The following is a 72089-nucleotide window of genomic DNA, read 5'->3' on the forward strand; positions in this document are numbered from 1 at the left end:
TCCTAATGTCCACCTAATTCTCAAAGTATTATGATAAAGATACACCAGTGCAGTAAGAGCTTTTGACCCTGTTTGTTTTTGATATTCTGCCCCGGTTCCAAAACTGAGGCCTATTAGGACGAAGCCAAAAGGGGATGGTTTTTTATCTCGGGTGTGAACCGAAGCCAAAACACAACTTTCCGCCTCGGTTCTCTGATGACCCGAAGTCATAAAGCCACTTTTCTGTCTCGGTTCTATAACAAAACCACAAGACTCAAACTACTATAATTCATAACAAAAAGAAAAACCAAAGCAATACAAACGAACCAAAACGCCAAAAAAAAAACCAAAACGCGAAGGGAAACCCAGTTTTTGAACTTACCGACAGCGAGAGGCGACGATGCAATCAACAGAAGTGGGTGGCGCGACAGGGCGACGATGCCTGACAGACGGCGGCGGTAGCTGGTCGGCGACGGAGTTGGACAATGATGGTGGCAGAGGGTGCAGAGATTTTCATGCAGAGAGAATTGTGAGGGATGATGAGCAATGGAGAGGATTCACAAATTGGAAACTAAAATACGGTTTATGGTCTCAGTTCAATTAATAATTGAGGCCTAAAGTACTTACTGCCTCGATCCAATATTACCCGAGGTCAAAACATCTGACGATGGTGGTATTTTTGAAATTTTGGTTACTGGGTTGCCTTATAGGCTTCGGTTCATTTCTAACTGAGGCATAAAACCCCTTATTGCACCGGTTTTTAGGGGACCCGAGGCAAAAAACTTGGACAAAATTGTAAAAATGTCACTGCCTACTTATAGGCTTCGGTTCTACTATTATCGAAGCTTATAAGACGAATTAAAAAGTCAATTTTGCACTAGTAATAATAGTTAAAGATTAAAGTATCAACATATACAACTTGGCAAACAAATAAATTAAACATTCAAACTATTTAAATATTATTGCGCTCTAATATTTAAAAATATCAAATTGTGAACCTAAAACCACTATCTCAAGCTGGGCATGAAGAACATATACTTCCAGCTTGAGGGGGGGTGTGACAAAATCTTGATCCTCTTATGTGTAACACTCAGCCTTCATCCTTTACCTAGCAATGTTAAAGTGTGATATGCCTCAGAGACCTTTTTCCTTGGGGGTTTCTCCCTATACTCCCCAAAACATTCTCCAGTACCGCCAAAACTCTTTTAAATTCTGTCTTTGCCCCCCAGTTAAATAATCCACCAACCTCCTGCACCCCCAAACTTGTTCACCCCCAAAGAATACCTATCCACCTCCTGCACCCCAAATTAATACCTAACCCTACACCTTTTGAGTTGTGGATGTCGACATCGGTTCCCTTTTTTTATTTTTGACCATTGTGGATGTCGACATCCGCTTTGCAAATTTGAATTGCGGATGTCGACATCCGTTTCTTTTTTTGTTTTGCCATTGCGGATGTCGACATCCGCTTCGCAAATTTGAATTGCAGATGTTGACATCCGCTTCGTTATTTCTTTTTCGCTTTTTTGCCATTGGAATGTCGACATTCGCTTCGTAATTTTTTTTTTCAAGAATGTTTGCTTGCGAATAGTTTGGCCACATGGATCAATCCTTGTCGAGCACAAGAGAAGTTTCTTTATAGTGGAGAAGTAGTAGTCTCTGGTGGTGATTTGTGTAAGATGATTACATGAGTTAGTGCTACTTCCCCAAGAAAGAAAGAACCATCTTGTCAAACCTTGTAAACATTGGTTTGATCAGTTATCACGACTCTTTTGAATATCATATAAAAGAAGAGAACCAAATTATGCTTAGTCTTGAATCTCAACACCCTAATTCATACTCAATATTTTTGTGTAGAAAAAAAAAACAAAAAAACAAAAGTTACGAAACGGATGTCAACATCCGTAATAAAAAAAAACAAAAACAAAATTAAGAAACAGATTTGACATCTACAACACAATTTTCTGAAATGGATGTCGGAATTTGTAATACAAAAAAACAAAAAAAAAATTACGAAACGGATGTCGACATCCGCAACACAATTTTCTGAAGCGGATGTCGACATCCATAATATAAAAAAAATAAAAGAATTTACGAAACAGATGTCGACATCCGCAACCCAATTTTCTGAAGCGAATGTTGACATCCGTAATACAAAAAAACAAAAAAAAATTACGAAATGGATGTCGACATCCGCAACACAATTTTCTGAAGCGAATGTCGACATCCATAATACAAAAAAACAAAAAAAAATTACGAAATGGATGTCGACATCCACAACACAATTTTCTTAAGCGAACGTCAACATCTGTAGTACTAAAAAAAAAAGAAATGGATGTCGATATCCACAATACAATTTTCTGAAACGGATGTTGACATCCGGAATGGTAACGAAAGTAAATTTTAATGTATATTAGTGATAACAAACAACATTCCAATGACAAGAAACAAGATTACAATTGGAATATGGTTACAATGGGAATATAAATACTAACTTGGAAGAAAAGTGCTTTGAAGAACTTTGATGAAACCGGACCACCACTCAGAGAGCTTGAAGCACGAATGGAAGAAGCAGCTTGAAACAGGGATCACTGGTGAGAGCTTGAAGCACAGAAACACAGGGACCACAGGAAGTACAGAGCACCACAAATATAGGGAGTAAACGAAGACTGGAAAAAATGAAACGGGAGAAAAGTTGCGGGTGCAAACACTTGCAGAAATAAAAAGAAGAGGACCGGTAGCAATGCAATAAATTTGGTTTCACTGCTTTTAACCATCAAGGTAAGTAAAATTAATGAGAGACAAAAATATAATTATTAGGGATACAGGAGAAAGGTTGGGGTGCAGGAAGAAGCCCCTCTTCCTTTCTGTTTTATGGCCGTTTGTTCTTTTGGCCTTTTTAATACCCTTTCTGTCAAACTATGTAAACACGTTTTTGCTGACTTCTACAATAATACAGTGTTTTCTCTCTTCCTCTCTTTTGCCTTTTTTTCTACCTAATCACGTATTGTGGTTTCTATCTGGTTATTTTATTTCAAGAACATTATACTCACACGTGAGATCTGATATATTATATTATTGTTAGAAAGAAATGCTTATGGCAACAATCCTCCTCTTTCTTTTTATGTTGTTTCTTACGAACAAAAGCATCCACAATATGACTAAGTTACGCAAGGCAGTTACAGAAAAATTAAGCCACGCTTTTCACCCAAGTTTCCCAAATATAGTAAAATTATATATAACACAACTGAACGAATGAAACTGTATAAATTAGGAAAAACAAAAGTAATATATGCATTTAATTTTTTTTCTAATCCCATTTTGACATTATTCTTATTTAGTTAAATATATGTTTTATTTAAACTATATATATATATATATATATATATATATATATATATATATATATATATTGTAACGCCCCATTTAATTAATAAACGTAATTAAAAGAAACGCCACACACAAATAGTACAATAGCGCAGTCTTGGGGTCCTCAACCCAATCCCGACAAAGCTAGGCACACCATGATGTCAAAGGAAAACAGTTGAAACGTCTAACAAATACAGGTAGAGTAATAAAGCATATCGCAATACATGAGACAAAAGTTGATGATCTGATATATTTACATCTGCTCACATCAACAAGTTGATGATCATCGCAAAAGAGAGTACCACACAACAGAACACACAACAATAAAAGTAGGGTAAGCTAGAGCACAACAGACTTCATCCATACAATTAGATACATTTTCACAATTTCATATACACATATCAATCAAGCATGTTATGACTTCTGAGACAATACACTAGGACTCGACTCAACTCATCCGGATACATATGACTTGGTCGGATTCAGCGGATGCTCGCACTTGTGGTGGATACCTCTACTCACCCCGAGCTGCTCACCCCTGAGCTATGTGATACAAGTGTTACAACGAATCCATTTCCCTCACCACAAGGTTAGTCCTTAATGAATTACAGGCCTCCTGCTACTCTCACCACAAGAATCAGTCCGCTCTAAATGAGACTAACTGACCCCTTAGAATGTTAGGATGCAACCTTACCTTGAATTCTTACTAGACCATACAGATGGGGCACCACCATAGACACCCACTAACAGGGGCCATGGAATTACGTCCCGACCACTGAAGCACGACCCTGAAGCCCCACCTAAAGACTCCAAGGGATTACGTACTAACCACTTACCAACATATATAAACAGCCAAGAATTAACCACATATGTCATGCATAGGAGATTCATACCAACATCCATAAACAACCCTCATTTATTGCATGTCTAACCAGTACTACCTCGTGTTACCATTCATGATAAAAGTGTCTCCCATCATATTAATATCATGTCACTGAATTACCAATCATCAATGTTCACCGTTGTTCATGCCAAATTTGTGACCACATACGTAGCCAACCCCTCATGTATAATTCACATAAGATCATGCCAAACTCACCATTTATTTCATGTAAGCCCCCCCTAAATCATGTATTCTCATCCCTATCATGCCATCATAAGGTAATCCCATTAAGTATACCCAAAGATCCACGATCGAAAAGAAAGCCAAACTGATTCACACACTCTCGCCTAGCCTCTTGCTCGGGCAGAGGAGTCTCGCTCAAGCGAGAGGGTCTCTCGCTCAGGCGAGCTCTCTTCGCCTAGGCGAAGACTCAAAATACTGGAACAGTGGCTGTTACGTTGTCTCGCTTAGGCGAGACCCTCCTCGCCTAAGCGAGATGCTCGCTCACTCAAAATGAGTTGGTCGTCTGAGCGACCTCTCGCGCGAGAAGACCTGGACGAGCCTCTGCACATCTCGCCTAGGCGAGGCCATCTCGCTTGGGCGAGATTATCAGTCCCCACCCACTGTTCACTAGCATAACAGATGAAACCATGCCAAACAAAGCAGCAGTACACTTCACAAAACTCAGAGAAACATACAGAACATTAAATCATATGAATCATGCACAAACAATCATGTTACCAACGATTTTGCAGAAACCCTAACTTCCCGTACCTGGAAAAGGGTTAGCGGAGACCTCGACGGCACGACAGCGAGCACCGCAGCTCTAGGAATGAACTAGAGAGCTGAAAACAGCAGAGAAAACGGAACCAAGGGGTGGATTATTACGAAACCCTAAGTAGAAATGTCAAGGAAGATCAATGGAAAACATACGAGCTAGAAAGAGGTACTTACGCGGAGTAGGAGCTGGGTTTGAGTTAGCTCGAAGGAGACTTAGGGCAAACCCTAGCAGAGCGTTCTATGAGGGAAAATAAAAGGTGACGGCTGATTCTTCTGCAAGAGTGAAAGTGTGAGTTAGGACAAACTGGAAGGGGTTTTATCTTTTGGGTTAGCCTTTAGGCCCAACAGTTGTAAGGCAGCCCTTAAATATTAGGGTAGAAGAACTGGGCCTTACATATATCACTTTATTATTATGAAGTCTTTTAATTCTTTCACTAGCTTGTAAGTTTTATATTAATACACAATCATTTTCTCTTCTATATCTTTTCCGTCTTATTTCTTAATTTTCATTTTTATTATTTTCTCATTATTCTCTATAATTATCAATTATGTTTCCTTTTATTTCTTTCTACCTATTTACTCGAAGAGGGGTACGTGATTCATTTTCTACTCTTTTGACAAGTCTTAGAATATAAAACAAAAGTCGTGTAGCTTGACTATATCATAACCACTCATTCCTTAATGCAGATTGCGTACAACTTGTGAATGACAGAGCTGCGGTAAGACTCGACACTTATTGGTTGTTGACGACGAACCATAAATGTTCAACATCAAGGTTTACAATACGACAGTGAACAAGTAATATAGTGTCTTCAGACGATTTCTATTAAGGATTACTCAGAAAACATATTATATATGGTTTGTATTTTTCTATCTTACAATATTTAAAACTTAGACAATATATTTGTCGATGACTTGTTCATTTATGATAATTGTTTCCTGATAACTATTTTATACTATGCGATGAATTATTGATTTGAATGTAGGAAATATTCAGGAATTTGTAAACAATCATATAAATATGCTATCTCTTATATATCCAAGGACTTGTGAACAAAAATTCTAACAATATTTATTATGATGATTCATGGGTTTTTCTACGAATCTATCTATATTGCATGTCACTTAAAAGTCATTATATATATATATATACATATATATATATATATATATATATATATATATATATTTGAAACTATAAATTTTAAGATATTTATAAGATAAAAAAGATTTTTATTATAACGATACAAAACTATAACATATTAAAAGGTTAAATATGTTTTTTATCCATTAACTTTAAGTGAAAATTAGAATTGGTCTTTTTTTAAAACTTTGATCCTATGTAGTTTCCCAATCTTAGAAATACATGAATTTAATCTTTTTAACCCAATTTTGTTATGCTTATTTGATGTTTCAAACATGTTTCATGATAGCATTTGAGTTGTTTGACACATTTCTACTTCAACATTAGCTAGAAACGCATTTGAAACGTCAATAAACTTAAAAAAATGGATAAAGAAACTAAATTCACGCATTTTTAAAGATGGAGGATTAAACTAGTTCAAAATTTCGAAAATAAACTAATCTTATTTTTTAATAAAAGTACCACAAACATATTTAATCACATATTTAAGACTACTTGACTACACCATAGTGATCCAGTAAATCGCTAGATAACATGAAGAGTACAATAAAATAATGCATTTTGGGATAGATTTTTCTCTTAGACATCTAAAACGCAAGCTATCGTGGCACAATTAACAACAGAAACAAATCCGTGGCAACTGCAAATACTACAAGTCAAGTAATATGACATCGAAATATACTTTAAAAATTGGAAGACAACAAGATGAATCCACTGTTATCTATCATGACGTCAGGTAATAATGACAGAATTAAGCTCATCATTTAAGAATAAAATCCATATCTATTAAGGAAAAGTATTATTAGAATGTGTTGCAAATCCTAGAAAAATAAAGGAATGTCCTAAAACTATGTATTGTAATATAGAAGAAAAGAGAAGTATTAGAAAATTATAGAATCATGAAAAGTTTAAGCTACTCACAGACAGTGTCTCATACCGTCATTTGAAAACTAGATAGAAAAATATTAAAAACCTATTTTCTGTTTTATCTAAAGTGTCTGTTAGCTTTCATATTTTAACATCTATTCATTCCCTTGCACATAATGAAACAACTCCCTCTTCAACCATTAATCCCTTTTTCTTCATTCTCTCAAAAATTACAAACAGGAACATGTTAAAAAGAGGTTGAGATTTCCTTGAGCAGTTTATATAATATTATCTTAGGAAATTAGTTACATCAACATAAGAATATAAAGGAGAGTTAATTAAGGGTAGTAACCATGTTCAACTCTTCAATTCGTTAGAGATATGGTCAATCCTTCGAACCTATAAATTTCCTAAATTGATTGCCAACACCTAAAAAATAAAATAAATGATATAGAAAATATCCCCTCTAGAAGTGAAGTCTTCTTTTTCTAAACAATATAGTTTAATATAATCATAAAATCACTTTTCAGGATAGACATTTTACATTTTGCTTACGCTATATTATAAAAAAAATTAACTAAAAGAGATATTTATGGTGATGTATAGCAATTTGTTTCACCAAGAATAGTTACATTAATGCATGGTGTATCACCTATATTAAATACAAAGATCGAAGTTTCAGTGAATCTCCTAAAGTGTAAACAAAAAAAGCTGGAATATAAACTTCTGCATATATTTTTCTGAAAATTAAACGGGTAGAAAATTTATGGCAATTGATGGAAAACAGCTTAATGTTTGTGATGACGGGAAGACTTAAGATTCATTGGTTGAATTGACTGGTGACCATAACGTAAACCATGATTCATATGAATCGATTACTCCATCATCACGGACATCTCTGAACTCCCTCATTCAGATCACTCATTTCCATTAATCCACTCCATTTTCTACCATGGCTGCTGAAATGATTAAAGGTGCTCTTGTGTCCTCTTTCGTTCAGATCACAATTGACAATTTGGCTTCTCGTTTTGTGGACATATTTCGTGGAAATAAAAGCAACAAGAAGATGCTAAGCAACTTGAAGGTGAAGCTCCTGGCCGTTGATGTTGTGGCTGATGATGCAGAACAGAAACAGTTCACAGATGGACGTGTTAGAGAATGGCTTCTCCAAGCCAAAGATGCCGTGTTTGATGCAGAGGATCTCTTGGAGGAAATAGATCATGCACTCTGCAAAACCCAAGTGGAAGCTCAATCTCATAGTACTGCTACAAAGGTGTGGAATTCCCTCAAATCTCCTTTTGTCAGTTCCTTTAAAAATGAAATTGAATCACGGATGGAAAAACTCATTGAGAACCTAGAATATCTAGAAACACGAAGCCATGTTCTAGGTTTGAAAAGGAGTGATGATGTTGGGGAGGGATCAAGATCAGGAAGTAAATTACGATCAACATATTTGCCAAACGATAGTGTTATCTATGGCAGAGATGAAGACAAAGAATTTGTGTTTAACTGGCTAACATCTCACACTCCCAACAACTTGTCTATACTTTCTATTGTGGGAATGGGAGGGGTGGGTAAGACCACTCTTGCCCAACATGTATTCAATGATCCAAGATTGGATACTGGTGAGGATAAATTTGACTTCAAAGCTTGGGTTTGCGTCTCAGATGAATTTGATGTTTTCAAGGTATCAAAAGCAGTTCTTGATGGTGTTACTGAATCATCTAATAATAGTACAGATACAGGGATGGTTCACAAAAGATTGACAGAAAAATTGGCGGGGAAAAAGTTTATTCTTGTTCTGGATGATGTTTGGAACCAAAACCAATCCAAATGGGAAGAAGTGCAAAAGCCCCTTGTTTTCGGAAAAGGGAGTAGGATTCTTGTGACTACTCGTGATGAGAATGTTGCTGGTACCATGCGGTCAGAAGTACACCTCCTAAAGCTATTACAAGAAGAAGATTGCTGGAACGTATTTGCTAAGCATGCATTCCAAGATGATGAAACTCAACAAAATCCAGAGTGCAGGGAGATTGGCATGGAGATTGTTAAAAAATGTGAAAGACTACCTCTTGCCTTGAAAACGATGGGAAGTCTTTTATACAACAAATCTGTTTCTGAATGGAAAAGAGTGTTCGAAAGTGAAATATGGGAACTTCCGGAAGAGCGTTGTGCTATTATTCCCGCTTTAGCATTGAGCTATATCCACCTTCCTCCCCATTTGAAGGTCTGCTTTGCTTACTGTGCCCTATTTCCCAAGGATTACAAGTTTGAAAAGGAACATTTGATTGAGTTATGGATTACTGAAAATTTCCTACAACACGGTAAGAGTCCAGAAGAAATTGGCCAACAATACTTCAATGAACTATTATCAAGGTCCTTCTTTCAACGATCAGGTGATGCGGAAGAACTATTTGTAATGCATGACCTTCTACATGATTTGGCAAAATATGTTGCTGGGGACATATATTTCAGGCACGAATTTGGTCAAACAAATGAGATACAAAAAGTAACTCGGCATATTTTATTTAAACTTGGTTACTTCGAACGCTTTCATGGGTTTGGAACTTTATGTAAAACGCAAAGGTTGCGAACATTTCTGCCAACACCAGATAGGGAAATGGATTTCTTTTATTGGTTTTGCGATATGTCCATACATGAATTGTTCACCAAGTTCAAATTCTTGCGTATCTTATCGCTCTCTCATTGTTCTGACCTTGAAGAGTTACCTGACTCTGTCGGCAATCTTAAGCATCTCCGTTCGTTAGACCTCTCTTGGACTAACATAAAAAAACTATCTGAAAGTATATGCTCACTTTTCCACTTGCAAATACTGAAGTTGAACTGTTGTATGCATTTGGAGGAGTTGCCCTCAAATTTGCATTTAATCACCACTTTGTGTCGTCTTGAATTTACATTTACTCAAGTGAGAAAAGTGCCACCAGGTTTGGAAGAACTAAAGAATCTTAAAGTAAGGATGGATATATTTAAAGTTGACCATAGCATGGAGTCGGGTATTCAACGGCTAGGAAAGCTCAACAACCTTCATGAAAGCCTATCAATTCAGGGGCTGCAGGACATTGAGAATCCCCGAGATGCATTAAAAGCATATTTGGAGAATAAAACACACCTATTGAGGTTGGCGTTGGTATGGAAGAGAACTGGGAACTTTATTGATTCAAAAAGGGAAGAGGACGTAATTGAGAATCTGAAACCTCCTAAAAACTTGAAGGAGTTGTCAATCTTCAACTATGGTGGCAAACAACTTCCAAATTGGTTACTAGAGAATTCACTGTGGAATATGGTGTCCTTAGAGTTGGATGGATGTGAATCTTGCCAACGTTTACCTCCGCTTGGTCTTTTGCCATTTCTGAAGGACCTGGATATTTCAGGGTTTGATGAGATAGTGAGCATTGATGTTGATTTTCATGGGAACAACTCTTCTTCATTTCAATCCCTTGAAAGATTGGAGTTCTCCAATATGAGGCAATGGGAAAAATGGGAATGCCAAGCTGTGACAGGTGCTTTTCCAAACCTTCGAATTCTTTCTATAAAGGATTGTCGGAAATTGAAAGGACAACTGCCAAAGCTACTTGTTCCTTTGGAAAAACTAAGAATTCGAGAGTGCCAACAACTTGAGGGTTTCGCTCCCAGGGCTCTAGAATTAAAACTACATGATTGTGGAAAGGTGCAGTTGGATTGGGCTACAATGGAATGGCTCAGAATGGGTTGGCACAACATGGAAGCATCATTCTCTGAAAGCGATGGGTCTCACACTCTTGATGAGTTGGAAATTGAAGGGTCATTGATGACTCAAACACCTCTAATGACCTTTCCACTAGATTCCTTCCCAACAGTCACAAAACTTGTTCTATCTACGTTTGGTAACCTACAGATGATTTCACTTGATCAAGCTCGTCATGATCTCGAAGATCTAACAATCAATAAGTGCCCTAAACTAGAATCATTGCCTGCAAACATGCATGTGTTGCTTCCATCTCTCTGGAAATTACTGATAATAGACTGTCCAAGAATTGAGTCGTTCCCTAACGGAGGTTTGCCATCAAATCTAGAAGAGATGAAACTCATTAATTGCTCTAGACTTATTGGGTCATTGAAAGGAGCTTTCAGAGACCGTTCTTCTTTGGAAAGCTTATGGATTGAAGAACTGGATGCAAAATGTTTTCCTGATGAAGGTTTGCTTCCATTCTCTCTTACTTCCTTAACCATCCGTGATTGTCCAAATCTAGAAAAATTGGATTATAAGGGTCTTTATCAACTCTCATCTCTCAAATTATTGATTCTTGTTAACTGCCCCAACCTCCAATGCTTACCAGAGGAGGGTCTTCCCAGATCAATTTCAGATTTTTGTATAACCAATTGTCCTTTGCTCGAACAACGTTGTCGGAATGAAGGAGGGGAGGATTGGGAAAAAATTGCTCACATTCGAAATCTGCATATATTGTAGTGATGTTGTTTGTTTTTGATAGGTTATATATTTTTTCATATACATGGTTATGGCATGGTCATTGAGAGATTGTGATTTCATATGGTTATATGACATTAGTCTTACACATATAAGACCTTAGACACCACTTTTACACCAAAACCTTAAGGCAATGTTGTTATGGGTCTTTATTCTTATATGGTGTTTAACTTTGTCTTTTTCTATCCAATGTGGGACTTTTTGACTCACACTTGGACTATTCCCAACATCTCCCCTCAAGGGTGAGTCCCTTGTTGTTTTTTTTTCCTTTTTCATATGGTATATTTTCCCTTCAGGTGTATGAGTGACCCCTTTGGTTATGGTTATGCGGTCAGTCACATCGGTGACCCCTTTTGTTTATGGTGGTGGTTATGCGGTCAGTCACTCCGAACCATCGGCTCTGATACCACTGATAAGTTATATATATTTCTCATATACGGTTATGGGCATGGTTATGGCATATGGTTATTGGGAGATTATGGTTCTATATGGTTATATGACATTAGTCTTACACATATAAGACCTTAGACACCACTTTTACACCAAAACCTTAAGGCAATGTTGTTATGGGTCTTTATTCTTATATGGTGTTTAACTTTGTCTTTTTCTATCCAATGTGGGACTTTTTGACTCACACTTGGACTATTCCCAACAGTTTTGAATAGTGGTGCATTTGGTTTGACTACAATTTATTTTCTTTGGAATCTGTATCAACTACTTTTCTCTTTTGTTGGTAGTCCTAAAAAGCTTATAAAAATTCACCCCTATATTACTTTTGTGAATAAAATACTTAATAAATTATACAATTTTGTTTGAAATCCTTGAAATATATATTCATTTATATTTTGTGTTAGATATTATATTATTTCTTTTAACTTATACTTTAAATATTTTTAAATGTGTTTTTTAGTTATTTGCATCATAGTAATGGATATGTTTTTCTTATATTTTTATCGTAACATATGTTGCAAATATAGTAACATATTCCTTTGTCTGTCTATCTAATTATTCACTCTTCACGTGTGCACGACACACAGTGTCATGTCCTGCCTTGTCAATGATGATCTTCTTCCTGTATTTATTGTTTTGCTTGACTCTTATACAGATAAAAAAGGAAAATCTCCATTGAGTATCATGATTTTTTAACTGTGAAAGAGGAAATTTTGCCACAAATCAGAACTCCTTTTGGCTAAAGACTGAACTTCAAGAAAATTAGGTTTTTCAAAATTCCCTCTTTTGGGCATAAAGTCCAAAATTTGACATTAAATACGTGAAAGTTGAAAACTGTGACAAAAATTGGAACTTTTTATGTCGAAAGAGTGAACTTTTCCGACATTAGAGTTTTAAAAATGTTTATTTTTGGATAAAAGGGCGACCATTCGAGGCTTCAATACCACAAGGAAAACTTTACCAATAATCGATATTTTTTCTTGTTTGGTAGAGACTTCAAAATTTTTAAAATGTTTGGTTAGTCTTTAAGAAAACTATCGTAGGCATGAAAGAATAAAAGAGTATTTTTGTTTTTGAAAATCCGTTATATAAATTTATATTATTTTAATAGGTTTTGCTACTTAGGATGTCAACGGGACGGATAAAGTACAGGTAGTAATTCTCTCGTACCCTACCTGCTAAATAAATATTTACTCCGTACCTGTATTCATATCTATCAAATATCCGTTATGCGGATACCTGCATAATTTTTTAATATTCACGGATATTCACGGGTACCCGCAAATATTTTAAAAAAATAAAAATATTTAATAATATATTTTAATCGTAAATTCAAATAAAATACAATATATATATATATAACATTTATAAATTTCAAACAAAGTCCAAATAACTCATTTAAATAGTGTTGAATGACAATTTACAAAAAAATGAAATTTTTTTAAAAACTAATTGATAAAAAAATAGCTTATTCAAAATCAATATATTAATATTTTAATCATGTTTTTTTTAATTTAAATTAAAGTATAACGGGTACGAGTATCCACGAGTACGGATACTATGATACTCGTACCCTTCCCGTTAACATGCGGGTATTAAAAATAGTCGTACTCCGTACTCATTACCTGCGAGTATCCATTTATATACTTGTGAGTTTTATCTGTGAATAGTACGAATTTTTTTGACATTCTTATCGCTACACAATGTTCTTAGAACTGGTTAAGAATAGTTAAATGTGTTATCAAATGAATTATGACTTAATAAATATTAATATAATTTTATTTTAGTTAGAGGATAAAAATGTTCATAAGTATTATTAAATGTGTTTAATATTTTATTTGATACACACCAATAAAAAGTTAAAAAATAATAAAATAATAAAATAATTATATTTTAATGTTGTTAAAAATTATAATTTAATTAAACGTAAAAAAATTTAAATCAACAGAAAATTCAACAAAAAAATAGTGTTGAACATCTAAAAATTTACAATAAAATAAAATAAAATATGAATTAAATAATAAAATAACTATGTTTTATTGTTGCTAAAAATTTCAAAGAGATTTTTTTCTTTTGCAAAAATTAAAAATCATTTACCTTTTAAACATTTCAACTTTTCACATTTCAAGCTTTCACATATAGGTTCTTCAAGTGTTAGAAAAATATTTTTCTATTAAATTATGTCTTTAGTCTTTAATTTTGTAAGAAAATATTGATTTTGATCCCTTTATTTGTATACGTATAAATGAGTTTCCTAATTTGGAAAATGTTATCCATCATACCCTTTCTCTTCGTATGGGTTAAACGTCATTAAAGGAACGGTGACTAGGCATGATTATGAATAAATAATGACTGGGTAAAATGAGATGAGTAATGTATATTATTGTTTTTTTAATAATTAATATGTTAAAAATGTGTTAGAATAGGAGTTTTTAATTAACAGATATTGACACTCATTTTGCTGCGATATTAGGATTTTTTTTTTTCAAGGAAAATGGGAATGGAAGATCGATAGAAGATTGAGGTGTTTGGTGAAAGTTTTCATCTCTCCGGGAACGTGTTCGGTGGAATCGTGGTTTCATAGCAATCGAAGGTTGTGACTATATGTTATCATCTCAATCTCTCATGTCTCTTTTGTTCAGTGTTTTTTGTCAACGTATACTATAGGTTGTTTTGTTTTGGAAAACCGAAGTACTTATGTGAGATATTGGATGTTTAAATATTGGGGTATGTGTAGTTTAAAAATGAGTCTATGTTCCACCATGTTACAATCTGTGTTTCCGTTGTGGTCTTCCCATTTCAAAGTCGTATTCAGTTATCTGTTTAGGTGTATTATAAGTTTTAATATATGTTTATTTTTTGTCGCTATACCATAAAAGAAATGAGGAACTCTAAATGTTCATTATTCTTTTTTCATAGTCACTTAAATAGTTCTATTAATTTATATTATTTTTAATTAATATTAATATGGTAAACCTATCTGCTTTCCAACTTAATAAATATGACGTAAACAAAATAATGGCCACTCATTGATTAAAGGAAAACAGCTATGAATGATTTTTATTTATGACGGGAAGACTCAAGATACATTGGTTGACCGGTGACCATAAAGTAAAGCATCATTCATAAGAAAACGGGAAGTGATTGGTTAACAAAGTTTTTTAACAAACTTTTTGACAAATTACTAAGTAAAAAAGTATTATTTTATTATTTTATTTTGGTTAAAAAATAAAATGATAATCTATTTTAATTCCATTTATAGTAACTTTGTCAACTTTGTCAAAACATTATTTTCCTAAGAAAACAGCTTTTTACCACTCATCATCTCTGATATCTCTGAACTCACTCATTCAGATCACTCATTTCCATTAATCCACTCCATTTTCTACCATGACTGCTGAAATGATTAAAGGTGCTCTTGTCTCCTCTTTCGTTCAGATCACAATTGACAATTTGGCTTCTCGTTTTGGAGACATATTTCGTGGAGATAAAAGCAACAAGAAGATGCTAAGCAACTTGAAGGTGAAGATCCTGGCCGTTGATGTTGTGGCTGATAATGCAGAACAGAAACAGTTCACAGATGGACGTGTTAGAGAATGGCTTCTCCAAGCCAAAGATGCCGTGTTTGATGCAGAGGATCTCTTGGAGGAAATAGATCATGCACTCTGCAAAACCCAAGTGGAAGCTCAATCTCATAGTACTGCTACAAAGGTGTGGAATTCCCTCAAATCTCCTTTTGTCAGTTTCTTTAAAAATGAAATTGAATCAAGGATGGAAAAACTCATTGAGAACCTAGAATATCTAGAAACACAAAGCCATGTTCTAGGTTTGAAAAGGAATGATGATGTTGGGGAGGGATCAAGATCGGGAAGTAAATTACGATCAACATATTGTCAAAGTTTGGAGGAGTTGCCCACAAATTTGCATTTACTTACCAATTTGTGTCGCCTTGAATTTATTGGGACTAAAGTGAGAAAGGTGCCACCACATTTGGGAAAACTAAAGAATCTTAAAGTAGTAATGAATTTTAATGTTGGCCATGGCAGAGAGTTCGGTATTCAACAGTTGGGTGAGCTCAACATTGATGGAAGTTTATCAATTGGGGAGCTGCAGAATGTTGAGAATTCGAGGGATGCATTAGAAGCAGATTTAAAGAATAAAACACACCTTGCGAAGCTAGAGTTGAGATGGACAAGGATTGGGAACTCTATTGATTCAGAAAAAGCAGAACACACAATTCAGAATCTGGAACCTTCCAAAAACTTAAAGGAGTTGTTAATCTCTAACTATGCTGGCAAACAATTTCCAAATTGGTTATTGAAAAATTCATTGTGGAATATGTAGTTGAAAATTCATTGTCCTTGGAGTTATGTAGTTGTGCACCTTGCCATCGTTTACCTCCGCTTGGTTTACTGAAAGGAGCTTTGGGAGGCAATTCTTCTTTGAAAAGCTTGTGGATATCAAAACTGGATGCAGAATGCTTTCCAGATGAAGATTTGCTTCCACCAACTCTTACTGAACTACAATTTTATGATTGTCCAAATCTAAAATCCCTGAACTATAACGGTCTCTCTGAACTCTCATCTCTTAATTCACTGACTCTTCGATTGTGTCCCAACCTCGAATACTTACCAGAAGAGGGTCTTGCCAATCAATTTCATTTCTTCATGTAAGAGATTGTCCTTTGGTCGAAGAGCTTGACGACGAAGAAGGAGAAGAATGGAAAAAGGTTGTTCACATTGAAGAGGTGTTGTTAGAGTGATGTTATTTGTTTTGAATACTCATGCATTTGGTCCTCTACAATTTATTTTTCTTTTGAGTGTGTATCAATAATTACTTTCCTCTGTCGTCGGTAGTTCTGCAAAAAGTTTGTAACGAATATATCTACAATATACTTAAAATTTTAAGTACTCAATTAAATTAGGAAATATAAAATGCAATAATAGTTGCAAATACATTAATTTTAAGTTTCAGTCTGAGTCTTATGTCCCAATGATTATATTAATACGTAATTAAGAGACTAAATTTGATTATCAATAATGTGTTTGATTACTGATGATTATTTTAATTTATAATTAAGTAACCCAATTTGATTAAATATCAAGTTTTTAAAGGCAACTAGATAAGATAGTGTGATGCACAGAAAATAATTTTATGGTGTTGGTAATTATTTTTTTGCTGAGTATTAATATTTTTAAAGTAAGTAGTAATTTAATGTGATTAGTGAAAATAATGAGTTAATTTCGTGGGTTTAGTTGATATATTATTAAGTATACCGAAAGAATTAAGCATATTTATAAAGTTCAAAGTAGCTATATTTTTCCGTAATGTCTTCATTTCAATATTTAAAACATTATTTATTTTGTTAACAATAAGACAAATTAAAATTAAAAAAAAAAATAATTAAACAAGTGCGAGTGATATATTTTGTATAATTTTTAATTAAAACATTTAAATATGCAACAAAAGAACTAGTTGAGATGAAGATATTTGATTAATAAATTTTATGACATGTACAACATATTATATAATAAAAATATCTTTAATTTACTTCTCATTGTATAAAAATATAATATAATAAATTTTTTTTTTAACTAGACCTTATAATATTTTTATATTAATTCTTTAAGATCTTAAGTAAATAGATGATAGAAAAAACAATTTCAATGATAATGTCTTTAACGTCAGCATCATTCTAATGAATTCAAATATAACATATGGTTAGGAGTTGATGAGCCAAAAGATATACCTAAACAATCTGTCATTTTTCATTCTCAACCACTTGTGTGGTGAATATTTTGATTGGTTTGAATGATACCAAAAAGTTTCATAACATGTACGTTTTTTCTTATATAATAACATTCATTACAAAGTGTGAAAGAAAAAATACTTAATGCATATTATTCAAATATATGTGTTTCAACTTATCATAGGTGTGAGTAACAGAACCAACGGAAATAATATTAGAGATTTCAACCAAAATTTTTAATTTATTAGATACGAATCGGAAGAAAATTTTTTATTTCATACAAATTTATTAAGTAAATCATCATTCATAAGAAACGATTACTCCATAAGAACTGATTGCAAAACAGAAACAATTTCAAATCCACATGTGAGAGATTGGCTTCTCGTACTCAAAGATGCCGTGTTTGATGCGGAGTATCTCTTTGGAGGAAATAGATCACGCACTCTTCAAAACCCAAGTGGAAGCTCAATCTCAGTCTTCTTAATCATTTACGGAAGTCTCAAAGGGTTTTCAGTTGGTAGACTGATCTGGGAATTTGTTGTGGACAAATTATTTTTACTGTTTAATTTTGTTTCCAAAATAGCACGAGAATTGATTTTCAGAAAAAAGAAGAAGCTCGTTTTATACCTCAAACAGAGTTTAAATGTAGCCAAAAGTGAATTTACCTTCTACGTTTTTACTACTGATTGAAGTACTGCATACATCGAGTAATATGAAATGAATTTTGTTGCATTAGGAAACTGTCATTAACAAGAATATGGTATTATTGATTTAAAGAATAGGACAAAAAAAAATCATCAAAACTAGTTTGAATTGAGAGTTTGAAATCATCCTTTAGAATCTTGATTCTCTTTGATTGAGCTAAATCTGGTGTGGATTTAATTTTATAACTACTAGATATAAACTCTTTATTGTCAAGATATCAGAATTGTATAAAGTGAATAATTTCAAAATATTTATGCCAATACGATTAAGGTCCCCTATTCTCCTAAATATCGAAAAACCAGTTTTCACATTTTATTGAGACATAGAAGGAAGCTAGTATTTCAAATAAAAGCTGATGAACATTGAACCTACTAAAACCTGAATTTCCTAGGCACTTTAACATCCAGAGGGGAACCTGTTGGAGCCATTTTAAATGATGGTTCATCAGCCAAAGAAAGGTCACTGATAGTTGGAACAAAAACAATGACCATTTCCGGAATACAAATCACGAGATAATTCATTTGTTTTAAGTGTCTATCACCAGGAAATCTCCATATATGATAGTGCTAATTTGTAAAAAGGAACATGATTAAAGGTGCAGCAAGTGTGTAATAAAAGGTTAAAAGGTTATGGAAGGCAGTGAAAAATGAGTAGTTACGGTCCCTGCTTTAAAAAGCATGGGAGCAAACTCGGTTAATGATGTAAATCTGAACCCAAGAGTTCTAAACCTTTTCCTGCACAGAATGCCAAAACCAAACACTTGTATGCAAAGATAAATTTGGTTACAATAAGCATGATTTTATCTCCAGTCCAATAAAACTCCTTTTATCTGACTATGATGTATATATACCAGGCAATAACAAATATAATTGTAACCACTTTCAAATTAAAAACCTTTCTAAGCAATTTTTTTGCAATCCTCTGCATACTTAATGTGAAATGTTAACCTTCGTCTGTTAAGCATTGCTCTGCCATGGATGATTAGTGTTGGTTTCGCCAAGACTTTTGCTAGAAGTGGTTGAACCACTCGATGATGTTTGGTTTGAATTGTCTCCACCATCATGTCCAATTGTTTCATGGGGATAATAAACAGGCTTAGGAGGCATTTCAAGACTTTCAGCTCTTTCTTCCAACATATCCACAACTCTTTTCATTGAAGGACGGTCATTTGGTTTCAATTGTATACACCAAAGAGCAACTACATACATTTTTTTCACCAAAATCTTATCCTCTTCTGAGGCATCTTCTATTTGAGTATCTTTTTCATCTTTAATTTGATCATAGACCCAAAAGGGGAAGTATTGTTGGCTTGAATGTTCTGCATGAGGATTTGAGTTCCTTCTCCTACTTACCATTTCCATCAAAAGCATTCCAAAACTATAGACATCGGCCTTATTTGATACTCCACCAATATTATTGTAGAATAGTTCTGGAGCCATGTAACCCAAAGTTCCTCTAACTTTAGTTAAAGCAATAGACGTATCTTTGACACGATACAACTTTGCAAGTCCGAAATCTGAAACTTTTGGAATGAAGTTATCATCTAGAAGAATATTATGAGGCTTAATATCAAAATGTAGAATTTGCACATCACACCCTTGATGAAGATAAGCAATCCCACGAGCTATGCCAAGAGATATTTCGTATGTTTTCTCATAACTTAAAGAGATACTTTCATCCTTGGAGAAGATGTATTTATCCAACGAACCATTTCTCATGTATTCATAAACCAGAGCACGGTTTTCTCCTTCAGCACAATACCCAATAAGATGTACCACATTTACATGATGTATTCTTCCAATACTAGCCACTTCATTAATAAACTCTTCTCCATCAGCTTTTGATTTTTTCAACATCTTTATGGCTATTTCTGGCCCACTTTGAAGTTTTCCTTTGTATACAGATCCGAAACCTCCTTCACCCAATTTAACTTTGAAATCTCTGCTCATCTTCTTAATTTCTCTATATCCGTACCTAATAGGATTTAGATTGTTTTGTAGCAAAAACGTTTCAATGTTCTCATACATTGAGGAATGCCTACGTCGCCACATTTGGATAAATAATCCAAGCAAAAGGGCAACTCCAAATAGAAACCTGGCTACCACAAATATTGGAATAGGGGCTACTAAAATGAGATCTCCATCCACTTGCCATTTTGAAAAGACATGTAAACGTGTTATTCTATAGATTAGTCCTGTGAGGATAAATTTCATGGAATGTGTAAGGAAATAAACCATGTTTGGTCTAATCAGTAAGTTTGTTCAAATATGAAATCAGTAGACAAGGCATTACCCATTATGGCGAATTCAAGAAAACCTGCAAAATAACGCAATATAATAGCATCAAAACAAAAAGAACACTCAATATTCTAAGGATACTTTGGATACATATTATAAATAAGCATACTTTTTTTTTTTTTCAGAAAACGTTTATTCTAAGGATCCTAAGCATTTCTAGCATCATGAAATGCATTCAATTAACTTCTTGGTTTGTGATTTATCTGATGTTTGGATAGATCGCGTTTGTGGTTCTTCCCAAAACATCCTTTTCCAATCGATAAATCTTGGTTAATGTTGAAATAAATTTGGAGAATATCGTGAACGTATCATGGAAATCCCATTGAACATCCCTTTAAGGCTTTTTGTTTAAAAAAACTGTCAACTACTTGTTGAGCTAGAGTACAGAACTATATGCGTTTCAAAATTTATTAATGTTGATGCACAGCTTGCAGGTTATCAGAATGAATCTTACAGAAATTGTAAAGCTTACTAATGTGTCAAAATAGAAGTAATTGAAAGGAGAGAAAGCTCTTACGTGCTGTATAGATAGGAATTCCAACTACGTATCCAAAAATCCGGTGCTGAATGCCTAGAACAGAAAAAGAAAACATTAGCGTATATTGTAAAGATTAAAGCTATTTGTTTGTACAACACATTTTATTAAAATCTATACTTAATAAAAGAGACAAAGAAAAATTGCAGGGTGAATAATTTTTTCTCACCGCACTTTCCTTTTCCAAAGTCAAACTGCATAACATGGCAGTAGTTCTGATCACATCCGATTCGATGTGTAGTTTGATTGATGAAGCATCCCACACCCTTTCCACATTGATCTATACACTTAACTAGTGCCCAAGACAACCAAAACCCATTATGCAGCCACTCGTGGATATCAACATAGGAAGCAGAAACGTTGTTGCCATTGTTCCAATTTGCAAAGGTAGCAACCACTAAACGGCACCCAACCTTGATGTCCATCGTTTTGAATTCACCATGGTTGGAATAAAGAACAGCATAGACATGACCTCCAGAATTACAAAGCGTGCCATTCACTTCCACGTATCGAGAATCATCAGTCACTGGATCAGAGCAGTTTAGAAACGCTACATACGGAGGAAAACTAGAAACCCCATCCCCATTCCAGAAAGTTAGTGGATCAGTGGCGTAATTGTCAGGACCCCCAATGTAAGTGAAGCTCTTTGAAAACAAGAAATAGCGAGGAATGGAGCAAACAGTGTCCTCCACAACACCTGCATCAGTTAATTGGATTTTGTATGTCTCGTAATCGATATTCTGCACATGGTATTTCCCTGAAAACAAGGTGAACACGGTCACATTCTTCACGCAATCTAATTCGTACCTTGCAAGGCCGCAACCAGGTGAATCGCCTTTGAGTCGGAAAGGATATGTTATGTTGCGAATTTTTCCACACGAAGAAGGAGCACAGAATGGATGATCCTGAGCACCGTGTGTTTGCTGAAATAGCACAATAACGATAGCCACACGGGCAATCACTGATTGTGCAGAGCACCAAAAGGAAGATAAGAACACCATTGTTTACCTCCTCTGGTCCTGTAACTGGAACACATCTTAGTTCAATAATTCACTAAAATCAACTAATAAGGTAGGACAACTTGTTGAAATTTTATATTCAAAAGAATAATTTTGGTCCAAGTTGGTCAACGCATAATAGTAACTAAGGATCATGAACTTTCCATGTGGTTGTGGTTGTCGGGTGCTTGATTCTTCATGCACCTCCATACTTTCTTGTGCACCTCTATAGGTAAAATAAAAATACCATTTTATCCAAAATTGTTATGTTTAGAGAAAAATCAAACTAACTTGAATCAAAACAATAAATACATTAGTCGAATAAAGTATAAGACACGTTACATAATCAAAATAATAAATACATAAGTTAAATAAAGTATAAGATACATTACACGTGACACTCACACATGGTACTATTATTATCATATTAATTACATCAACAATGTTACGTAATATAATGTAAGTTTGACACAGACAATATTCTTTATTTGTTTTTGAAAATAATAAAAAAATACAAAAATACAAAAAAAATTACGAGATAATACGTGACATATTTTTTTAACATTATTCGTACAATAGTATCATAAATAACCTAATGAAATCAAATTTCATAGTTTTGAACCTAATGAGACTAAAAATATTTAAAGGACCAATTTGAAATATTTTACCGAACGAAAAACACACGTATTTAAACCAAATAGTAATAAAGGATCATGAATTTTCAAACTCTGATGAGTTTCTTCTTGCACCTCCATACTTTCTTTCCACATCTCGAATTAAAAAGATCATTTTACCCCTATTTTCTTCACATTATTATTCTTGATTATATGTTTTCTACCAAAATATTTATTAAATATCAACTAATTAAGAGATGACAAATACTTAACGACTATATTATCTAGATTGGATACTAATTTATATTCAATATAGTAACTAAGTATTATCCATAATTTTTAATAAATTTTGTAACATCTCATTTAATAACTTTTAAAATACTAAATAAAACATTATATAGTGATAACTCAAAGCTTTTAAACCCCCTTCTCATTATGTTCACAAATCAACCTAAAATTATCATAAACACGATCAGAGAACATCATTAGAGCCACTTATCGACAGGGAAATTTTTACAAGATACGCAAACCTCACATGCAATACAGATTACATCACATGCAGGGTTTTCAAGAAAAGACCGAGAAAAAAACATAATTATAACTTATTCAATTCAAGGTTCTGATCTGACAGACTTGGAGATCTCGCCGCAGTAATCACTCTGGCGGTCTCTGATTTCAAGAAGAATAAGAGAATGGTAAGATATTTTAGAGAAAAGTCAAAGGGAATTTAGAGAACGAAACTTTAGAGAGATAGTGTTTTCTAAACAATGAAATCTTTTTATGAAATTTTTATTTATATGTAAGCGGTTTATTATTAAAATAATAATAATAATAATAATAATAGGATCTCATTATTTTAAACACAATCATTCTTTTAATGTGATTTTCTAGATTCTCACAAATTTAATACTTTTATATATATATATATATATATATATATATATATATATATATATATATATATATATATATATATATATAAATATATAATTATATATAATTATCCTTATCACTTTTAGTCTAATAATCTCCGCATTAAAATAAATTCTATAGCAATTGTCATAATTACTATTATTTGAAATTTGAAAAGAAATTTAAAAATAATACACTACACAATTTATGTATATGTAATTTTTTTTATTACAGTTATTATATCAAATGAAAATTCAGCCACTGTATCAATAAAGAACTTTTTATACTTTGTTGCGTTTATTTTATCCACTTGACCCCGTCTAATTAATTTCACATTTTATCTTCACTCATATTACAAAATGGAAAATAAAAAAAAAATAATAACAAAGTAAAATACACTGATTTTAGAATTTATGAAGACAAAACAACGAATGATGTGCGTATAATTTAGCTAGTAACTTCTAAAATCATACTAATTGTAGAGAATAAAATTTTCTCTTCGATAACATAAAGATGTTGAAATTGAAATATGTTATCCAGTTTTCGTATCTCCTTAGTTAAGTAATTTTGTAACATATAATTTTTCTACTCAATAGGGTATAATATGAAACTGAACTATGTATAATAAAGTAAGGTTAAATAAACTTTATATCCTTAAAATATGACATATTCTCTTCGTACTTCTTTCGTGAAAGAAAACTTGATCTGCTCAAAATGTTGAAGTGGAAGAATCTCAGACTTATAACAAGGTGAGGAATTTGAATTTCCCCATATCTTCTGTAAGTTTCCTTATCAAAGAATATGAAATTGAGACAAGGATGTCACAAGTCCTTAAGTGTCACAAAAATCGTCGTCAACATCTTCTTTGTTGAGTGAAAGTGACGATATTTATGGCAGAGATGATGACAAAGATATTATTTTTACTCGCTCGCACCTATATTCAAGTGTTTTCTCCCATCTCCTTGAAAATATATGCATTTAAACAGATCCAGAGACAGAGATACAAGGCATTCACCATATCCTACTTGTAGTAAGACCATTAGCATGAAACATTTCAATTTCAATAATCTTTGTCATGAAGTTAAAAAATCAAACAATTAAGCAACACGAAATGGGTTGCAGTTATATTATATTTTACTGCAAAATCAACCTGTCTTGTCCTGTACAACATGGTGTTCTCAAATATACACTCAATGTTACTCAATGTTAGATCATTTGGGTTTATTTATTGATTAGTTAGCCACCGAAATTGACCAATATTATTGGTTGAGTAGCCATCAAATAAAAAAGTTTTATGTTCAGCAACATAAACTAAAACAATTATTTCTAATATTTCTCATTATTAGCACTAGTTGCACTTCAGATTGCTCAGTTTTATTCATCTACTGATTTCCCTTTTCTAATTTCTACCATGGCTGCAGAATTGGTTGGTGGTGCTCTTCTTTCTGCTTTCCTTCAGGTTGCATTTGATAGGCTGGCTTCTCCTCAAGTTCTCCACTTCTTTCGTGGAAGAAAACTTGATGAAAAGCTGCTTAGCATGTTGGAAATTAAGTTGCTATCCATCCATGCTCTGGCTGATGATGCAGAACAAAAGCAGTTCACAGATCCACGAGTAAAAGCATGGCTTGTTGCTGTCAAAGATGTTGTGCTTGATGCAGAGGATCTAATTGATGAAATAGACTGTGAAGCCTTGAGATGCAAGCTGGAAGTTGAATCTCAGAACACTGCTAACAAGGTCTGGAATTTCTTCGGTACTTCTTCTGTCAGTTCCTTTGACAAGGAAATTGAATCAAGGATGAAACAAATCCTTGGCAGTCTAGAATTTCTCACAAGCCAAAAGGGTGATCTAGGTTTGAGAAATGCTAATTGGTTGGGTCTTGGGTCAGGAAGTAGTTTAGTGTCACAGAAATTGCCATCAACATCTTTGGTGGTTGAAAGTGTTATTTATGGTAGAGATGATGACAAAGAAATGATTTTTAATTGGCTTACATATAACCCTCACAATCATAACCAGTCATTCATACTTTCTATTGTTGGCATGGGTGGGATAGGCAAGACCACACTTGTGCAGCATGTATACAATGACCCAAGGATCGAGGGCCAGTTTGATATCCAAGCTTGGGTGTGTGTTTCAGACGAATTTGATGTTTTCAAGGTAACAAGAACCATTCTTGAGGCAATCACTAAATCGACTGATGATAGTAGAGACCTAGAAATGATTCAGATTAGATTGAAAGAAAAATTGTCAGGAAAGAAATTTCTCATCATCTTAGATGACCTTTGGAATGAAAACAGAGAGAAATGGGAACTTGTGCAAACTCCTCTTAATTACGGGGCTGAGGGAAGTAGAATTGTTGTCACAACACGCAATATGAAAGTTGCTTCTACTGTGAGATCGAATAAGGTACATCAACTAAAGCAATTACAAGAAGATAATTGTTGGCAAGTCTTTGCACAACATGCATTCCAAGAAGGTAATCCTCATTTGAATGTTGAGCTTAAGGAGATTGGCATGAAGATAATTGAAAAATGCAGAGGTTTGCCTTTAGCTTTAAAAACAATTGGAAGTCTTTTATACACAAAGTCAAGTGTTTCAGGATGGGAAAGCATATTAACAAGCAAGATTTGGGACTTACCGAAAGAAGAGAGTGAGATTATCCCTGCTTTACTATTGAGTTATCATCATCTTCCTTCTCATCTCAAGAGATGTTTTTCTTATTGTTCCTTATTCCCCAAAGATTATGAGTTTGACAAAGAGCGTTTAATTCTACTATGGATGGCTGAAAATTTTCTACAATGCCCTCAAGAGAGTAAGAGTTCAAAAGAAGTTGGTGCACAATACTTTGATGAACTATTATCGAGGTCTTTCTTTCAACAATCAAACAGATTTGAAATGTGTTTTATCATGCATGACCTTATCAATGATTTGGCAAAATATGTTTCTGGAGACATTTGTTTTAGGTTAGGAATTGACAGAGGAAAAAGTATACTAAAAACAACCCGTCATTTTTCATTCTCAACCAATCACGTTCAATGTTTTGATGGGTTTGGGAGTTTATATGATGCAAAAAAATTACGTACATTTATGCCAACAACTGGGAGCATAATATTTTTTCAACACTGGGAATGCAAGATGTCAATGCTTGAGTTGTTTTCCAAGTTTAAGTTCTTACATGTCTTATCTTTGTCTTGTTGCTTTGGGCTTACAAAGGTGTCTGAATCTATAGGCAATCTTAAACATCTTCGCTTGTTAGACCTTTCTGGTACTGACATAGAAAGACTGCCTGACTCAATATGTTTCCTCTATAACTTACAAACACTGAAGCTCAACTTTTGTGACAATTTAGAGGAGTTTCCCATAAATTTGCATCGACTCACAAATTTGTGTTGCCTTGAATTTATAGATACTAATGTGAGAAAGATGCCAATGCATTTGGGAAAATTGAAGAATCTCCAAGTGTTGACTTCATTTTACGTTGGCAAAAGTAGTGAATTCAATATTCAACAACTAGAACAACTCAATCTTCATGGAAGGCTATCAATTGGGGAGCTGCAAAACATTGTTAATCCCTTAGATGCATTAGCAGCTGATTTGAAGAATAAAACAAACATTGTGAAGCTACAGTTAGAATGGAATTCAAACCAACATCCTAATTATTCATTGAAAGACAGAGAAGTACTTCAGAATCTACAACCTTCGAAACACCTGAAATCTTTGTCAATCAGCAACTATGGTGGTACACAGTTTCCAAGTTGGTTTTTTGATAATTCATTATCCAATATGGTGTCCCTGTCTTTGGACTATTGTAAGTATTCCCTTTGTTTGCCTCCCCTTGGACTTTTGCCATTCCTCAAGCACATGTCAATCACAGGGCTTCATGGGATAGTGTGTATTGATGCTGATTTTTATGGGAATAGCTCTTCTTCGTTTGCATCTTTGGAAACATTGTACTTCTCCAATATGAAAGAATGGGAAGAATGGAAATGCATAGATGTTACGGGTGCCTTCCCATGTCTTCAACATCTTTCCATAGTACAATGTCCCAAGCTGAAGGGGAATCTGCCAGAGCAACTTCTCCAATTAAAGAAACTAGTGATTGATGATTGCAAACAACTTGTGGCTTATGCTCCTAGGGCTCAAGAAATTCGTGAATTAGAACTACGAGACTGTGGAAAGCTACAATTTGATTATCATCCAAGCACTTTGAAATGGCTCAGCATCATTGGACATAGCATGGATGCATCCTTGCTCGAAAGGATTAGGCACATCATTTATGATACTTCTCTTGAATTCTTGCTCGTTGATTCTTGCCCAATGTTGAACATTTCAACAAGTCGTTGCTACGATTTCCTTGTAAAATTGGAGATCAGTGGTAGTTGTGACTCTCTAACAACCTTTTCATTAGATATCTTTCCAAAACTCTGTTGGCTTCGACTTAGGTGTCGTAATCTACAAATGATTTCACAAGAGAATGTTCATCATCATCTCAAGCATCTAAACATTAGTGGGTGCTCCAAATTTGAATCATTTCTCGGGGAAGGATTATCTGCACCCTCACTAGAAAGTTTTAGCATCAAAGGATTGCAGAATTTGAAATCATTACCTGAGCACATGCATAATCTCCTTCCATCTCTTTCTAGCCTATCGATACGCAATTGTCCACAAGTGAAGTCATTCTCAAATGTTGCTTTTCCATCAAATCTAAAGAAGATGGATCTCTCAAATTGCTCCAAACTTTTAGCCTCACTTGAAGGGGCTTTGGGAACCAACACCTCTTTGGAAACCTTGTCGATTGGAAACATGAATGTTGAGTCTTTTCCTGATGAAAGTTTGTTGCCACTCTCTCTTACTTCTCTGTGGATCTATAGTTGTCGAGATCTCCAAAATCTGAACTACAAGGGTCTCTGCCACCTCTCTTTTCTTGAGGAACTGATTCTTGAAGACTGCCCCAACCTCCGATGCTTACCAGAGGAGGGTCTACCCCAATCCATTTCAACTCTCCAAATTCTGGGTAGTCCACTGCTGAAACAGAGTTGCCAAAAACCACAAGGCAGGGATTGGGGAAAGATTGCTCACATTCACAACATAGTGATTGACAATTAAATCAGGCAGATGAAGTAAAACTTCGAAATTGCTCATGTACTGATTCTAATATGTGTGCCCTTTTCACCAGGTGAGGATTCTATGCAGTATCTTTCCAGATTTTGAAATGCAATCTTCTTTATTGGGAATGGTATTTCATTCTCAAGTTATCATTTATCAAAAAACAGCAGCAACACATGTTACGCCTAAATTTTATTACTCTGAACTACCATCTTCACACATTTCTCTCTTCTTTTCTGCTTACATGCAAGAATTTCTATTATCGATATCCACTGTTGACGTAGAATTCCAATGAAATATGTAGCTTATATTCAGGACAATATAGGAAAATGGTGATTGGTAAAGGTGATGATATGCGTAAGTTTTGGAGTCTATTGAAATTACGGCATTCAACGAATCATTTGTTGGGTACATTTGATCAAAGCATTGAGGGAATTAACTCCAAAGAAGAACACTTGAACTTCTTAAGATGACTCAATATAGATAGTTTATCTTAAATATTAATTCAGTTGTTTTTTATTATATAGGTTGAATACTAAATACTATTAATCTTATGTATTACGGTTTCAACATATTTATATTGTCAAGTAGTGCCTTTAAAATGTTTCTATTAGTGGTTTAATAGCTAAGTGATAAATATTATTATGGTATCTCTAAATTGAAATGAATTGTCTTAAAATTAATAACTTACAATTTTTAATAATTGTGACTAAAATAATATCTTAAAATCTAAGTGACCACTGCCTAAGTGTTATTTATTCAAATTTTAAAAACTGTTGTCCACAGTTAAAAATTTGAGGCCTAAGGTAGTAAAATTGTGACGGGGCAACATTTTAGGAAATGTCACAAACCCAAAAGTAACAAATAAAAAATTGTTGCTTAAACTATTAACAATAATCGTTCCGTGAAGTAGTCCAGAAAAAAAAGCTGTTTTTGCGAAATTTTTTAGTAGTTTTTACAAACGTGTTGCTTTAGGAAAAAAAGATTATTGTTGCACCCTATCATCTTCATATTATTAAAATAAGTGTGTGAATTTAGAAGTACTTTGGAGCACTTCACATAATGATGCAATGATTGACAAAAATTGGGACACATAAAAAAATTTTCTACTTTTGTAAGAGATAAAACATAACCACTCATTCATTGATGCAGATTGAGAACAACTTGTGAATGACAGCTGTGGGAAGACTCAACACTTATCGGTTGTTGACAAGGAACCATCAAGGAAAAAATGTTCACTAACCTTAACTCAAGGCAAATTTAGCTTATGACTATTATTTCCATTGCACTGCAGCCGATCAAAGGCTTATCTTCAAATTTCTCAGTTTCATTTCATCCACTCCCTTTCCTATTCTTAACATGGCAGCAGAAATGGTTACCGGCGCTCTTGTTTCTACTTTCGTCGAGAAGACTATTGACACTTTAGCTTCCCGTTTTGTGCACATATTTCGTGCAAAAAAACACAACAAGAAACGACTTAGCAACTTGAAGATGAAGCTCCTAGCCATTGATGCAGAACAAAAGCAGTTCAATAATCCACGTGTCAGAGATTGGCTTCTCAGGGCCAAAGATGTTGTGCTTGATGCAGAGGATCTCTTGGATGAAATAGAGGTTTGTTGTATTTTTGAAATTTTTTTGACCATCAATCTATAAAATAAGATCTGTTAAATTTTTTTTTTTTCAAAATTAGATTAAGTCATCCTAGGAGACGGCGACGTTAAAAATGAAGTAGTCCTTTTCCAAAATCACTTCTTTTTTTTTTTAAAGTGATGTCGTCATTGTGAAAAACAGTTTCTGTCCATCTAAAATTAAAGTCGTGATGATGGATTCAGAGATCGAAGTCGTCTGAGTGAAAAATGGTTTTACTTTTGGTTTTTTTTTTTTTACAACAAATTCTTAATGATTTTTAGAAAGTCATGGTTTTAGAATTTCTACGTTAATGATGTTTGTGCAGAGTTTTGTATTGTTGTCATTAACTATTTAAAAAAACTTGCTATTTGATGAATTGAGTTGGACGTATTGTCCTTTAAGTCTGCCACTGACTCATCGTACATCATTTACTATTAAATATTAATTAAAGATCGGAACGGATTATCATCAAAAGTGAAATTAGCATCCATCATCACGACTTTAATAATTTTAGACGTGTAAACCGGTTTCTACCATATCGTTATTTTTTAAATGAAATCGGTTGCGACTTTAATAATTTTAGACGTGTAGAAACCGGTTTCTACCATATCGTTATTTTTTAAATGAAAACGGTCGAGGGAAGGACGATTTCACCTTTAGTTGTCCTCCATGTGACGATTTGACCATGTTTCAAAAGAAAAAAAAAGTTAAGAGACCCTATTTTACAAATTTTAATTACAATAGACCCCGATTAAAAAAAAAGCCTGAAATAGATTATCAACTCCTCAAAAGCCAAGTGGAAGCTGACGCTCAGAGTGCTACTAACAAGGTGTGGAATTCCCTCAAATATTCTTTTTTCAGTTTCTTTGAAAATGAAGTTGAATCCATGATAGAACAAGTCATTGAGGACCTAGAACATCTCACGACCCAAAGCGGTTTTCTAGGTTTGAAAAAGGGTAGTGGCGTTGGGGTTGGATCAGGATCGGGTAGTAAATTAACATATACATCTTTGCCAAATGAAAGTGTTATGTATGGCAGAGATGATGACAAAGAATTTGTCTATAACTGGCTCACATCTGACACTCAAACCAACCTGGGTATGGGTGGGTTGGGTAAGACCTCACTTGCCCAACATATATTCAATGACCCACGGATTGAAGGTGAATTTGATATTAAAGTTTGGGTTAGTGTTCCACATGAATTTGATGTTCTTAATGTATCAAGAGCAATTCTTGACACGATCACTGGTTCAACTGATCATAGCACACAGCAGGAAGTGATTCACAGAAGATTGAAAGAAAAATTTACGGTAAAGAAATTTCTTCTCATTTTGGATGATGTTTGGAATGAAAGACAGTCTAAATGGGAAGATGTGCAGAAACCCCTAGTTTTTGGATGCCAAGGCAGTAGGATTCTTGTCACTACACGGAGTGAGAAGGTTGTTGTTACCATGCGATCAGAAAAGCACCTTTTACAGGTATTAAAAGAAGACTATTGTTGGGACTTGTTCGCAAAACATGCATTCCAAAGTGTTAATCGTCAACCAGATCCAAAGTTCATGGAGATTGGGAAGAAAATAGTTGAAAAATGTAATGGGCTTCCTTTAGCCTTGAAAACTATGGGAAGTTTATTGCACAATAAATCATCCTTTTGGGAATGGGAAAGCATTATGAAAAGTGAGATATGGGATTTTTCAGAAAGTGAAAGTGATATTCTCCCTTCTTTAAGACTGAGCTATCTCCACCTTCCTTCTCATCTGAAGAAATGCTTTACTTTTTGTGCCTTAATTCCCAGAGGTAATGAGTTTGACAAGGAGTGTTTAATTGAATTGTGGATGGCTGAAAATCTTCTAGAAAGCCCACTACAGAAAAAGAGTCCTAAAGAAGTTGGTGAACAATATTTCAATGATTTGTTCTCTTGATCCTTCTTTCAACAGTCAAGCAACAAAGAGGGAAAGTGTTTTATCATGCATGACCTTTTAAATGATTTGGCAAAGCAAGTTTGTGAGGACATCTGCATTGGGTTAGGAGTTGATGAACCAAAAGGCATACCCAAAACAATCCGTCATCTTTCATTTTCATTTTCAGCCACTCATGGTCAATATTTTGAAGGGTTTGAGAGTTCGATTGATACTCAAAAGTTGCATACATTTATACAAACAGATTGGACAAATTGGACAAGAAATATTTATTTTGGTTTCTCTTGGTATTGTAAGATGTCAATTGATGACTTGTTCTCAAAATTTAAATTCATGCGTGTGTTATCTTTGTCCTATTGTAGTAACCTTAGAGAGGTGCCTGAAACTGTAGGAAATCTTAAGCATCTCCGTTCATTAGATCTATCCCATACAGACATAGAAAAACTACCTGACTCAATAAGTTTACTCTACAAATTGCAAATACTAAAGTTGAACAACTGTGAAAAATTAAAGGAGTTTCCCTCATATTTACATCAACTCAAAAGTTTGTGTTGCCTTGAATTTATAAATACAGGAGTGAAAAATGTGCCAGAGCATTTGGGAAAGCTAAAGAATCTCCAGCTACTGATGAATTCGTTTTGTGTTAACAGAAGTAAGGAATTTGGTATTAAGCAATTACGAGAACTCAATCTTCATGGAAGTCTAACAATGGATGAGCTGGAGAATATTGAAAATCCCTCTGATGGATTAGAAGTAGATTTGAAGAACAAACCACACCTTGTGGATATAGAATTAAGATGGAATTCAATTGACTGCTCCTCTGCTGATTCAACAAAAGTTGAGGATGTAATTGAGAATCTACGACCTTCAGAACACTTGAAGAACTTGTCAATACATAACTATGTCGGTAAACAATTTCCAAATTGGTTACTCGAAAATTCAATACCGAATCTGGTATCATTAGTGCTGCGCAATTGTGTATCTTGCAAACATTTTCCTCCGCTTGAAAACAACTGGACTACAAGGGTCTTCGTGAACTTGCATCCCTCAATTCACTGAATCTTGTTAACTGCCCCAACCTCCAATGCTTACCAGAGGAAGGTCTTCCGAAATCAATTGCATTTCTTCATATAAGTGATTCTCCCTTGGCCGAACAGCTTTGCGAGGAAGAAGGGGAAGACAGAAAAAAGATTGCTCACATTGAATATGTGAATTTACTATGATGTTATTTGTTTTGAATACTAATGCATTTGGTCATCAACAATTTCTTTTTCTTTTGAATGTGTATCAATTATTACTTCCCTCTTTCGTTGGTAGTCCTGCAGAAAGCTTCTAACAATTCACCCTTCCATCTTTTTTTAAAGTCATACTTATTAATCCTATCTTTCTTCCTATACTATTAGGTTTAGAATAATTGAACTGTTTTAACTTATACTTTAAATATTTCTAAATTTTTTTTTTTTGTCCTCTAACTTATTTATATCGTAATGAGGGATGTGTTTTCTTTTTCATATCATAACTTATGCCATAAATACACGTAATAGAGGTGACTTAATGTATCTTATTGATCTGTCGTCTAGATTAAGAAATGGATGTTTCAACTAAACTTAGACATGAATAGTAAAACTGTTACAGAACACACAATAAATTCAAATAAAAATGTTTTATTTATTAAGTAACTAATTTAAAAATGTATACATATTACATGTTTAAAGTAAATATCAATCCTAGAACTCGCTAAAACTTATTGAAAGTAACTTTAAAAATCAGTTTTATTTTTATTGTAAAAGTAACTACTTATTTGGAATTGTATTAATTAGTACTATGTACAAATGATTATATTAATTTGTAACTAAAACCTAAATTTGATTATTAAAGATTATATAAATATATATATATATATATATATATATATATAATTAAGAGACTGTATTTGATTACTAATGATTATTTTAAGTTGTAATTAAGTAACCGAATTTGATTAAATGCAACTAGATATGATATTTACACCTCACACTATAGTTTTGTGCTGTTTACTCACTGAAAACCAAGATAAGTAGGTATTTTTCAAAATAAATTAAACCTTTAGAGGTAAAACAAAATCATAGATGACAATTTTCCATTACATACCTTTTAGGAGAAGGATTTCTTTCCTTTCAAATTCAGTGGACGGTGGAATTCCAAAAATGGATTTGCCATGAACTGCATATTCTTCAACCACAAATAAGAAAATCAAAACACTTATCAACTAAAAATACGAAACCCAATTATAAATTAAAGCACTGATATATTATTAATACTGAATATTAACAAATAAAATTTGAAATGGATGATTAGATCCCCTCCTAATATTAGTAATAGGACCAACAAGCATGTTGTTTGTCTCCAGAAGAGATGCTTCCAATCAACACTTTCATATATGAGATCCATTGTCATTTAGAAAGTATGACCGCAGGGATTGAAATCCTTTTACAAAATAGATGACTTAACTATGATTAAAACTACAAATCACCAAGCACCCTTGATTTACTTTTGTGTCTTGCTTACTATTCCTCCTTCCCAATATTTAAGTGCCACTTCAAAATGACTTTCAATTCTGTCATTAGTTCTTTAGAAAGTTAACAAGTTTAATTTTGGTGAACTTCAAAGGTTTTCCTGAACTCCTCAGTATCACAGACCAGGAATGATTGGACATTAGTATAAAAACATTAAACATAACTGAGAAACAACAATACGCGGTGGGAGCGAAGGGTATAGGAAGCAACAAACAAGCATACCTTGTGCTTAGCTCAAACAGAGCCGTTCTCAGAAAGAGGCGGGAGAGGAGGAATCCAACCCTCTCTCACAAGCAAGCCTCAGTTACTAACACTGATAGCACAGAACTGAAGAAGAATCAACAGTGAACTCCTTCCCTTACACCGGCCCAACTTCGATTGCTTCCACAAGCCAATTGGTGAAACCCTAGGCAACGCTCGGGATCAGGTTCAGGCTCGCGGTCCCCGTTAACAACGGGTTCGGAGGAGGAGACGGTGGTGGCGAGCCTCTGGAGCTCTCCCGAGATATCGGTGGAGAAATCGCTGATGACTGAGATGTGTGTATCGTGAATGAGGAGAAGATGAATAGAAAATATATGAATTGAACTATGGCTTTCTGATTTGGAGCAAATAATGAAACCCAAAATTTGGAACAAACAGTGAACCGCGACAGAGAAGTGTGAGCTTTAGCGAGAGATTTTAAGCGGGAATTTGAAAATGTAAAATTAAATGATTTAGTTAATTCCAATATATTAATATAAAACTCATTCTTTATTAATTTAATCTAATTAACTTTTTTTTCTTTTTAAATAAAAAATCATGTAAGTTTATTTATTGTCATTGACCAAATAACAAAATTTGAAATAAAAAATCTCAATAAAATATTGTAAACAATCAGTCATAACGATAAATATATGTTTATAAAAGAAAATTATTTTGTGAATTTCTTATCGTATTCTTATATTCAAAGAGTGAAACACACATAAATGTATTTAATAAAAAAAATGAAGAATATTAAATGATGGTAAAAAAATAGTACAAATAGTAATAATAATTTTTAGATTAAAATAAAAATAATGAAATATTTTAATTAGAATCTGATAATAAAATATATTAAGTGTGAATGTGATTAAAACGAAAGAGTTATATGTTAGAAGGTACTCTTCATGTTTTAGGAGAAAATTTGTTGTTTATCATATTTTTCTCTTGTTATTTGATAGATTTACTTTTCTTTTTAAATTTGTTTAGTTTAACTTTTTATTTCTGATTTAGGTAATCTTGGTTTTTGAAATATATACATGTGTATGTCGTTTTTTTTTACAGAGATTTTTGTTGTTATTATTTTTGTCAAATGGAATGTCAAAATTTTAGCTAAAAGTAGCAAAATTTATTAGATAATATAAGTGTTTAGCTATATTTAAAAGAAGCGACAACTTAATCAAGGAATTGCCCTAACACAGTGTTTGTTGTTCAAACGAATTTAGGAGCGCAAATATCAGTCAACCAACGTGTTCCTTTGCTACGATTTGAACTTAAATTAGAGAGCGGATTTGGGAGATGTATGGAATTTTGTTTACTTACTTGAAATTGAGAGCATCTCAGGTTACTAATCGCTATTTTTCAATCAAACTGTAACATCCATGGCGCATCACGCCCAGAGCATGTCAGGTTACTATAGCCCGATGCACCCCAACCTCACACCCTTCTCCGTCCATTCATACTGGGTGGGTTGTTGCCAGTGGGAATCGAACCCCCAACCTGACCTTTAACACCTCTGGCACGCCAGCAGATGCTACCAGTTGTGCAGGTACGAATATTATGATATCCGTATCTGTCCCGTTAACATGCGGGTATAAAAAATACATATACATGTTACTTGTGGATATCCATTTACAAAATTTATTTCCTATCCATTGCATATTTTATCTATGTATATCTGCAAGTACAGATTTTTTTTACATCCATAGTCATGAAGCTTTAATCAATTTATTTTTACACATCCATGAACTCAACTTAACTACAGTTGTACTAACACACCTCAAAATGTTCAAATAACATTTATGCAACTAAAAAGTTATTTTTAATATTTTTTTTGTATCTCATGTTCAATAAACTCGATTATAAGATATCCAAATTAAATGAATCTCTTATGAACAAAATTTAATTAAAAATCCATAATTAAACACTAAATGATGACATAAATATAAACTTAACAATACTCTTATAGATGATTTTATTGCTAGAAATTGTTGAAGGTGTTCTCCTTGAATTTGTGTAGGTTAAGTGTCAAATCTTGAGTAAATTTGTTTCAACAAATTAACTTACATTACAAGAAAATTATTAAGTAACAATTAATTTAAAGAAAAAAATATTTTGTCATTATATTGACTAAATTAGACACTATCTGAATTAAATAGTATTGACATTCAAAATAGTTTTTATTATTAATAAAAATTATAATTAGTTTGTGAATTAAAGATTAAATTAGTAGATTTTAAATTAGTCTTTAATTTATAATTAATAATATATAGGAACTTGTTCTTACTTTAAAAATCATTATTAAATTAATTTTTAATTTTCTTGTTATTAGCTAACCGTAGTTTTTTCTCACTTTAAGAAACATTTAACAATGATTTTCTGTCCAACAGTTATTGTTTCGTTTTTTATTTTTTACTTTTCATGATGGTTCCCGGTCAATCCTTAACAATAGTAGGACGGTGAACCATTGTTATTTTTCTTGATTGTTTACTTTTAACAAAGATTTCAACATAATTACAGTAAAAAAATTTATTTTATTTACAAATTTGTCATTACGTTTTTTTTTTCAGCAACTTCTAGTCCATCGGTAATTTTACATGGTTAATGTTTTATTTTTTATTACTCATAGTTTATCTTAAATATTCATAAGCCAGCTATTTTTTTTTATTATATATGTTGAATATTAGTAGTGTTATGTATTACGGTTTCAATCATATTACATTCTCAAGTACCTTTAAAGATTTCTATTAGTAGTTTAATTATTAAGTGATAAATATCATTTATATTATCTCTGACTTGAAATTAATTGTAAAATTAATAAAATTACAATTTTTAATAATTGACCAAAATAATATGTTAAATTTAAGTGACAATTGTCGAAATGTCATTATATTTAAATTAATCTTTTTTTATCAAAGGTGTTGTCTATGTGGCCTAAGCTAGTAATGTTGTGATTAGACAACACTTAAAAAGCACAAAAATACCTATTACGTAAACGATTGTGCGTCTAAGGAAAAAAGGTTAGACGCTAAAAATGTGTGATGATATTTTTATAAATAATGTGTTAAAATTTATGTCTGATCTCTTATGATCAAAAGTAAAATTTGATATTTATATCTGACCCTTTTAAATTAGACGTAAATTTACGTATGATATATAAGAGACGTAAATTTATGTATGATATATAAGAGGGCAAACATAAATATTAAATTTTACGTCTAATCATAAGGAGTCAAACGTAAAACATCTCATATGTAATCCTAACACCACTTTTTTCTTCACACAACAGCAACAGAGTACAGTGTGAACACCCTACAAACACTATGCACCATTCATTGGTGAGTTTTTTTTCTTCCTCTAATGTGAAAATTTCCTTCGCTCTACTAATGGTTCTCCTTCTTTTTCTCAATTTTCAAACCCCATTTGAAGTTGCAGTGAGCACTTTCGAATTTGCACGAGAGCTTTTAGTTTTAAGAAGTGAAAATAGGGCTCACAACCATCATTTGCTGCCACCAAAGCGCTCCCATCAGAGTTGTCGTTAGTATCGTCAGAGAACACAAATGCAAGCCACCACGAACTCAAAACACATCGTAGATGCACTATCCAACCTTGAATGGAAACTTGAATTCACAATGGTTAAAATTCAAGAGGAAGATGGAAAACTCACTGACTTAGGCTAGTAATTTTCCTCATTTTTTTTTTAAGTTCAATTGTTGTTGTGTTGAAAAGGGGAAAAACTGCTGAAGAATAGGAAATATTGGGTGTGACCTTCTTTGAAACATTGCTCACCACTTACATATGTTATTTTAGCCCCAAACCTAAATTTATGTATCCCAAATGTACGTTTAACCTAAAACAGATGTAAATAGTCAAAAACATTAAACTTAATCAACCTTTTTTGTATAAGTGTTGTTTAAACAATAAAAAACAATCTTTGTAGTTGAGAAAAATGTTGTTTTTGCATTTTAGTAACAGTTTTAAAACGTGTGGCTTTAGGAAAAGTGATTGTTGCATATTGCAAACCACTTATTATATATGTGTTGCTGTCTCATCATAAACAAAATTTAGTTTTAGTATTAGTTAAAAATAAGATCTTACATAAGTTATGTAAAAGAATTATAAATTAATTAATTTATACATAAATTAATTCTAACTAGAAAAAAGTTATTTTACCTAGGTAGCACAATTTTTCCTACAGCTTGGGTTGTTAGGAAGACTAACCTGAACGTGAATGCTTTACTGTTCGGCGCGCTAGATTTTTGCTTAATGGAATCAACTTCTGAACTGATTTTTATTTTTTATTAAGAACAAATAATGGATATAAATTAGAAAGAGCACTGAAGGGGTGCTCTAACCCTTATACAAAACAACCATGTACATATTGATGCTCTAACTTGGCATCATAGCACCATCAAAACAAAAAGCTAGAACAATAGCATAACCGTGAACAAAAAACTATGGAATAGACTTGTGGATCCAAACATAGAGATCTAGCAGATTATGCATAACAGAGTTGATCCACCTCCTTTGAATTGTTATCCTAATCCCTTCTATTACAACAAAATTACACTGTGTCAATTTCGTAACTCTACCACTCTACCAAGGTTATCAGTCAAGAGTATCAGCCTGCTTCCACAAACACAACTTCATTGTGTTTTGCTTGCTACAGAACGGAACAAGGGTAATGGAAGTCTGCATAATATGTTGCATCATAAAACATTTGTGAATATAATGGAGGGAGATCTTTGTCGCTGGTAGTGTGTCCTTTTAAACCACCAGCAATAGCATCCAAGTTATCTCAGATGCCTTTGACTTCACATGTAACTACAATATGTTTTGAACATTGCTTTGTGTTCCCTTGTACACAGTCACCAGCACAATACAATTCCATTTAGCCTTTGAACACCTGCAATTTGATAGTTATAACACTAGAACACACAACATTATCGTATCACATGGATTTTAAGCAATTAAATGGGGATAAATTCCAATCACTATAAGAGAACGTCGTAGCAGGAATCTACGTTTCATCCACACCCAAGCTACCATTTGAGCATGAGTAAAAATTTCTATAGGGTCCACTTTCCTTTGCTTTAAGATTACTCCATTCCTATGATTCCAAATTTCCCCTATAGTGGCTAACCACATACCTCTCCAGGCTAGGTTTTGTCTACTATTAAGATTAGAGAGGTGGAAGTGTTTAAAGTTCGCCCTAGGTTTGATATGGTGCACATTACATACCCCCAACCATCTATCACACATATTCCACACCATTTGGACCACCCTACAAGAGATTAATAGATGGACTACAATCTTTTCATATGTGCCACACAAGTGGCAGAGATTATGTTGTAATTGAACCCCCTTTGCTAGTAACTTATCCTTAGTCGATAACTTTTCCAAGAATACCCTCCATTTTAGTATTTGAGCCTTTGGGGTTACCCTTGTGCTCCACAACAATGTAAACTCTTCATACACTTCGTCTTCATCGTATATTTGCAATGCTTTGTAGGCCGATTTTACTGAAAACATCTCATCCTTACCTTCTTTCCATTTCTAAGTATTGGGATGTCCCTTACGTAATCGTAGGTCATTAATAGCTAGGAGAAGTTGTTTCTCCATATTTGACTCCCAAACAAATTTTTGTCTCCTCCAGGTTAGGTCCCACTCCAAACGGTTGTCTTCCCAGTGGCCAACCTCCCTAATAACTCTATCCTTACACTCTGATATCAAATATAGCCTAGGAAACCTACATTTAAGTGTTTCTTCCCCTGCCCATATGTCTTCCCAGAATTTCACTTTGTTCCCTTCACCTAACACCCACTCAAAACTTTTATCAAACCAGAGTCCTTGTGTCGTACTCCCACACGCGTTATAGATGTCCATCCACCATCTTGACGCAGACCTCGATATGTTAGATTCATTAAGGTTCCTCCATGATCCGTACTTTGACTCTAGGACCTGTTTCTATAACCCTTTATCCTCCATTCCTAGTCTCCATTTTGCCAAGAGTGCAACATTAAATAATCGAATGTCCCTTATGTCTAGGCCCCTACCTCCTTTGGTTTACATATCTTTTCTCATTTGACCCATGCTATTTTCTTGGCTTCCAAGCCCCAACCCCAAAGGAAGTTTCTTTGGATTCTTAAGAGTTTATTGCTCACACCTCTTGACATTTTAAAAAAAGACAGGTAGTATAGAGGCAAAGCAGATAAGACAAATTTAATTAGACATACCCGACCAACCATACTTATTAATTTACCTTTCCAATTTGATTATCGGCTACTGACATTCTCAATCATAGGCTACCATAATTGTGTGGACCTTGGATTTCCTCCAATTGGCATTCCAAGGTACACAAAAGGAATTTCCATATGTTTGCAGTTTAGGGTAGTTGAAAATATATTTAACATTGATGCATCCAGGCCTAACCCCCCAACTTTGGTTTTGGAAAAGTTAACCCTTAGTCCATATGGCAGTTCGAAACTTAATGGTTTAATTTTTTAATTTTTTAATTTTTTAATATTTTTTATATTGTAATAATATTTTTGTTTTGGAAATTAAAAATAAATAGGAGGATAAAAAAAATTAAAAATTATATTTATAAGATGAAATAATGTTTCTATATAAGGTTGGATTTTGTAAAATTATATTTTTGAAATCTATTTCTTTTTGTAGTGTTTTGTAAAATGTTGGTTGGAAGTATATTTATATTTATGGTTGGATTTTGGATTTTTTTTTCTTTAAATGTATTAATTTATATTTTTGAATTTGTAAAACAATAGGAGATGGAAAAATGTAATTAAGAAATGGAAAATATATATGTGTAAGATAAGTTATTAATATTTTGTAATTGGTGTAATTTTTTGAGATAATAATATTAAAAAATATACGAGTATATGGTTAAGTAATTCACCTTTATTATTATTATTTTGTAGTTGAAAGTTTATAAAGTACGAATTGATGGTTAAAGAATAATTAAGAGGGAAATTACTTTTGCACTAAATGAAAATATATTTAAAATCGTAATAGAAATGGATAAAAATTCTTGGAAAATAAATAGACCCAAAAGGGTACATAATTGAAAATGAAACATATATAAATTACCATATTCGTCTAAATCTTATGCTCCCTTTATTGTCGATATAGCTCCAAGGTTTGGTATTCATATCGTTTGATAGGTGTTTGAAGGACGTGTATCTCTTGTTTGAATTAAGAGTTCAATGCTTTGTCAAGTGTGTGTGGGACATAGAACATATGGGTCTATACGTTGAACATATGGGACGTAGAACATATGTAGTCTCCACAATGTATCTTTTGTGTTATTTTCTGTAAGAGTTCATTGAAAGTGCATTTGTGGCAGTTTGACATGGTAGGAGAGGTGTCTGATGTGAATGTGAGATCGTAATCCTAAGGACTTTTCATTATGGTTGCCCGTTTGACAGGTCGTCCATAATAAAGTATTATTGGTGGGTTTGGGTTTGTGGAAGCGAGGGAGCTGATTTTAAAAGAGAAAGTATTTCTTCAACTTATGAAGGTAACAAACAATTCAATTATTGTATTAATAGGGAAATTAGACTTACAAACAATCATTTGGACAATGTCACAATATGTTGCTATTTGAGGAACAAATGGCTCCTTATTTATTGATCGTGGGCCTTCAGAAATACAACTTATTAATGGACGTAATGATTGGAATTTGTACACCTTTTTCTTTTGTAAGATGATTTTAATAATTTTATAAAATTAATTAATTGATATTAAAATAATAAGAAAACAATTATAGTCTCCGTCTCACTTCGTTATCATCCATACTCACAAATCTAACATCAGAGGATCCACGTCTTATCATTAAGTATATTCAACTATTATAATAACTTTTATCCATTTAATAAAATTTCTATTCAATTAGATCTTACTTTTTCTTTCTTTTTTTTCCTCAATTATTTAAATAAAAATATTCGTTTTAAAATATATATTCATCGTATACATGAAGTTATTTTTAGTTATCATCAAATTAACTTTACCTAAATATTAATCTTTGTGTCCGAAAATTCATATGTAAGGGTAAAGTTGCATTGTGTGCATCACCTAAAGGATAAAGGCAAGTTGGGAAAAGACCCTTCATTAAAAAACAAATTTTGACTCAAATATTTTATCATTTAATAACCTATATTAAAATTATTTTTCAAAACACTACAAATATTACTATATTATTTTACCTAACTTAAAAAAATATAGTTCTTTTATTTAAAACCACCTATTTTTAATTTAAACGAAAACCAAAAAAGAAATCCAGTTCAAAAATCGATTTCCCATTATTCATGTGTAACAATCATAAATTCATAAACTTTCACCTACAAGATAATATTAAAATTTAATTTATTTAATCAGTTAAAGTTATATATTTCTTAAATTACAAAATATTACTAAATTACGCTTATATATGTTTTTTATTTCTAAACTAATTTTTTTCCATCTCCTATTGTTTACTATTCGAAAACATAAAATTATTTAATATTTAAAAACATAAACTAATACAACTATTTTTTTTTTCAGAAGTCCAACCATAACTATATAATTTTATCATCTAAGACTTTTTTTTCCTACCCTTTAATTTAATAAAAGTCGAAATCACAAAAACAATTAAAAACCAGTTCAGAATTAGAAAGAAAACACGTTCCGGTTTCGTCAACCAGGAAAAACCGTGCTACGTACGTAATTAAAGAAGGAACTGTGCTCACCAAATTCCATATAGCTGCAGTAATCCCACCAAACCATTGATTCGGCGAGCTTTGTAAAAATATATTTCAGAAATTAGTAATAAATGAAGTTAATATTTGCTTAATTTATGACGATATAAAAGGAGATTTTTTTTTCGCATTTTATAATATTAATTTTACTTTTTATAATATAATTATTTTTAAAATGTTTTAATGGTTACTTCTACTTATTTTTTATAATTTCTTTTAATAATTATTTTTTTATTCATTTCATTTTATTTTTAATAAATTTAAATTTATTTTATATATTAATTTAATAATATTATATTATTATCACTTAATAATATAATATTATTTATATTTAAAAAATACGTATACATGACACGATGTGTTTATGCTATTTACTTTTAAAATTAATTATTATTTTAAAACTTTTTTGGTCTTTAATATTTTTTACATATATCACTGGCTAGTTATTTATCTTTCATTAATTTACAACTATTTTCTCTTTTTATATCTTTTCTATCTCATTAATTAGCTTTCTGTTTTTCTTTATTATTATTTCATTATTCTCTGTAATGATCAATTATGTCTCTTCTTTGTGTCTTCTTCTTCTTTCTACCGGATTCACTCGAAGACGTGAGGATGGAGTGTGATTCCTTTTCTACTTGTACCTAATAATTGACTAGTTTTAGAAAATGAATGTTGTATACTACTAACCACTAATTATTATTATTATCTCGTTATTCTGCGTAATCATTGTCTCTTCTTTATGAATCTTTTTATTCTTTCTACTCATTCACTCGAAGACCCGTGTGATTCATTTTCTACTCTTGTACCTAATAATTGACTAATCTTAGAAAATTATTATTGCATATTAAAAACCACTATGTTGCTGTCTCACTATAAACAGAGTTTAGTTTACTATGAGTTAAAAATAACAACTCACAGAAGTTATATGAAAAAAATTACAAACTAATTTATACATAAACTAATTTTAACTAATTAATTTACAGAAGTTAAAAAATTGTTGTTTTTGACATATTTTTTATTAATAGTTTTTAAAATCGTGAGGCTTGTTGAAAAAATGACTCTTGCATATTGCAAACCACTTATTATCCATGTTTGCTGTCTCGCCATAAACAAAATTTATTTTCGCTATAAGTTAAAAATAAGAACTTAGAGAAGTTATTATAACAAAAAGCGGAAGAGAGAAGAGAGAGAAGAAAAAAGAAGAAAGGATTATGTTGAGAGATGGATATTATTTCTTATGGTTTAAACCTCTTGGTCCTAATTTTATGAAAATTAATCTCAATTTGATCTTCAAATCTTGACTTATCTCAATTGGATCTATGTTTTAAAAAATGTGTAATAATAAGGTAATTTTTGTTAGTTTTATTTTTATGATTTTTTTAGTTTTTTTTTTTAAATGGCTATATGTCAAAACAACATTGTGTCACATGGCAGTCAGGAACTTGGATAAAAAACTTAGAAGTGCCAAATTAGATTTTTTATATGTAATTTTTTTAGTTAAAAAAAAGCTATTCATTTTTACTTTTCATTTCCTATGCTTAAAACAAGCACACATAATAGTATAATTCAAAAAAATATGATTGTCATTCGCTATTATATTATGATGTCAAACCATGAATACTATTTTAGATCAGTCTTTCGTACCTCATCAATTTGATTGTGCGGGTATTGTCAAATTTGAGGACGCTTTTCCCGGATCGCGTTCTAATAATTTTTTTAATTCATTATATGTAATTCTAAAAATTTTAAAGATTTGTTTTTGATTGTCTTGAATTCTTGGTTCTCATGAAATTTTTCAAGTTTAGTTAACCTAGATGCATTTTTTTTTCATATTTATCACAAACCTTCCTCCTTCAGAAAAAGAATCAATTATTTTACTCTTTATCATAATCTTTCTAATATAAATTTATCACTTCTCACCTATTTAGAAAAAAGATAAAATTTATATTCACAAATCACAATTATCACATTGCAAAACATAACAAAACACATACTTTAATTAAATAAGCAACCATGTATAAATTCAAAACTTTAAAAAATTTACCATAGGTAGGAAAACACAAAATCCCTAAATTTCATAATTAAGGGTTATATTAATTTGGGAAAAAAATATAATTAAGGTTCATATCAATTTCATAAAAGAATCCCTAAAATCATAATTAAGATTTATACTAATTTGGGATAAACATCCTAAGAAGAATCATAAATCTAACATACATAAATCATTATAAGATATCTTGATATGTAAGAGATCATGCAAAAAATGTATATTTCAATTTTAATCTATATGTTCTTCAACCTCTGTTTTCCAATTTATCTCTTTGTAACTTTTTCTCCTCATAATAACTTACATGGTGGAAAGATCTTATAACAAAAAAACCCTAATCTCTTTTATAAATAAATATTTCCATTATTTTTTTTAATTATTATTATTATTATTTTTCATAATATAAACTTAATATAAATAATATATAATTATAATTTAAAAAAGATATAAATATATATAAAAAAATTCCAAAATTTTTAGGGGAGCCATGGCTCCCCTGTCCTTACAATGTTCCGCCACTGATGGCAGTCTTAGTGTGTTGTTGCAGTGGTAGTGTCGTGTCATTATCGGTGCCTTGTCCTTGACTTAGTCTCAATTTAGTCCTTATATTTATTATTTTAGTCTTAATTTAGTCCCTATATTTGTTATGACTTAATCTTAATTTAGTCCAAATTTTTGTTAAGAATGAATTGATTTCGTCTCTCTCCAAATTGATAGAAAATTTAATTTTTCTATAAATTTTATACTATCAGTGACACATGACACTCCCACTACCATAAATATAGGAACCAAATTGAGACTGAGTCAATAATGTGGCACTGATAGTGACAGTGACACATGGCACTACCACTAACACATCACACTGATACTGCCATGTCGTACATTATTGTTTTTACATGTGGCAAAAAAAATCTAAAAAAATTATAAAAAAATAGAAAAAACCACGAACTGACATATAACATATTTAACGTTGTTAGCACAGTACTCTCGAAAAATACCTAATTGTTAGACATTTTCAAAATTAAGAACCTAATTGAGACGAGTTAACAAATTTGAATAAATTTGAGTAAATTGAATAATCACGATTGAATAAATTGAATAAATAATCACGATTGAAATCGGATAACAAATTTGAGTTTTACAGATATTAGACTCATCCTAAATTTATATTTTAATATTTATTAATTTGTGAATAAATTTTAAATTTTATTTTTAATATGATATTATTTTGTTAAAATTCAATAATAAATTATATAAAATTATAATATACTGTAATAATTATTATTAAAATTATACATATCACTATTTTTATATTAAAGATTAATTATATTTATGTCATTTATTCAAAATAAAAATAATTTTGTATTAAAATTTAATTTAATATAAATCTGCCATTCAAAAAAAATCCAAACCAATTAACCCGCAACCCATAAACCTGAATCAGTTAATCAATATATTAAATAATCGGATATGAATTTAAAAAATATTAAAATCAAATTATACTACATTGATCAAATTGAATCCGGATCTGATCCAACCGACTAATGCTCATCGTTATAAACAACAATTTGGCGCGCATTGTAAAAGTACTTTTTAGAAAATAGTAATAATATTTAATATTTGCTTAATTATATAGAATGTATTTAAATAGTTTATATTTGCTTAAAAACAAAAAAGTCACACAAGTTTAATAAATTACGAAAAAAAAAACGAGGGATTAATAATATGCCCAGGAACTTTTTATCCCATTTTTATTTCATTTTCAATTTCTTTATTTTTTTCTCATTACATCACTTTTTCTTTCTATCTCTTTATTATCTTTTATTCATTAGCAACTATTTTCTCTTTCTTATCTTTTTGTATCTCATTTCTTAGCTTTCTTTATTAGTATTACTATTATGGTCTTATGATTCTCTCTCTGTAATGATCAATTATGTCTCTTTTTCTTCTTTCTACTCGATTCACTCGAAGACATGAGCATTATGGAATGTGATTCATTTTTTGCTCTTGTACCTAATAATTGACTAGTCTTGGAAAATATGGGAAAAGTTGTGAACCTTCACTATATCACAACCAATAATTCATTTCATGGTAATGGAGTACAGCTTTTGAATAACAAGTTGTCGGAAGACTCAATAATCTTTATTGGTTGTTGACGAGCCGTCAAGGAAAAAACATTCACCAACCTTAATTCAAATATTACCTTATTAATATTATTTCCATTGCACTGCACCGAATCACACCCATAAGCTTCACTTCAAATCTCACAGTTTCATTCATCCACTCTCTTCCCTATTCTTATCATGGCAGCAGAAATGGTTACCGGTGTTCTTGTTTCCACTTTTCTCGAGAGGACTATTGACACTTTGGCTTCTCGTCTTTTCGACATATTTCATCAAAGAAAGCACAAGAAGCAACTCCACAACTTGAAGATGAACCTCCTTGCCATTGATGTTGTGGCTCTTGATGCAGAACAAAAGCAGTTCACAGATTCACGCGTCAGAGATTGGCTTCTCAGGGCCAAAGATGTTGTGATTGATGCAGAGGATCTCTTGGATGAGTTAGATTATGAACTCTCCAAGAATCAAATGGAAGCTGAGTCTCATAGTGCTGCTAAGAAGGTGTGGAGTTCCCTCAATTCTTCTTTTCTCATTGAAAATGAAATTGAATCCAGAATGGCAGAAGTCATTGATGACCTAGGTGATCTTGCAGACGAAAGCAATATTCTAGGTTTGAAAAAGGGTGGTGGTGTTGAGGTTGGATCAGGATCAAGCAGTAAATTAACATATTCATCTTTGCCAAATGAAAGTGATATCTGTGGCAGAGATGATGACAAAAAATCTATCTTTAAGTGGCTCACATCGGACACTCACAACAACCTATCTATACTCTCTATTGTGGGTATGGGTGGGATGGGTAAGACCTCTCTTGCCCAACATGTATTCAATGACCCAAGGCTTAAAGGTAAATTTGATATTAATGTTTGGGTCAGTGTTCCACAAGAGTTTGATGTTCTCAAAGTATCAAGAGCAATTCTTGACACAATAGCCAGTTCAACTGATCATAGTATACCGAAGGAAGTAATTCAGAAAAGACTGAAAGAAAACCTTATGGGGAAGAAGTTTCTTCTCGTTTTGGATGATGTTTGGAACGAAAACCCATCTAAATGGGAAGATGTGCAAAAGCCCCTAGTTTTCGGAGGCCAAGGCAGTAGGATTCTTGTCACTGCACGAGGTGAGAAGGTTGCTGATTCGATGCGATCAGAAAAGCACCTTCTGCAGGTATTAAAAGAAGATTATTGTTGGGAATTGTTCGCAAAGCATGCATTCCAAGGTGCTAATCCTCAACAAGACCCAGACTTCGTGGTGATTGCTAAGAAAATAGTTAAAAAATGTGATGGGCTTCCTTTAGCGTTGAAAACAATGGGAAGTTTATTACACAATAAATCATTCCTGTGGGAATGGGAAAACATTATGAGAAGTGATATATGGGATCTTTCAGAAAATGAAAGTGGTATACTCCCGGCTTTAAAATTGAGCTATCTTCACCTTCCTTCTCATCTGAAGAAATGCTTTGCATTTTGTGCCTTACTTCCCAAAGGTTATCGGTTTGACAAGGATATTTTAATTCAATGGTGGATGGCTCAAAATTTTCTAGAAAGCCATATACAGAAAAAGAGTGCTATAGAAGTTGGTGAACAATATTTCAATGATCTATTATCTTGGTCCTTCTTTCAACTGTCAAGTAACGAAGAGGAAGAGCATTTTATCATGCATGACCTTCTAAATGATTTGGCCAAATACGTTTGTAAGGACGTCTGCATCAGTATAGGAGTTGATGAACCAGAAGGTATACCCAAAACAACCCGTCATTATTCATTTTCATCCTTTAGATTCTCTTTTAATGGGTTTGGTAGTTCGATTGATGCTCAAAAGTTGCATACATTTACGCAAACAGATCCAAACTCGGGTTGGTTTTGGGATTGCAAGATGTCCATAGATGACTTGTTCTCCAGATTTAAGTTGATACGTATCTTATCTTTGAATCATTATCATAACCTTACGGAGGTGCCTGAATCTATAGGAAATCTTAAGCATCTTCGTTCATTAGATCTATCCTGCACTGATATAGAAAAGCTACCTGACTCAATGAGTTTACTCTACAAGTTGCAAATACTGAAGCTGAACAAGTGTCGTAGATTAAAGCAGTTTCCCTCATGTTTACATAAACTTCAAAATTTGCGTTGCCTTGAATTAGTAGGTATTGGAGTGGAAAATGTGGCAGCACATTTGGGAAAACTGGAGAATGTTCAAGTATCGATGAGTTCGTTTCATGTTGAGAAAAGTAAGGAAATCAATATTCAGCGATTAGGACAATTCAATCTTCATGGAAGTCTAACAATTGATGATCTGCAAAATATTGAGAATCCCTCTGATGCATTAGAAGCAGATTTGAAGAGCAAACCACACCTTGTGGGCCTACAGTTCAAATGGAATTTCATTGGTAGCTCCTCTGTTGATTCAACAAAAGCTGAGGATGTAATTGAGAATCTACGACCTTCAAAATACTTGAAGAATTTGTCAATAAGGAACTACATTGGTAAACAATTTCCAAATTGGTTACTCCACAATTCATTACCAAACCTGGTGTCCTTAGTGTTGGATGATTGTAGATCTTGCGAACGTTTACCTCCGCTTGGGCTTTTGCCATTTCTCAAGGACTTGAGTATTTATAAACTTGATGGGATAGTGAGTATTGATGCTGATTTTCATGGGAACAACTCTTCTTCATTTAAATCCCTTCAAACATTGTCGTTCTCCGATATGAGGCAATGGGAAAAGTGGGATTGCCAAGATGTGACAGGTGCTTTTCCACGTTTAGAACTTTTTTGGATAAAAAATTGTCCTAAGCTAAAAGCATACCTGCCAAAGTTTGTTGCTTTAAAAGACCTATATGTCTCTAACTGTGAACAACTTGAAGCTTTGATTGTCAGTGCGATAGAATTACGTCTACAAGACTGTGGAAAGCTGCAGTTGGACTGCTCTACATTGAAAAATCTCACAATGGATGGGCACGACATGGCAGCATCATCGGTGGCAATGGTTGGACATATGCTATTCAACACTTCTCTTACAAGCTTGTCCATTTGTTCACCTCTGGAGTCAATAAGTGATGATTGTGTCTCTCTAAGGATCTTTCCACTTGATTTCTTTCCAACACTCAAGAGGCTTGAACTCAGTGGATTTCCTAATCTACAGATGATTTCACAGGATCACGTTCACAATCATCTCCAGTATCTGAAAATCAAAGAGTGTCCTAAATTTGAATCATTGCCAGCAAACATGCATATGCTGCTTCCATCTCTCGGTCGGCTACACATAGGAGACTGTCCGACACTTGAGTCGTTCCCTGATGGGGGTTTGCCATCAAATATAAAATACATCACACTCAGGAATTGCTTTAGACTTGTTGGCTTACTAAAGGGAGCTTTGGGAGACAGTTCTTCTTTGGAAAGCTTGGGGATATCAACACCAGATGCAGAATGTTTTCTTGATGAAGGTTTGCTTCCAACATCCCTTACTGAACTACAATTTCTTTATTGTCAAAATTTAGAAAAGCTGGACTGTAAGGGTCTCTTACAACTCTCATCTCTTAGAACACTGTATCTTCAAGACTGCCCCAACCTCCAACGCTTACCAGAGGAGGGCCTTCCTAAATCAATTTCATCTCTTCGTATAACTAATTGTCCTTTACTGAAACAGCGTTGCCAAGAAGGAGGCGAAGACTGGGAAAAAGTTGCTCACATTCGAAACCTATATATATATTAGTGATGTTGTTTTATTTTGTTTAATAGTAGTGTATCAACTATTTTTCCTCTTTCTCTCACTCTGGTAGTCCACTCATGTAACAAATTACACTTCCATGGAATTGTTTTTAAATTCAACACTATAATTATTAAGCCTCTATCTCTTTATTGATGATTAGGTTTAGAACAAATTCTGGTATAGCAAATGTATTTACTTAAAATCTGGCTATCAGTTTTATTTTAAGCACTCAATTAAATTAGGGGATATAAAATGCAACATTGGTAAAGCTTAAATAAATAAGTTTCTTAATATTATTTTTGTAAATGAAATGCATAATAAATTATTAAATAAATTAATTCCTTGAAAAGTATATTTGTTTGTATTTTATGCAATAATGGTAAAGCTTAAATAAATTTTAAGTTTTCTAATATTATTTTTGTAAATGAAATGCATAATAAGTTATTAAATAAATTAACTCCTTGAAAAAGTATATTTGTTTGTATTTTGTCTTTAATATTATATAGTTTCTTTTGACTACGTACTTTTGAAATATTTTGTTTGTTTAATCCTTGAACTTATTTCTTTCATAACCATCTATGTATTGTTTTTTTCTTATAAAATTGTGTATATCGCCAAAACAAATAATAGAAGTGTTTTAATGTATATGATTGTTCAAGAATCTAGATTTTGTGAAACCTGTTTATCCTAACTTAAACATGCAAAATAGAACTGATCTAGATAACACAAGAAATACAAATAAAAATATTAATTTATTAAATATGTACTTTAAAAAACTAGTTGTTTAAAGTAAAATAACAAGACGTGTTAAACCTAAATTTTATTACTCTGAAATTCACGCTTTTTTTTTTCTGGTTTTCTGTTTTACAGCAATAATTTCTATTATCAATATCCACGGATGGAATAGAACTCCAGTGAATTATATATGTAGGTTTTATTTAGGAGAATTTAGGAGAAGATTAAGCACCTGATTTTTGTGAGCGAACCCACCAGACACATAAACCAGGACAGACATAAAAAAGTCGAAAATTTGAAGCTTTAAATGTAGTGAGACATTTTTTTCATCCAAAACTTGAATCTCAAATAAGAGATACCTCTCTAGATCATTCACAATTATAATAACAAACTGGGCATCTAATGTATTTGGATCAGGCTTTTGAGGTTATTACTTTCTGCATCCCTAAAACTATTAGATGCATCCCCACAATAAGAGGAAAAGACTCAAATAACTTCCACCACTGCATAACATTTTGTCCCGCCACTACTGCGAGTTCCACCATCACTGCCACTGCAGAAAAAGAAGAAGAGGGGAAGAGTGTTCTTTTTTAGAATGTATTTTATATATTCTTATAAAATATCCTATATGCGGACCTTAGAGGCCATGGCCCCCAAGATTTTTTAATTTTTTTTAAAAATATTTTTTAAATTGATTTTTATTTTTTTATAAAATATTGTTTTTAATATTAATAAATAATAAAATAAAATTTAACATAGATATTTTTATTGTTCTCTTCCATTATAAGTTTCTCACGTATTATAACTCTTCTATTATAAGTTTCTCACGTATTATAATTATTTATTACTCTTGTATCTCTTCTTTTATTTTTTCTTTTAAAAAATAAATACAAATTATATATAAATTTATTCTTTCACTCTTGGTTTTTATCCGTTATTTTTTAATATAAAGTTAGTTCTCTCATTCTCTTGATAGAAAAGTATTAGTTTAATATTTAATTATTTTTTTCATCTTATAAATTTTTTGTATATTTTTTTTATGAATATAAAAGGAAAGGTTATGTACTATATATTTTTTCATAACCATTTGTAACTTGTTTATTATATTTTTTTTGTTATTAATTACGTCTCTCAATTTTTTATTAGATTTTGATAAATTATTTTTTAATCTTAATTTTTATTTAAATAGGTATATATATTGATGAAAAATAAAATAATAGATTCAGTTGTTATAAAGTGATAAAAGAAAAGATACCTTGAAGATAAAAATAATACAAATTTACTATTTTACCTATTTTCAAACATGATACAAGAAATTCAATTGATGCTAATTTTTATGGGAATAACTCTTGTTCGTTTGCATCTTTGGAAACATTGTACTTCTCCAATATGAAGGAATGGGAAGAATGGAAATGCATAGATGTTACGGGTGCCTTCCGATGCAGGGGCGGAATTATTAAGGGATAGGGGAGCCGAGGCTCCTTCAACCGTTTTTGGTTTCACTTTTTTTTCTATATATTTAAAAAATAATATTTAAAAATTATTACTCTATTTATATTAATTGTTTTTATTTTATTTTATTTTCTATATATTTAAAAATATATATTTATATATTACTACTTTATTTATATATTATTACCTTATTTATATTAATTTAGTTTGAAAAATCTATTTTAAAATTTAAAAATCACGTTTTGTTCTCTATTATAATTTCTTATACTGTTCTATTTGGTTTCTCTCTTCCGTGCCTCCAACTCTTTCTCTCATTTTATTTCCATCTCAATTTTCACCATCAATTCCTTATTATTTTCAAAATCAAATTGCACTACGACAAAATTGAAGAGTTAAAGAACATTTTGGACCGAACAATTTCTTCTTTTGAGTAAGTTCATCTTTTCCTTTTTATTTTTGAAGCAATATGTTTCCCTCTTGTATGTGGCTTTTCCACGCTCTAGGCATATATCTATCTGTTAGAGAACATAAAATCATGTTTTAATTATTGATCAATCTTCTTTGTGTAGATAGAGCTATTTTAAGCTTTGAAATTGTGTAAGGGAAGAACAAGATTAGGAATCTACTCTAAGGTAAGGGAAGCTAATCATTTAGAAGTTATTAGTTTTCTTAAAATATTGAGTCTTGCTTTTAAGATTTAATTTTGGGTATTCATAATTTTATCTTTTTGTAAATAGGTGAGAGGTGAAAAATTTATATTAGAAAAATTATGATAAAGAGTAAAAGAATTGATTCTTTTTTCAAGAGGAAGGCTTGTGATGAAGATGAAAAAAATGCATCTACGTCATCTAAAATTGAGAAACTTCATGAGAATCCAAATATTGAAGAAAATGAAAAACAACTCTCTAAGGTTCACAAAGTTACACATAATGAATTTGAAAATACTTTAGAACGTGATCCGGGAAAGCGTATTCAAATTTGGCAATACCCACCAAATCAAATTGATGAGGTACAAATGGCTTATCTAAAATGGGGTCCATATCAAATGCGTCTAGAAAATTATCCATTTTTTGGTAAAGATTATCATCCAAGAAGATTTCAGTACACATGGTTTAGCTTATTTCCTTTATGGTTAGAGTATTCGCCATTAAAAGATGCTGCATATTGCTTACCGTGCTATCTTTTTAGTAAAAAACTTTTATCAAACCAGAGTCCTTGTGTTGTACTCCCACACGCGTTATAGATGTCCATCCACCATCTTGACGCAGACCTCAATATGTTAGAATCATTAAGGTTCCTCCATGATCCGTACTTTGACTCTAGGACCTGTTTCTATAACCCTTTATCCTCCATTCCTAGTCTCCATTTTGCCAAGAGTGCAACATTAAATAATCGAATGTCCCTTATGTCTAGGCCCCTACCTCCTTTGGTTTACATATCTTTTCCCATTTGACCCATGCTATTTTCTTGGCTTCCAAGCCCCAACCCCAAAGGAAGTTTCTTTGGATTCTTAAGAGTTTATTGCTCACACCTCTTGGCCTTTTAAAAAAAGACAGGTAGTATAGAGGCAAAGCAGATAAGACAAATTTAATTAGACATACCCGACTAACCATACTTATTAATTTACCTTTCCAATTTGATTATCGGCTACTGGCATTCTCAATCATAGGCTACCATAATTGTGTGGACCTTGGATTTCCTCCAATTGGCATTCCAAGGTACACAAAAGGAATTTCCATATGTTTGCAGTTTAGGGTAGTTGAAAATATATTTAACATTGATGCATCCAGGCTCAACCCCCCAACTTTGGTTTTGGAAAAGTTAACCCTTAGTCCATATGGCAGTTCAAAACTTAGCGTTGAAAACAATGGGAAGTTTATTACACAATAAATCATTCCTGTGGGAATGGGAAAACATTATGAGAAGTGATATATGGGATCTTTCAGAAAATGAAAGTGGTATACTCCCGGCTTTAAAATTGAGCTATCTTCACCTTCCTTCTCATCTGAAGAAATGCTTTGCATTTTGTGCCTTACTTCCCAAAGGTTATCAGTATGACAAGGATATTTTAATTCAATGGTGGATGGCTCAAAATTTTCTAGAAAGCCATATACAGAAAAAGAGTCCTATAGAAGTTGGTGAACAATATTTCAATGATCTATTATCTTGGTCCTTCTTTCAACAGTCAAGTAACCAAGACGAAGATCGCTTTATCATGCATGACCTTCTAAATGATTTGGCCAAATACGTTTGTAAGGACGTCTGCATCAGGATAGGAGTTGATGAACAAGAAGGTATATCCAAAACAACCCGTCATTGTTCATTTTTATCATCTGAATTTTGTTTTGATGGGTTTGGGAGTTCAATTGATACCCAAAAGTTGCACACATTTACGCAAACATATCCATACTCGGGTCGGGTTTGGGATTGCAAGATGTCGATAGATGACTTGTTCTCCAAATTTAAGTTCATACGTATCTTATCTTTGAATCATTGTCGTAGCCTTACAGAGGTGCCTGAATCTATAGGAAATCTTAAGCATCTTCGTTCATTAGATCTCTCCTGGACTGAAATAGAAAAACTACCTGACTCAATGGGTTTACTCTACAAGTTGCAAATACTGAAGCTGAACAAGTGTCATAGATTAAAGCAGTTTCCCTCATGTTTACATAAACTTCAAAATTTGCGTTGTCTTGAATTAGTAGGTATTGGAGTGGAAAATGTGGCAGCACATTTGGGAAAACCGAAGAATGTTCAAGTATCGATGAGTTCGTTTCATGTTGAGAAAAGTAAGGAAATGAATATTCAGCGATTAGGACAATTCAATCTTCATGGACGTCTAACAATTGATGATCTGCAAAATATTGAGAATCCCTCTGATGCATTAGAAGCAGATTTGAAGAGCAAACCACACCTTGTGGGCCTACAGTTCAAATGGAATTTCATTGGTAGCTCCTCTGTTGATTCAGCAAAAGCTGAGGATGTAGTTGAGAATCTACGACCTTCAAAATACTTGAAGAATTTGTCAATAAGGAACTACATTGGTAAACAATTTCCAAATTGGTTACTCCACAATTCATTACCGAACCTGGTGTCCTTAGTGTTGGATGATTGTAGATCTTGCGAACGTTTACCTCCGCTTGGGCTTTTGCCATTTCTCAAGGAATTGAGTATTTATAGACTTGATGGGATAGTGAGTATTGATGCTGATTTTCATGGGAACAACTCTTCTTCGTTTAAATCCCTTCAAACATTGTCGTTCTCCGATATGAGGCAATGGGAAAAGTGGGATTGCCAGGATGTGACAGGTGCTTTTCCACGTTTAGAACATTTTTGGATAAAAAATTGTCCTATGCTAAAAGCATACCTGCCAAAGTTTGTTGCTTTAAAATACCTATATGTTCGTCACTGCGAACAACTTGAAGCTTTGATAGTCAGTGTGCTAGAATTACGTCTACAAGACTGTGGAAAGCTGCAGTTGGACTGCTCTACAATGGAAAAGCTCACAATGGATGGGCACGGCAAGACAACATCGTTGCTGGCAATGGTTGTACATATGCTATTCGACACTTCTCTTGAAATCTTGACTCTGGAGTCAATAAGTGATGATTGTGTCTCTCTAAGGATCTTTCCACTTGATTTCTTTCCAACACTCAGGATGCTTGAACTCAGTGGGTTTCCTAATCTACAGATGATTTCACAGGATCACGTTCACAATCATCTTGGGTCTCTGGTAATTGAAAAGTGTCCTAAATTTGAATTGCCAGTAAACATGCATATGCTGCTTCCATCTCTCGGTCGGCTACACATAGGAGACTGTCCGACACTTGAGTCGTTCCCTGATGGGGGTTTGCCATCAAATATAAAATACATCACACTCAGGAATTGCTTTAGACTTGTTGGCTTACTAAAGGGAGCTTTGGGAGACAGTTCTTCTTTGGAAAGCTTGGGGATATCAACACCAGATGCAGAATGTTTTCTTGATGAAGGTTTGCTTCCAACATCCCTTACTGAACTACAATTTCTTTATTGTCAAAATTTAGAAAAGCTGGACTGTAAGGGTCTCTTACAACTCTCATCTCTTAGAAGACTGTATCTTGTAGACTGCCCCAACCTCCAACGCTTACCAGAGGAGGGCCTTCCTAAATCAATTTCATTCCTTGATATAACTTATTGTCCTTTACTGAAACAGCGTTGCCAAAAAGGAGGCGAAGACTGGGAAAAAGTTGCTCACATTCGATACCTATATATATATTAGTGATGTTGTTTTATTTTGTTTAATAGTAGTGTATCAACTATTTTTCCTCTTTCTCTCTCTGGTAGTCCACTCATGTAACAAATTACACTTCCATGGAATTGTTTTTAAATTCAACACTATAATTATTAGGCCTCTATCTCTTTATTGATGATTAGGTTTAGAACAAATTCTGGTATAGCAAATGTATTTTCTTAAAATCTGGCTATCAGTTTTATTTTAAGCACTCAATTAAATTAGGGGATATAAAATGCAACATTGGTAAAGCTTAAATAAATAAGTTTCTTAATATTATTTTTGTAAATGAAATGCATAATAAATTATTAAATAAATTAATTCCTTGAAAAGTATATTTGTTTGTATTTTATGCAATAATGGTAAAGCTTAAATAAATTTTAAGTTTTCTAATATTATTTTTGTAAATGAAATGCATAATAAATTATTAAATAAATTAACTCCTTGAAAAAGTATATTTGTTTGTATTTTGTCTTTAATATTATATAGTTTCTTTTGACTACGTACTTTTGAAATATTTTGCTTGTTTAATCCTTTAACTTATTTCTATCATAACCATCTATGTTTTTTTTTTCTTATAAAATTGCGTATATTGCCAAAACAAATAATAGAAGTGATTTAATGTATGTGATTGTTCAAGAATCTAGATTTTGTGAAACCTGTTTATCCGAACTTAAACATGCAAAATAGAACTGATCTAGATAACACAAGAAATACAAATAAAAATATTAATTTATTAAATATGTACTTTAAAAAAAGTAGTTGTTTAAAGTAAAATAACAAGACGTGTTAAACCTAAATTTTATTACTCTGAACCACCTTCTTCTCACATTTTATTTTTCTGATTTTCTGTTGTACAGCAATAATTTCTATTATCAATATCCACGGATGAAATAGAACTCCAATGAATTATATATGTAGCTTGTATTTAGGACAATTTAGGAGAAGATTAAGCACCTGATTTTTGTGAGCAAACCCACCAGACACATAAACCAGAACATAAAAAGTCGAAAATTTGAAGCTTTAAATGTAGTGAGACATTTTTTTCATCCAAAACTTGAATCTCAAGTAAGAGACACCTTTCTAGATCATTGACAATTGTAATAACAAAAAATGGAACTTTATAGTACCGTTGGGCCATTAACAATTATAATCTATTTGGATCAAGCTTTTGCGGCTACTATTTCCTGCATCCTACAATTACTAGTTGCATCCCCACAATAATATGAAAAGACTCAAATAACCTTCACCACTGCATAACATTTTGCTCCGCCACTGCGAGTTCCACCATCACTGCCACTGCAGAAAAAGAAGAGGGGAAGATGTTATAGAGGAAGAAGAGAACACGCGGAAAAAAAAAACTTTCGGAAAGCATTTTTAGAATGTATTTTATATATTCTTATAAAAAGTCTTTTCAGAACACATTTTGTAGAAAACTTATTTTGGAAATATATTATATGTATTCTAAAATTTTGTTTAGGAAATCTTAATCCAAAATACTTTCGAATCTTTTTTCCCTCCTTTTAAATCCTTCCAAATCTATTTTATTTTTTCATATTGTTAATAGAGGGATTGAATCCACAATATTTTCCTCTATTATTTCTTCCTAATCATTAATTCACGTTATCACTTCATACCTCTTCCACATGCATTCAAAAAATCTAATTTCGAAAATTTTGTTCTAAAAGTCTGATTTAAAAAATTTATTCTGAAAATTTCATTTGGAAAGTCTTATTTTGGAAAGATTCTTTCATAATGTATATTCTAAAAGTCACTTTTTCATATGATAAAATGGTCATTTTCAAATTTGTGAGGTGAACAAAGAAATTCTAGAAGTGTAAGAAGTAAAACCCAATATTTGATTCAATTATTTTCGTTACTTTGGATTATATGCCCTCATCCTACTATCAGACTTATGTTTCCTGCACGCACCCCATCATTACTAAATGTGCTCCTATACTCAAAAACCTAAATTATTCCCCTACCATACTGTTAACATCATTTGCTATAAAGGAAGAAAAAGAGAAAAAATGAGTTGTGAAAAAAAACTCCTTTTGAAATACATTTCATGTGTTCCACAAAACTGATCCTAGAAAATTCATTCCAAAAAGTATTATATACATTTTGGAAAGTTTATTATGAAAATTCTATTATGAAAAGCTTGTTCCATAATGCACCTCACATGTTTCTAAAATCTCATTCTGGAAATCCAAAAGTTTTATTTCAAAAATTTCATTCTAAAAATCATATTCTGAAGACTTTATATTGCTCCTTTTGAAAGACTTCTAAAACAGGTAATTTGAAAATCAATGCTAAAAAATATATCATTTTAAATATTAAGGAGTGTGAGAAGAAATTGTGGTAATGGAGAAGGAGAACACCATGTTTAAGGTCATTCAGGTCTATAAACAAACTCCAAGACAAAATTAAACACATAATATTTAGTTTCAAAAAGATTCTTACTTTCTCAAACAAACCACATAAATGTTAAGACAAATAATTAACTATTTCAGCAAGCTTCATTCATGAAATATTAATAATCAGATAGAAAAATAAAAAACAAAGGGATGGACAAATCAAGAAATCAAAATTAAATTATTAAAAATATTTAAGTTCAAGAAATCACCAATAACTATAGTTTATATCATGATAAAATGCAGAGAGGCCATAAAAGAATCAAAATTTTCAAATTCTTTGAGATACAATCAAGGAAAATTCAGTGATCTTTTTGCGAACTCAGAGAATAATTCTCAAGGTCTCTTAATAGATATTTTTCATAAAAAAATATTTTGAATTTTTTATTTTAAAAATATTTAAAATTAGAGATAAAATTATATTGAAAAAATGATAAAAAATGTAGTTTAAATTTCAAACCTTAAACCTTGAAACCTTGAATCCTAATTTTTGCAAAATCCCGAAGAGGTCATAAAGAGGTTATATATTTAAAACGATAATATTAGTACAAAAAAAGTGTTCAAAAATAAAGATTCTTTAAACCACAATAAGTTGTTTGCTAATTCTACTAACTTTGTTAATTATCTTTTCTAAATTGTTTTAAGAAGATATTTTCAAAAAAAAAAAAATCAAACCATAAGATGGTAATCTTTAAACCATTTAACCATTATTGTCTTCCGAATATTTCAAAATTATTTCAATAATATTTATAGGAAAAAGAAATACAAACATAATTATATTATAAAACAGTAATGTGTGAGCAGTTATTTTTAAAAGATAAATTGTTTGTTTTCATTCTTTCTTTTCTTTTTATTTTACATCTAAAGTAGTAATAGTTTGAGATTTAAGATATATTATTGTAGTATATAAAAGGAGTATCTATGTATATTCTTGTAAATATAACTGTGTTTATTTATTTTTATATCACTTATTTTAAATGAGGATCTAGAAGAGTCTAGTAATTGAGCATTAACAATTTAATGAATAGAGTATACTAAACATGTTTTTTTTCCAAAATTTGACCCAACAAAGAGTTCGTTATATCCATTCATAGCACATGGGTTGCATAATTTCCATTTGCAAATTATTTATGACTCAATTAACACCATCATCACCACTTTGTATATGTAAACCTAAAAAAAGGCCAAAACTATTGGTGCAACAGAAAAATAAATTGGATATGTTGTGGATGACTTTGTTAGGTTTGGAAAACATGAAAAACATGTTAAATATAAAAGTAGTATTTCCATTTTTTTTTCATCATTCTAAATTAGTAAACAAAATTAGAAAGAAAAAGATCATAAGTATTTATCCACATGTGCGTATCAGGTGAATGTTTGGATTAACTTGAGGAAAAGTATTTGAATAATAGATTAACTTCATAAAATAATGTTTGAATAGTTAGGTAAGGTGATTTTAAGATAATATGTTTTGTTTAGTTGTCTAAACAAATAGTTTTTAAAATCAAATTATGGAAAAGAGTTTCAATTTATTTATTGTCATTGAATTTTATTTAATATAATTAATTATTAGGAATAAAATAAATAAAAGAAAAAGATAGAAAATTAGGTAAGCTTCGTCTATAAAATCCATTTTTCTAAACTGTAACCATAAAAGAACAATTTTTATCACTTATCTAACTATTTAAAAGAATAAGAAAAAAAGACTTATATTTCTCTCACAAAGAATTAAAGCTTTTTTCCTCAAAGTTAATCCCACTCTAAACTCCGTACTATATACTATATTGAGTTTAAATAAAGTCTTAATTTTTTTTAGAATACATACATAAATATTTAAATATTGTCGTTAGGTTTCATCCGTGAATCAAAGAGTACTTTCTGGTACTAGAAGAATTTCTAACCTATTATTACACCTAAAGTTGTACAATTATAAGTTTTTACACCTAAAATTTCATGTATGTTATATTTGTTTACTTTATTTTTCTCATGTTACTAATTATATCTATTCTTTTTTATTTTTCTTTTCCTTACCTTATCTTATAAATTATGGAAAAGAATGAAAAGAAAGCTTATACAATTTTAAAACGATAATAATATTTTAAATTTTTTTTATCACTTTTAATTTATCATTCTTATCACCTTTATATTTTTTATTTTAATTTTTTTAATGACAGGATATTATAATTTAAGAATGATTGAATTAATAAATTAATAACAAATAAAAAATGAGTTAAAATATTATTAAACATTTTAAAATTAATTTGTGTTTACATATTAATTAAATATTGATATCTACGTGTCACTTTAAGAAACAACCTTAGTCACTTACACGTTTTTCCATACAGGAATTTTGCTCGTCAAAGTAGTTAAACGCCTCTTCAAAGTAGTTAATATTACAAGTATTTTCATTCAACTTATATTAGTAAATGATATTACCATACCTAATAACAATAGATATTCAATTGATTAATGAAAAAATTTGAGAAATTAAAGAAAAGAAACAAAATTTGTGAAGAAAAAAAACTATAATGTGGTAAAGGGCATGTTCAGAATGTTATAATTTTTTTAGGAGTGATCATTGTTTCAATGATTCAGTAAATTCAAACCAATGTCAATTAAACTAGTTAAGATTTTTAACTAAAATAGATTTAACATTAGCCAAACCAATAAAATCTATGGTTATTAGTTGAAACATGGAATTTTGATTTATAAATTCAATAAACCCAAATCAAACTAATTATAAATTTTTCATAAATAATTGTTGTGCATTAAATGTTATGGTACAATAGTTTATTCATTTTTATATTTTTTGCTATTATTTAGTTTTTTAAAATTAATTATAACAAAATATGTTATTTACATATTTTTAATAACAAGATTATTGTAAGCTTTTGCATAGAATTATACTTTTATCTCAACATAAAAAAAGAACACATTTCTTTAGGAAGAAATCCAATTAATCTGAACTGAACTTTTTTTTTTCATTGAATTGATTTAGTTCTGATTGAAAAAATAAAAAATAATTGGCTTAAACTTTATTTCACCTCAAATACATAAAATTTATTTTCAACTCTTACTTTTACATGAATAAATTGGTGAAGGGCATGTTCAGAATGTGATCTTTAAGGCATCTACCAGGATTTTGCAGCTAAAAAGTTCTAAACTTGGGGTCTACTTTTGAGGCCACCACTGCCACATGCTCAAATCTCAAATGCTGAAATGGGACCTGCCCAATAAGGTTTCAGTTTTAGATGGAGAACTTTAGGCCACAAATCTCGGCACCAAAACATTCTCAGCCACAAACACATAAAAAGTCTCTTTCTTTTTTCCTTTTTGTTTGTTTACAACTGTCTCTCTGAAGATTAACACAATATGGAACTTCATCTCGCTATATATTAAGCCTTTCTTACAACTGTGTCAAAATGAAACTTGTCACTTGACCACTCAAAACCACACCCTTCAGAACCGAAAATTTTCTGTGAACCCAGCAAAAACCTCTTGCCAAGTTCTGTTTTGTTTGTCACTGAAAATTCTGTGAACCCCTACTAAACCTCTTACCAAGTCTTTGTTTTGTTTGTCACTGAGTACTGTGATCTCCAACTGGCTTGGTTTGCTTTCATCAATCAGAAGTCTGGTTCTCTCACTTCATAAGCCATAGAAAGGTATGTTCTTTTCAACCCCTCTTTCGATTATTATATGTGAAAAAGTTCCGTTGATGAATTTAAGGAAATTCAACAGTTTAGAGGAAGTTTTTTCTGTTTTTCTCTTTTCATTTTCTATGAGGGTGTCAAAGATATATGGTGATTAGTGTTAGTTTCATCAAGATTATAACTTTCGCAGGTTGTTTTTGTTTTTTACAACATTTTAAAGGGTTAAATGAAGTGGGGTTTCATTCTTTGATAAGGATAGGGAAGGGAAAGGAATGGGGATTTTATTTATAATTGAAGGGAAACTCATTGAATGAAGGGAATACAATTTCATACCTAATTTTTGTTTGGTTGAATGAAGTTCTCCTTTTGTGTTGATCAAAAAGCTTGTTTATCTGAGTCAATAAATTCAGCATATTTCCATTTGAAAAGGGCATCTTTTACTTGCTAATCTTCAAACATTTTGAACATTATACAGACTATTTGGCATGGATTGGTACTATGGATGTGAAAATAGTGAATTTGTTTTACCAAAAGATCAAGAAGATTTACTGGAAAGGTATTCTTCACCAGGGCGCTGGTCAGAATGGGGAATAAAAGCACCTGAATGCTTTAATTCAACTCAGGAGGAGTATTTGACCAAGAACACAGATGCAACAGAGGTAGAATTCAATTTCATTGATAAAAGTTTCGAAGATGAAATTGAATTTGACCCTTATCTACAAGACAAAGATCAATCTAGCAGCTCAAGTGTGTGTGGAGGATTGTCTGAGCAATTTCAACAAACAGGACTCTCGTGTGATCATCAGTCCAAATACGAGCTTCAAGACCTATCGACTTTCGAACATGTGGATGACATTTTCTTGTACAAGCGTAACTTCTGGGACTAAGATTCTTGGTTTTATGCCTGTATGATAATGAAATCATGTAGCATCTCAAACATGCTTGCACTGTAGCAAGTCCAGTACAAAATGAATTTCTCTGTGGTGTTTTTTCATTGCAAATTTCACCATATTTATGATAATGATTAGAGCCAGTACAGACTAACACAATCATACTTATTTGTTCCCAGAACTCTATAAGAATGAACCTGTTATAGCATGGTAAGGGCTCTATTTTCTTTAATAATTCTATAATGAAAATTCTTTTTTACTTTTCCATTACATTTGTAACTCAACACTGACATTCAATATTCACTTGCTTACCATAAGCATGAAGTTATTCCAATTCATGTGACTATATTTTGTCTGACAGTCTTCACATGTTTCACATAATGCAGGGATTCTGTACTTGAAGATTTTCCCTGTGTTGAAAACCTTCACAAATCTTTCCTTTATCCTGAGAACCAAAGCAGCAACACCAACGGTGATCAATACATTTTAATGTGTGAACAAGTAATTAACAAATATCTATGATATGGATGTACAAGTTACTAATTAGTTATTTCTCTATCAGGTGTAGTGCAGAAAGATGTTGCAGCTTCAGGGTTTGTTCCTTGCAACTCTGACTCTAAGGATTGCCAGGATATAGAGGTAATAATTACCTTTGGTTTTGTACTTGAATAGTGTTTCCGAATCATAAATTTGTAGTCAGTGAAGAACTTGCAATCATATCAAAATTGTCATGTATGTGCTGTGAAACTCATTTCTTATGCAGTAACATGTATTACATACAACAAACTACAATTGCTATGGACAAAACTTGGATACAGTTTTCCAAGTTTTGTTGGCCTTGTTCTCTAGTCAGAACTGAAGTTCACTTAGGCAATTTGCATAATCCTTTAATTCATATTTTTACTACACTAATATTGAAGTAAACTCTATTTCTGATTTGAGAAAGTAGCAGCAGAATTTAGGAAGTGTATCTAAATTTTTATCAATGTTAACTTCTGTATTGTGGAGATACTTTTATGTTTTACAAACTTTGCTGTAGTTTTAAGTATTTCTTCCTTCAAGGTTCTGCTCTAGCAGGAACCATGTTATCCAATGATTTCTTTTCTTTAATCTTAACAAGTTGACATCATGAAAAGGCAGAAAAAAAGAGAAGTAACTATACCTGTAGTGTACTAGTATTTCTGGTTTGTGTAGTATTTTGTGGAGATAAAGAGTAAGTCATGATTGGATATATTATTTAAACTAACAGAACTAATTTGCATACAAGTTCTAATTGCAAAGTTCCTTTTAGGTTCTAGTTTGAAGGGTTACTGTACTGTGTAATGTAATCTTTTTTTTTCTCTCTTGAAGGCACGTGCGATCAAAATCTTGGACCCTTTTGAGCAGTCTAATGGAGACAAGATTATGCCTGAGCAATTATCCCTTGAGGAATTTACACTGCAGGGATTTGAGATGTTAATTGCACAGGTATGTGACAGGGAACTGAAGTTACTGGCATGACTAAATGCAATAATAAGAAATGCTACTAAACACACTATTTTTCAACATATTCTATTCTTGCTTGAAGTCTATGTTCCAAACTAAATAATGCAATCTCACTCCCTATCTAGTGAGACTTATAGATTTCACTCAATAACAAAGACTGTGATGAAAAAAAGTGTATTACTAGCATTTATCATGCAATATACTTGTTGGTAACTTTTTCTCCCTGTCAATCATGATTAGTTAACAGAGAAGACTCGAATCTGCTTCCGAGATGCCCTGTTTCGCCTTGCCAAAAATACAAAACATGTAGTAGAAGATTTGGATGGAGACCTTAACATGCATCAAGAAATGCCACACTCAGTTTACAATGAAACAATGAGGTACATGATATACATATGTTGCAAGCCTGTTATGTTCTTTTGATACTGAAACTGTAACTCTTTGTTGATTTGGATGATAGCATAAACTTCTGCTCGGTTTGTTTGGCCTGAACTACTCATCACAAATTGCACTCTAACTCCTTCTATACTTCTTTTTTGGCATGAAATATGGTTTTACCATTGTTTAAAAGCATGTTCTGCATATTCTAGTCAAGTTTTTTAATACTTATTCATTCTTCCGTAACTCTTTGTGAGACACTGAGTATTGGTGGTGTTAAACACAACACAAGTCCACATAATAGTATGCAGTTCTGGCTTTCCACTAAATACTTAAAAGATGAAAACCCTTGGTTGAAATGTTGCAGGTCTGTGGACAAAAAATCAATGGAATCAGAGACCAACATTGTTGACAGAGCTGTTGCAAACCTCATGTTCAACAAGATGGAAATTAACATACTAGATATTCCTTTTACAACACTAGTTAACATGAAGCGGGAAGTTACTGGAAGTAGAGTTCTTCAAGAACAAAGCTCAAAAGCCTTGGATGTAACACAAAAATCTCATTCTCCTCACCCAGAAAAGTTACCTGCACATGCTTAGGTTCCATTCCAAGGATGAACTAGTAAAGCAGAGAATCATATATTGCCAATGAAGATCCTACTTAGAAGTCATTCATGCTTGAGTTTAGTTAAATGATGTTTTTGTAGCTGCTGCTTCCTAGTACCTAAACCAAAAAAAAAAAAAAAAAAGTAGAAAAACTAATTTCCTGTAATTAAGCAACCCCTTAAAGTGGCAAGGAATTTTGACTAGTTTTGGCTTATGAGATCTCTATGTACATATGCTTTTGCACTTACATTATTTGTGTTCTGCAACTTCTATCAATGGCTGAATGTACCCATCAGCTCAATTTTGATTTTGATTGGAATGTATGATTGAACTGATCAACTAGGAAGAAGCAAAGAGGGGGTCAGTTCAGGATTCTCAGGTGTTGAACCCTAAAGTATTTTTCTTGGAGTGAAAATGATTGAATTGATGAAGCAGAAGAACAAATGCATTCATTGCTCTTTTATTCATTTTATATTTTGTACCAACTTAGCAATGGAGTTGAAATAATTAGTAATGCCCCAAGAAAGTATTGGTATATTCTGTAATATGACTTTGTTCTTCTTGAGAAATGGTTGAAAAAAATGGAAGAAAATGCTTGCAAAGTAAATGGAAGATGTAACATGTCTAACATATTAGAAAGGATTTGTGGGTATCCACTAAGGGACTAATTTCATAGTTTAATAATAAGGGAAATTTACCTTTTTATATTTATTTATGTTTACATTGACTTCAAGAAATGCTCAATTTCGTGTTCTTTTCTTAGGGGGATAAAATTATTGTATGCTAAAAGGTCTGAGGAAAGAAAAAAATAATGGGAAACAATATCATTTCTTTTTCTTCTTAAATAAACTTGATTTCAAAAGGTTGACTTTTGTATATTTTTTATTACTTGTGAGTTCAGACTTGAGAGACTTAGGAGAATTCTAATAAATTAAATTGCTTTCAGATTATTTTTTTTAATTTGCCGTTTAATTTATTCCATGTTAAATTGTCAATGAAGGCTCAAAATATTAATAATTAAATATGAATAATTTAAGGGCTTTTAGTTATTTTTATCTTAATATATATAACCACTATTGGCCAATATTTTCAATTCTAATAAATTAAACACAACTACCGTTGCATACAAAACTCAATATATCTGACGTTTAGCTATATTAATGTCTGACATTATGAAATGTATTTAGGACATGTTTGGTATAATTAAGATTGCTTTTGTTTTGAGATGTTTTTCTACGGAAAATAGAGTTTCTTTTTAACAATAAGCATTTCCAAAACAAAAATTAAAATCAATTGATCCTCACAAATAAATTCTTGAATACTCTTCCTTGTGATTAAGATTACAAAATAATGCATACTAAAAATATATACTTGCACCAATAAAAGGAAAACATTTAAAAGTTATTTAAGTACTTTTTTATCCATCTATTGTTATGGATATCATATTACCTTGTAATGCATACTAAAACTACTTGCACCAATAAAAGGAAATATTTAAAAGTTATTTAAGTACTTTTTTTATCCATCTAATTGTTAGAGAAAGTGTTTTCTAGTTAATTTGCATAATTTTATTTTTCTAAAAACGTGATAAATTTATTCACTTATAATATGGAAAAAATTTACATGATAAATTTCGATAGATAACCAAACCTTTATTATCCAAAATTTAATTATCTAGTTTGTGTGACTTTATTTCACCACACATTATCAATATTTTCAATTAATTTCATTTTTTTAATATAAAATTAGAAATTCAGCCCCCTCACTTTAACTTGAATTTTCAACACCAGATCGAAGAATTTTTATTTAAAAAGAAAAAAAAGGGAAAGTAAGATCGCGCAATACACTGAAAATGTTCTGGTGCGGCCACGTGTATTCAACTATGTCTAAACTTGCGCATAAAATTTTGGAAACTCTAAACTCGGATTTGATTATTAGAGAGGCACTTACGTCAAGCTTCAGATTTTTTTTTTTATCAGTACTATTATTAATTAATTAAAATAAAAAAAAGTATTAAAGAATTAAAAATGGAAAACTTTATGCTTTCTCAATTCTTAGTCTATAATGCTATCAAATAATTATTTCTATTATATTTTAGAATATTATTATCCCAAATTTCAATACACTCTAGCAATATTCTCGTAAAACACGTGCGTTTCATAAATTCTTGATTCTTCAGAGTAATATATATATATATATATATATATATATATATATATTCTTAGTGCTCCAGAAATCTTCACAATTTCTAGAGGAAGGTTAATTTTATTATTAAAATATTCAATTTTTAAGAAAAAAAAATGTATGCATAAATAAAAATTTTATTATTTAAAACACTACTTAACCATTTTAATTTTAATTTTAACTAAATATTTTTAAGTTTAAAATTAAAAATCAACTTTTACACTCTCGTGTAATCGTCATCATATATTATAAATTAAATTTCTCTAGTTTTAATAAACTTAGTATTTAAATAAAAAATAAACTCTCGCTAAATTTAAATTAAATATTTTTAAATTTAAAATGCCGAAATCAACTCCCACCTTCTCATCTAATCAAGTTCACATTAACATTAATGAAAAAATATAATAAACAATAAATTATTGAAATGGTTTTTATTTTTAATTAAATTTTCTACTTGAAATAATTTTATTTAAAAAAATCCTTTTTTTTTTTTTTTATAGATAAGCCTATCATCACGAGGTGGGATTTGTTTTTATGAAAATGTTATTTTGACTCTAAACTTTTAACTCATTTTTTACACCGATGACGTTTCTTAATAACTAACGTTTTGTCCAATTTTCTTTTGCAGCAGCACGTGTGGGAGAAAGGATGAAAAAGTGAAAGTGGCAGTGGAAGAAAGACGAAACCTAAAGGGACGAAACACCAACAGGAGAAAGACCAACCCACTTCAACCCATTTCAATCCACTTTACCCAACATAGAAACAGGGCATTAGGGATCTCTTCCCAACGACGAGACAAAACCGCGACTTCAGAGTGCGTGAGAATCACTACCTCGTGAGTGATGCAACGACTTCAACCAACAGAAAAGCATGAAGTTAGGTTTGAGTTGTCTACGGCGATGAATGGTTTATGAGTGGGCTTTGTTGGATATGGGAAGAAAAGGAACCCAAATTAGTTTCATAGGTTTAGGATTGTTGTTAACTTGATAACATGTACAAATTGTTAGGGATGTTGTATGATTAAAAGACTTATGCATTAACCATATTCTGGTATGGCATAGTGATGCATGTATGATCTTGTTTATTCAGTTTCTATTTCCAGAATTGTTGTCTATGTACGATATTGGTAATATGCAGGTGTACAAGTAGTTATGTGTTGAGTAAAAGACTTCTACATTAACCAATCACGGTTGTTACAGATGTGGGGAGCCATGTGGTAATAAGTGGGGAGTTATCGTTTGGTTTTTGCACGTTTGTCAAACATATGTTATAAACACAAACATTATTATAAGTACAAAAAATGGAGGATACAATTTACATAGGACTCAATTTGATGAAGGAAATTGTGGATTGGATTTATGTTTAACAAAAACAAAATCAACAACCACCTCTATAACAAGTTTGAGGATTTATGTAATAATAAATGGGTAGTGGCGTTGTGTTTTTTGAACGCGTCAAAAACAACTCTTATGAAGACATACATTATGTGTATGTTAAGTGAACAATAGAATTGACATGTGAGTGATTACAAACAGGACAATGGTGGATTTCTTTGATGTTTAAAGGAAAAATAAAATTGATCACAATTGTTACAGATGTGGGGATCCATGTGGTAATAAGTGGGGAGTTTTGGTTTGATTTTTGCACGCTGTTCAAACAGATGTTATAAACACAAACATTATTATAAGTACAAAAAATGGAGGATACAATTTACATGGGACTCAATTTGACGAAGGAAATTGTGGATTAGATTGATGTTTAACAGAAACAAAATCAACAACCACCTCTGTATATGTCACTAAAATGCCACTCCCCATAAGCACAACGTCACTCCCCACTTATCATCATATAAATCCCCAAACCTGTGACAGAGGTGGTTGTTGATTTTGTTTTTGTTAAACATCAATCTAATCCACAAATTTCCTTCATCAAATTGAGTCTCACGTAAATCGTATTCTCCATTTTTTGTACTTATAATAATGTTTGTGTTTATAACATCTGTTTGACAAGCGTGCAAAAACCAAACCACAACTCCTCATTTATTACTACATGGATCCCCACATATGTAACAATCGTGATCAATTTTATTTTTCTTTTAAACATCAAAGAAATCCACCATTTTCTTGTTTGTAATCACTTACATATCAATTCTATTGTTCACTTAACATACACATAGTAATGTAT

At 32.0% G+C, this 72089-nt stretch overlaps 5 protein-coding genes, 1 long non-coding RNA gene and 2 pseudogenes across 11 annotated transcripts; 6 read left to right on the plus strand and 2 right to left on the minus strand.

The window, feature by feature from the left end:
• The first annotated feature begins 7739 nt into the window (after positions 1–7739).
• On the plus strand, positions 7740–11506 carry LOC146880847 (putative disease resistance RPP13-like protein 1). Its single transcript, XM_085668761.1, has one exon. The coding sequence runs from the start codon at positions 7975–7977 to the stop codon at positions 11488–11490; it is 3516 nt and encodes a 1171-aa protein (XP_085524887.1). The 5' UTR covers positions 7740–7974; the 3' UTR covers positions 11491–11506.
• A 7650-nt stretch (positions 11507–19156) lies between these two features.
• On the minus strand, positions 19157–22310 carry LOC146880848 (rust resistance kinase Lr10-like). 3 transcript variants are annotated; one of them, XM_085668764.1, is made up of 5 exons: positions 22052–22268; positions 21414–21941; positions 21227–21280; positions 20705–20728; positions 19157–20606 (listed from the first exon to the last, which is right to left on the minus strand). In XM_085668764.1, exons 2-5 carry the CDS (start codon positions 21667–21669, stop codon positions 19369–19371), a joined length of 1572 nt encoding a protein of 523 aa, XP_085524890.1. In that variant the 5' UTR covers positions 21670–21941; positions 22052–22268; the 3' UTR covers positions 19157–19368. The 3 variants fall into 3 exon arrangements, with proteins under 3 accessions (XP_085524890.1, XP_085524889.1, XP_085524891.1); XM_085668763.1 differs by having other exon boundaries at positions 21414–22309; XM_085668765.1 differs by lacking the exons at positions 20705–20728; positions 21227–21280 and having other exon boundaries at positions 19157–20656; positions 21419–22310.
• Positions 22311–25040: 2730 nt separating this feature from the next.
• Positions 25041–30156, plus strand: LOC114180262 (putative disease resistance RPP13-like protein 1 pseudogene; annotated as a pseudogene). Of its 2 annotated transcripts, XR_014986411.1 has the most exons (2): positions 25041–28942; positions 30025–30156. The product of XR_014986411.1 is annotated as a putative disease resistance RPP13-like protein 1 pseudogene, transcript variant X2 (transcript). The 2 variants fall into 2 exon arrangements; XR_014986410.1 differs by lacking the exon at positions 30025–30156 and having other exon boundaries at positions 25041–29047.
• On the plus strand, positions 30086–33478 carry LOC146880849 (putative disease resistance RPP13-like protein 1; annotated as a pseudogene).
• A 61-nt stretch (positions 33479–33539) lies between these two features.
• LOC146880850 (uncharacterized) lies at positions 33540–35607 on the minus strand. Its single transcript, XR_014986412.1, has 3 exons — positions 35197–35607; positions 34550–34630; positions 33540–33738 (listed from the first exon to the last, which is right to left on the minus strand). It is a non-coding gene; the product is annotated as an uncharacterized LOC146880850 (long non-coding RNA).
• Positions 35608–48107: 12500 nt separating this feature from the next.
• LOC114169893 (putative disease resistance RPP13-like protein 1) lies at positions 48108–51967 on the plus strand. Its single transcript, XM_028055275.2, has one exon. It carries the CDS (start codon positions 48318–48320, stop codon positions 51840–51842), a length of 3525 nt encoding a protein of 1174 aa, XP_027911076.2. The 5' UTR covers positions 48108–48317; the 3' UTR covers positions 51843–51967.
• A 3917-nt stretch (positions 51968–55884) lies between these two features.
• Positions 55885–58534, plus strand: LOC114169894 (putative disease resistance RPP13-like protein 1). Its single transcript, XM_085668900.1, has one exon. It carries the CDS (start codon positions 55894–55896, stop codon positions 58282–58284), a length of 2391 nt encoding a protein of 796 aa, XP_085525026.1. The 5' UTR covers positions 55885–55893; the 3' UTR covers positions 58285–58534.
• Positions 58535–64069: 5535 nt separating this feature from the next.
• Positions 64070–68193, plus strand: LOC114168686 (protein LNK3-like). Of its 2 annotated transcripts, XM_028053590.2 has the most exons (8): positions 64070–64372; positions 64836–65230; positions 65430–65460; positions 65637–65722; positions 65813–65889; positions 66601–66717; positions 66976–67115; positions 67481–68193. In XM_028053590.2, the coding sequence occupies exons 2-8, from the start codon at positions 64846–64848 to the stop codon at positions 67713–67715; spliced, it is 1071 nt and encodes a 356-aa protein (XP_027909391.2). In that variant the 5' UTR covers positions 64070–64372; positions 64836–64845; the 3' UTR covers positions 67716–68193. The 2 variants fall into 2 exon arrangements, with proteins under 2 accessions (XP_027909391.2, XP_027909392.2); XM_028053591.2 differs by lacking the exon at positions 65430–65460 and having other exon boundaries at positions 64071–64372; positions 64836–65222.
• Positions 68194–72089: the final 3896 nt, after the last annotated feature.

The sequence above is a fragment of the Vigna unguiculata genome, chromosome 11 (genome assembly GCF_037176805.1).
Source record: "Vigna unguiculata cultivar grain cowpea cultivar isolate G323 ecotype 2 chromosome 11, ASM3717680v1, whole genome shotgun sequence".
Taxonomy (NCBI): Eukaryota; Viridiplantae; Streptophyta; class Magnoliopsida; order Fabales; family Fabaceae; genus Vigna; species Vigna unguiculata.

Excerpts from the sequence above, each read along its gene's own strand:
- LOC146880847 (XM_085668761.1), top strand. The coding sequence starts at position 7,975 with ATGGCTGCTGAAATGATTAAAGGTGCTCTTGTGTCCTCTTTCGTTCAG.
- LOC146880848 (XM_085668763.1), bottom strand. The coding sequence starts at position 22,245 with ATGGTGTTCTTATCTTCCTTTTGGTGCTCTGCACAATCAGTGATTGCC. Across the intron at positions 21,281-21,413 it reads CTTTGGAAAAGGAAAGTGCG|GCATTCAGCACCGGATTTTT; the intron begins GTGAGAAAAAAT and ends TTTCTGTTCTAG. Across the intron at positions 20,729-21,226 it reads AATTCCTATCTATACAGCAC|GTTTTCTTGAATTCGCCATA; the intron begins GTAAGAGCTTTC and ends GTTATTTTGCAG.
- LOC114169894 (XM_085668900.1), top strand. The coding sequence starts at position 55,894 with ATGGGAAGTTTATTACACAATAAATCATTCCTGTGGGAATGGGAAAAC.
- LOC114169893 (XM_028055275.2), top strand. The coding sequence starts at position 48,318 with ATGGCAGCAGAAATGGTTACCGGTGTTCTTGTTTCCACTTTTCTCGAG.
- LOC114168686 (XM_028053590.2), top strand. The coding sequence starts at position 64,846 with ATGGATTGGTACTATGGATGTGAAAATAGTGAATTTGTTTTACCAAAA. Across the intron at positions 65,231-65,429 it reads TGACATTTTCTTGTACAAGC|AACTCTATAAGAATGAACCT; the intron begins GTAACTTCTGGG and ends ATTTGTTCCCAG. Across the intron at positions 67,116-67,480 it reads GTTTACAATGAAACAATGAG|GTCTGTGGACAAAAAATCAA; the intron begins GTACATGATATA and ends GAAATGTTGCAG.